We start from the raw sequence: 72,089 nt of genomic DNA on the forward strand, positions 1-72,089 counted from the left end.
AACATCCACAGGAAACATAAGGATCCTTCTGTGGTTGTAGACATTGACTAATGTGAACTAAACTAAGAGAGGTCTTACCTGTAAGCAGATTATGTAGGTCACAGATACTAGGAGAATTCCAGGCATGAAGGAACATCTCAGGCGAGTTACAAGAGTGCAGATGGATGAAATAGGGCCTCATCTTGCCTTTCCTTAGGGGAGCTCACAGTCAAATGGGCAAGATAAGGAGTCAGTAGAACACGGGGTCACTGGTGCTGGCTCTGAAGTCAGAATGCCCGGGTACCTCACCAAGGTACGGGCGAATTTCTTAATTATTCAGATCAGCTTCCTCAATGGTAAAATGGGGGATAATATTATCATTATGCTGTGAGATAAAGAATATAAAATGTTTATTACTTAAAATAATTCTTACCTATCTCCTTTATTACACAGATTTCATTTTTTTTTAAAGATTTATTTATTTATTCATGAGAGACACAGACTGAAAGAGAGAGAGAGAGAGAGAGAGAGGCAGAGACATGGGCAGAGGGAGTAGCAGGCTCCTCACAGGGAGCCTGATGCAGGGCTCCATCCTGGATCCCAGGATCATGACCTGAGTTGAAGGTAGGTGGCCAATCACTGAGCTACCTTTTTTTTTTTTTTTTTTTCCAGATTTCATTTTTCACGAAGAAAGGCAGTTCACCTTCCCTGCTATTAACTTTAACCTTCATCTACTGATGCCTAGTACTTGTGCTCCTTATAGCCCTCTGCAGAGGTCTTCTAAGCAGTCAGGTGGGAGACAGGAGCCAGAGATGCAGGAGAGAGTTAGCATATCCCAAGGGCTGGGCCTTAGCTTTGTCAAGGAGAGTGGGGCAGGAGTTAATATTTACTATCTTAAGCTGTACCAAGCTGTGCTAGGTAGGGATTTTACATACATTTTCTCAATCTCTTAGTGATTTTTATCTTTACCACTTTAATTTTACCTAGATCACTAAGGCTTAGACTAAGTCATATTCTCAGTAGCAGAATAGGGTTACAAAATTTAAGCCTTTTCCTCAGACTATAGTGAACCTGGATTTCTAGTAGTATTGCCTCATTCATTTGTTATTTTTTAAAGAATACTTATGAAGGCCTGTGGTAGAAGTTACTGGTTGCCCTTCAATATCTGCTTTCCTCTTATTTTTCCTTGATCATTGAATTCCTAATTTTCAGAAGAGCACATGACTTCCAAGAGTAAATACCTCTCTTGCAGCCAAGAGTGGCCATGTGTCTAAGTTCTGGCCAGTGGTATGGAAAAGGGAGTTCTTAAAAGCCAGAGGGTACCATTATTCCTACTTTGCCCCTTCCTGCTGTCTGGATTGAAGATGAAATAGTGGGAGCATGAGCATCCATCTTGAGTCACCAGGGAAGCCACGTGCAGAAGATGATGGAGCAGCAAGTAGAAGGTGCCTGGGTCTGACACTGGAGTGATGATTCCAACCCTGCATGGCTCATATTCAGTCTTCTTTTATTTGAGAGAGAAATATTATTCTCTCATGTTTAAGGCACTCTTATGCTGGGCTTTATCTTACATGCAATCAAACCTCATACAGTTTGTTAACAGGAAGCCCCAAGGTTCATAAATGTTCTTGCTAAATAAAGCCACTTAGCTAATATTCCCTTTCTTAAGATTCATATTAACTGTCAGAATGTTTCCTTATTTAGTTATTTGAAAGATCTCAACAACTGTTTTGGACATTGACACCATTGACAAAATTAACATCTTCATCATCATTAATTGCAGCACTTAACACTTGTCATAATAAACATTCATATATATTTTCACTATGGAAAGTGAAACTTTTTTAAAGAAATGACTATTGAGATTAAAAAAAAATAAATACAACCGAGATAACTGGAGTTTATTCACACTAAGAAATTAATGAAAGAGACGTAAAAAAGGCGTAATTTATCAATCTTGGTGAAAACTATTTGAAGGCACGTCGACAGAAATGAGGAGGTCTAGGGACGCCTGGGTGGCTCAGTGGTTGAGTGTCTGCCTTCAGTTCAGCTCGTGATCCCTGGGTCCTGGGATCGAGTCCCACCTGGGGCTCCCCATTGGGAGCCAGCTTCTCCCTCTGCCTGTGTCTCTGCCTCTCTGTGTCTCTCATGAATGAATGAATAAATAAATCATCTTAAAAAAGAAAGAAGTGAGGAGGTCTGCAATCTAGAAAAGAACTTAAGATGGCCCATGTCTGAGCTCACAAGAAAGAAGTGTGTCATTGAGGCACAGTCTTTGTTTTGTTTTTGTGGAACAACGCAACCCTCATATTTGGGTAAAACGGCCATCAAGACCATTCCACTAACTCCTTTCACTTTGCTTCTGTACTCACTAGGAAACTATTATGTGACTTGAGAGGGAGACAGAGAAGGGAGGATTCACCCAAGGGCCTAGGAGGTTTTACTAGAGCATCTGGCTGCCCAGTTCTCTCTCAATCTGGCAAAGTTCATTACAAAGAATACAGCTGCTTTTGTTAAGAACACCCATAAATCAATATCTGCTTTAAAATTATCTATTATTAATTTTAAAACACAAAATAAAAGACACAAAATAATTATGAAAATTCAGTTATCTAACACAAAACCAAGACTCATTCCATTATACATAAAGACACACTTAATGATTTGACTACCGTAATGTTAAAATACAAAGATACCATATAACTTTACAGTTGGAAAGATGAGCTAATAATGTGCCCTTGTAAGAGAGGACCCGGGATGTTTCTTTCATGAACCATTATCTGGATTAGTGATTCCCAGCCTCAAAGGCACAGCTGTATCTTTGTGTTTTAAAGATCCTGATGCCTGGGCTGCACTAGGCGGGATCTTTGGGGACAAACCTAGAAATCGGTATTTTAAAAAAAGATTTATTTACTTATTTTGAAGAGAGAGAGAGAGAAAGCACACAGACAGAGGGGCAGAGGGACAGGGAGAGAGATTCCCAAACAGACTCCCCGCTGAGCATGAAGCCTGACTGGGCCCCCATCCCAGGACCCCAAGGTCAAGACCTGATCTGAAATCAAGAGCAGGAAGCTAAACCAACTCAGCTGCCCAGGTGCCCCTATTTTTTTTTTTTTTTAAAGATTTTATTTATTTATTCATGAGAGACACACACAGAGAGAGAGAGAGAGAGAGAGAGAGAGAGAGGCAGAGACACAGGCAGAGGGAGAAGCAGGCTCCATGCAGGGAGCCCCACGTGGGACTCAATCCCAAGACTCCAGGATCAGGCCCTGGGCCGAAGGCAGGCGCCAAACCGCTGAACCACCCAGGGATCCCTCCTTTTTTTTTTTTTTTTTTTTTAATTTTTATTTATTTATGATAGTCACACAGAGAGAGAGAGAGAGAGGCAGAGACACAGGCGGAGGGAGAAGCAGGCTCCATGCACCGGGAGCCTGATGTGGGATTCGATCCCGGGTCTCCAGGATCGCGCCCTGGGCCGAAGGCAGGCGCCAAACCGCTGAACCACCCAGGGATCCCTCCTATTTTTGTTTTAATGCTCCGTAGATGATTCCAAAGTTCAGCCAAGGCTGAGACCCACTGAACTGGATTCGGGGGCTAATGTTTGACATCAGCTTCCACCCGACAGGTTTGTCTGCTTCTGTTTGTTTTCGTGAACTGCTGACATTATTTTAGTTTTACAGTCTTAGAGTTGTCATGAAAATGAAGGAAAACTCACAGGGTTCGCAGAAGCAAGAGGTGCTAAAAGCTTCACATTCTTCCTTCTTTGTAAGCCAGGGCGTATCTGAAAGACAGACCTTAATGCTGACACACGTCCTGGAAAGACTCAGAGGTAGATACTCGGCAAAGGAGAGGTTACTCGCCAAGGGGAAAAGAGTCAGACTCGAGAACTGGTTTGCCAAAATACCAGTACTTAAAGGGGGAGAAAAAACAAAATAAAACAAACAAACAAAAACCCCAACAACCCCACAAGACCCTGCACAGTTGGGTCCCCCCGGGGTGGCTCAGCGGTTGAGCCTCTGCCTTCAGCCCAGGGCGTGACCCTGGAGACCCGGGATCGAGTCCCGCGTCGGGCTCCCTGCAGGGAGCCTGCTTCTTCCTCTGCCTGTGTCTCTGCCTCTCTCTCTCTCTGTGTCTCTCATGAATAAATAAATAGAATCTTAAAAAAACAAAAAAACAAAAACACAACAACACCTGCCGGGGCTCCTAACTCTACCCCCGAGGCGAGGCGCACCATGCCTGACCTTCTGCGCATGCTCCGCCCGGACGCCGGGGGGCGGGGCGGGACGCAGGGGGCGGGGCGACGGCCCGCGGGGGCTTGTGGGAAAGCCGGGAAGGCGGGGCCGGCGAGCGTGGCTGAGGGCCGGGGGCACCGGCCCTGCGGGCGCTAACGGCCGAGTCAGGTGAGCCGGCGTTGCCGTTATCGCCGGCTGCGGTAGGCGGCGAGGCTTGGGGGCGGCCTGGCGCGGCCGTGGGCCCCCGGGGGAGGCGGGGGGCGAGGGCGCGTCCCGGAAGGGGCTCGGCCGGCGCGCCCGGGGTGGGCGCTCTGGTCTACCTGCCGCCCCTCCCCTCGGGCCGGCGCGCGGCGCTGCGGTCGCGGGGGGCGGGGCCGCTCCGCTCGGCGTGGGTGTGCTCTGCGCTCCGGGTACCCGGCCTGGAGGCTTGTGGCTCCCTGCGCCCCGCTCCAGCTCCGCGCGGGTACCGGGTACCGCGGGGGCAGCGGAGGTGCGGAGCGAGGCGGGAAAGGGTCCGGCGTCTGCAGCCGCTCAGCGACGCGCGGCGCCTTGATTCCGAGTTTTGAGCCCCCGGCAAAGCGCGTACTGGCTTTGTTGTTGTTGTTGTTTATTTATTTATTTTTGAAGATTTTATTTATTTATTCATGAGACACACGCAAACACACAGAGGCAGAGACACAGGCGGAGGGAGAAGCAGGCTCCATGCCGGGAGCCCGACGCGGGACTCGATCCAGGGTCTCCAGGGTCACGCCCTGGGCCGAAGGCGGCGCCAAACCGCCCTGTTTTGTTTTAGTGACGGACCTAGGTCCTCAGACTTGGGCGCTGCTTGAAACGAGGCCCAGATTTCGTGTAGGTTCTAAGGCCAGACAAGGGGTCGGAAGACCTGTCTGCGTTTACAGCCATTACAAAAGTGATTTTTCTTTCTTTATATAAATATATATATATTTTATATATAAATATATAAATTTATGTATATAAGATATATACATCTTAAGATAAATATATAAGATATATTTATGTAAGATGTAAACATAAATATTTATGTAAGATAAATATATAAATATATAAGTTTATATATTTAATTTATTTATATATATTTATAATTATATGTTATATTTACATTTATATATAATTATATTTATATATAATGTATATATTATATTTATGTTTATGTTTATATTTATATTTATATATATTTATAGCTATATATAAAAATATATAAATAAAAAGATTTTATTTATTCATGAGAGACAGAGAGAGAGGCAGAGACGCAGGCAGAGGGAGAAGCAGGCTCCACGCGGGGAGGCCAACGTGGGACTCGATCCAGGGTCTCCAGGGTCATGCCCTGGTCCGAAGGCGGTGCGGAACAGCTGAGCCCCCCAGGCTGCCCCAAAAGTGATTTTTCTAATCTCGGCTCCCGCATTCCCCTTAAGCGTTGACTCCCCGCTCCCACCTTTTTGGAGACTTTGCCCCATCCTTCATCCTTTTTCCTCTATCTCCTTCACCTTGATTCTCTTGGCCCTCCCTCCTCCACCGGACTACAGTCAGGAGCGATCTCAGATTGTTAAAGACAGAATTACGCTAATCCCCATATAATCTCATTCACTCAGCAGCTCATTTTATATTTCCATTTTTTCTTTACATCTCATTAAAATTCTCAATAAATCTTTATATGACTAAATACAATGCACTTTCTTTCCCCTTATGCCACCTTCGTGTCCATAGGCACTGCTAACCTCGCTCGCCTCGAAGTCTTTCTTGAAAGTTCTCTCCCAGGACTATACTCTCTCAAGTTTTCCTCACAGCTCTCTAGATGTTGCTGCCCAGTTTTTCCTGTATTGGCATCTTCTCCCCCGCTGGTTCCTTAAATGGTAGTGTTTTGCAGGCTCCTCTCCCCCACCGCCCACCCCAACCCAACCCAACCCAGGAGTCACAGTTATTAAGCAGGTCCAAATCCATGATTGTAACTTCCACCTTTATGCTACTGACACCTAAATTTATCTCTCTACCTTGTGTAACTATCTACCGGATAGGTCATCCTGATGTCCCATAAGGACTCAATTCAGCAGATCTCAAACCGAAATATTGTCTGTCTTCGTGTTCTCCAACCCTGAAACCTCTTTTCCTTTCATTTTTTTTTTTATTTTAAAGATTTTTAAAATCTTTTTTTGGTAAACTACACCCAGCGTGGGGCTCAAACTCTATAACCCCAAGATCAAGAGTGTTGTGTTCCACCAACTGAGCCAGCCAGGCACCCCTCCTCTTTTCCTTTTTTAAGATTTTACTTATTTATTCATGAGGGATACACACACACACACAGAGAGAGAGAGAGAGAGAGAGAGAGGCAGAGACACAGGCAGAGGGAGAAGCAGGCTCCATGCAGGGAACCTGACGTGGGACTCCGTCCCAGGTCTCCAGGATCAGGCCCTGGGCTGAAGGCGGTGCTAAACTGCTGGGCCATTGGGGCTACCCCCCTCTTTTCCTTTTAAAATTGTGATTCTGACTCAGATGACACTGCTAATTTCAGCAGGCCCTCAACCTGAAGTCTAGGACACTGGTTAAATCTAAATCTTCCGCTCTCTAGCTGCTCAGTTGAATCAGTAATCAGGTACCTTTTATTTTACCTCTGTGATACTTTTTCATAGCTTTCAGACCCTGGGTCAAACCTGATGGCTTGGCATTTTGAGATCTGTCCCATAGCCACCTCAGCCTTCTCTTCCATCCTCTTTCTTAGTCCTTCAGTCTGCCTGCCCACCTCTCCGTAGTTAATCACTTGGCTGGCTTTTTTGAAACTTAGCTGGTTATAGCACCTCTGGGGACTCTTTTCTTGAACCCACCACCCTATCCACCATCTGCTTTATTCCTGTCCTCTGTGTTCAGTCCCACAGCATGTGTATGTGTCTCCAGCACAGTTGTTTTTAACCAGGAGTTATTATGCTTCCCAGGTGACATTTGACAATGTCTGGAGACATTTTTGATTGTCACAGTCTTGGGGGGAGAAGGAATATTGCTACCTAGTTGGAAGAGGTCAGGGATGTTGCCAACCATCTTACAATGCATAAGACACATCCTCTACCACGAGGAATTATCTGGCCCCAAATGTCAATAGCCCCAAGGTTGAGAAACCCTGCCTACCATGATATTTTGTGACTCAGTACTTCATTATTTTGTTTCCTTCTCCACTAGACTTGGGACCTTGTCTTACTTGTTTTTACAGGGCCTGCCGCTCACCAGAAGTGCAATAAATTTTGAAAAGGAATAGAGGAGATAATTAGGATTAATTTATAAACTAGAGATGAGCAGAGAGTCTGCTACCATGGGCTACTTGCTAATTTTAGTGATTTCTCTCTCATTGCCTTCCATTCATATTGCATTGCAGTGATGCCCAGACAGGTCTGTTTTTCATTTGTTCATTAAGCAAACATTGATTCATTTAAAAAATAATATATTGATGTTTTCTTTCTTCAGCATCACTTTAGGCTCTCCTCTATGCATGTATTGTTGCCATTTATGAAGTGGTAAAAAAAAACCATTAGTTAAGCTTCAAAAACAAAACATAATTCTGTTTAATTCTTCTTAGAGATTGGTCAGAACTCTGCAGGCCATAATGACTTCGACAAATAAAGCAATTGAATTACAACTACAAGTGAAACAAAATGCAGAAGAATTACAGGACTTTATGAGGGATTTAGAAAACTGGGAAAAAGATATTAAACAGAAGGATATGGAACTAAGAAGACAGAATGGTGTTCCTGAAGAGGTAAATTTCTTAATTAAATCCTACTGTAGCGTCCTGCAAAACTATTAAAAATAAAGAACAGCCTTTTAAAATGTTTTGTGAAAAAACGGAAATTGAAGTGATTGGCTGCCTGTCAACATTTGGAAAAATTCTGCTTTTTAAAATCTTTATAAGAACTCTGTTAACTCTATTAAGACATTTTAAGGCGTAGCCAGTACTTATTGGAAAGGAAGACCATGTGATAATTATTAAGGTAAATAAACAGCATCATACAATGTTTAGGGGCGTATATATGTTATACAGATCGTGTATAATTATATATTTAATGATACATTAACATCTAGTATTGGCATAAAATGTAGATTACTTATGTAGGTTCAACCAGATATTGCCCTAAGACTTCATTTAAATACGGATAACTTTTTCCTATTGGTGATATGGAGGCAGTTCAATTTGCTATGATACTACTGCTTATTGACTGTAGTAATTTTGAAGAGCAGGCAGTTTTGGAAGTTTGAATTTAGGACTGCAAATTAAATGTATAATTAAAATATCTAGCTAATACTTTCCTTGTGACTACATCATATTCAACATTTGTCAAAGAATGAATTAAACTTTTCAAGCATGAATTGTTGTAAGTGAAGATGGCAAATTGGTATTTTTAAGCACTTAAAAAATAAAAAGAACTTTCTTGAAAATGTAATTTAGTGAGAATCTTAAATATTGCCAGTTATACAAAAAAGTGGTAACAGAGCACAAACATTGTTTATTTTTTCCCATCCCTAGAATTTACCTCCTATCCGAAATGGGAATTTTAGGAAAAAGAAAAAAGGTAAACCTAAAGAGTCTTCTAAAAAAACCAAAGATGAAAACACAAAAAACAGGATAAAATCTTATGATTATGAGGCATGGGCAAAACTTGATGTGGTAAGTTAATCTACTTATGTGTTAGTATTTGAATAAAATTGTCTTGGAGTTAGCTAAGAGTCATGGGTAAAATGAAAAATAATGTAAAGTTCTTACCCTTGTATCTTTCTCTTCTAGATTATTTTACATAAATCTAAATTTAATTATAATGCTTTTCAGTTAATTAGATTATTTTTTCTCCTGTAGCCGTTTTTCAGTGAGTAGTAGCTAAAACAGCGAGGATTCTTTTCTTTTTTTCTGTTTTTTCTTTTTTCTTTTTTTCTCCTTTTTGCAAAAATAGTACATAGAGGTCCAGCGTACTCTTCAGTCATTTTACCCCTGTGGTTCTGTCTTCCTTAATTATAGTACAGTATCAAAACCAGGACATTGATATGGCACAATTTATGTATAGTTCTCTGCCGTTTTATCACATGTAGATTTGAGTAACCACCATTGCATTTAGAATTCAAAAATACTGCATCACCACAAAGCCCTCATGTGCTACCCATTTATACTTGCACCTACATCTCTCCTCCTCACCGTCTCTAACCCCTAAGTAGCCAGAATTCGAAGATTGTAAGAACTCCCAGAAAGGAATGACAATATCTTTTTTATAGGCTGAAGAACTTGTTGGATACTGGCTGAAAGGGAATGCCTTTGTGTCTAGTCTTGGGCTGTGGCTGTGGGACAATAAAAGTGGGCCCATCTTGATCCTAAGAAGGTGGCCCTCACCCTTCTAAACCAGGGATAGCCAACATGTAGAGTGTGCTTCCTATATCCCACACATACACACGGTGTAACTGAAGAATTACCACCAGTACTCTGCCTCATAACCCTCTACATAGTGCTTCCAGCGGCCGTTGTAGCCAGCCTGCAAAAGGGGGTCTGTTGGCCAGCTTCAGTCTAGACTCTGACCCACCTTAAGGGTTGATTTGGACTATATATTCCTGTTTAGTCTTTCTAAAAGTGTTTATTGTGCATCGATTCATACAAAAAAGTAAGTGAAGATACATGTTCTAAAGCATAACAAGAAAATGAGTATGTGAGCCCACCATCTAACTTAAAGAAAAATTTTCAATTCTGTTGAAGCTACCAGTGTGCTCCTTCCCCATCCCATCTTCTTTCCTTCCCTGTGCCCCCAGATATAACCACTCTTCCGATTTTTATGTTTATTATTTTATTTGCACTTTTATGTCTGACATTTTTATTATTTATTTTTTAAGATTTTATTTATTCAGGAGAGATAGGCAGAGACATAGAGGGAGAAATCAGACTTCCTGCAAAGAGCCCCATGCGAGGCTTGATTGTGGACCTTGGGATCACGCCCTGATCTGAAGGCAGACACTCAACTGCTGAGCCACCCAGGCATCCCTATGTTTAACATTTTTGTTTGAGGTTGTAATGTATATACAGTACAGTGCGAGAATCTTAAGTGTACAGTTTCCTAAATTTTTGCTCTTGTATATACCTGAGAAACCACCAACCACATCAAGATGTAAGACATTTCTAGCATCCCAGAAGCCTTGCTTCTCAGTTGGTTATCTCCCAAAGGTAGCCACTATGGTGATCTCTAATATTATAGATAAGTTTTGCCAGTTTGGGAGTTTTATTTAAATGTATCATACAGTATGCACTCTTTTGTGTTTGGCTTTATTGGGTAATTTTGTCTGAGGTTGATCCATATTATCAGTAGCGGTAATTTGTTCTTTTTCATTGCTGATCAGAATTCCATTGTGTGAGTATATCACAATTTGTGTATCCATTTTCCTATTGACATACATTTTGGTTGTTTCCCGTTTGGGGCTATTATGAATAAACCTGCTATGTACATTCTTGTATGTGTCTTTTAACGCATAGAAGTACCTGGGAGGGAATTTGCCAGGTCACTTTATATATACATTTAGTTTTAGAAGATACTGCTCAATAGTTTTCCAGATTAGTTGCATTTTTCTTAATGAAACCGAGGCTAACTGACTCAAGATAGAGGTGGCACTACTAATTAAATAGTTTGCCATCTGCTTCAGTATTGTCCTAATGTAAGAGAGATGATTTTAGGTCTTGGATTTATTGCTGTGGGAAATACTTTCTGAACATAATTTTTTTCTCTGCTGAGTATTATATAGTCTACTTTCACTTTTTTGTGACTTATCCCTCATATAGCTTTTCCTTTTCATAAGGTGGTATCTTCTTATAATGCTTTTTCCTGAAAGGCATCATCCTCAGATCATTTTTTAGAGAGGTGCTTCCTACACAGTCATTTATTCATTCAACAGATACTAATTGAACTCCTGCTTTTGTAGCAAATGCCATCATGACCTATTACATTACTTGACGTCATTTTAGTGTATCTGTACGAGATGTAGGTGTTTACTTACCATTCCACTCTAGTTCAGATCTGAGCAGCTGCTTTAGTGTTCTGCCCCTGGCAGTGGTCTACACATGCAAGCATAGCAGTATTGGATAATTTTGGCTAGTGGTATTTGAAGAATCTTCATGCCAAAACACATAGCTGAGTTTCACTCTATCTTTTAATGTTCATTCAGTGAAACTGAGCATAGGTTTTATTTTTTAAGTTGTCAATAATTAGTGACAACTAATTGACAAAATAGTATGGTATTAAATGCAAAAAAGATCTTGTTTATATAATTAAAATTTTTGTTTTTAATGAGCTTTAAGGAACTCTTCAATACTTATTGGTTTAAAGTCTTTTACTAAAAACCATTATTTTATCCTATATGAAGAATATGATTAAAAAAATCCTGATGACGTTTATGAGACGATTTACCATGAAAGGAGTATGTGATCCAAAGGAGATTGAAAATTGTTGGGCTAGCGTATTATGTATTTTCTTTGGTAGAGTTGGCTGTATTTTGGGAATTCACTGAGAGACAGTATAACATAGTCATTGAGCTCTTCAGAGGAGGCAGATTTGCCTCAGTTCAAATCCGTGACCTTGAGTCAACAAACCTCTGTGTCTTGGTTACTTCCAGTAAAAAAACATGGGGAATTACACTTACCTCATAGGTTTTTGTGAGGATTAGGAGTTACTGTGCTTTATAAGCAGTTTTTGATGTTTTAAGAATAAGGAAGAAAAAGGTTTTTAATAAAAACCCTTTCTTGTCTATTGGTTATTTATTACATTAGTTTGGGGTTATTTCCAAACTTTGCTTATGTTCAGCCATAAATACCTTGTTACTAATAGTTTGTGATTTAGGGGTGATTTGTTGACTCTATTGACTTAGCTTACTTCATGAGTCCACAGCTAGATTCTTTAAGTGGTTTGGATCTTGGTTTTCTAAACAAGGGTACATTTTTCTTTGGATATAATCCTAACAATGAGAGGTTATTTGGATTGAAAGCAACCTTAGGCCTTTATGTCCTTAGATCATAACAACCTAAGTTCTATTGAATGTACTTTTTAAAAAATGTCTTCTTTTTAATTTAATGGTCATGTAATTATGAGCACTGTTCTCCTACTTAAATTTCAGGACAGTATCCTTGATGAGCTTGATAAAGAAGAGAGTACCCATGATTCTGTGTCTCAAGAATCAGAGTCAGAAGAAGATGGGATTCATGTAGATTCACAAAAGGCTTTTGCTCTTAAAGAAAAGGTATTCTTTAGGTTAGCATTAGTTTCCTTCATGTAAGCAGGATATGTAGAAAATCATGTGGATCCAATATTTCTTCAGTGTAGTTTGAGAGGTGTTCATACTTTGAGTTATTAGCTGTGTATCTGTATCTAGAAGCAGTATAGCTTGTTGATTAGGAATATTTGCTCTGAAACCAGGTTGTAGGGGTTCAGATCCTGTGACAAGTTTCCTGACAATTCTTTAATTACTTGTTTTTCAGTTTTCTTAACTGTAAAAATAAGATTAGTATTATTACTAAACCTCAATGATGTAAAATGTGTGGACTGTACAGAGTCCTTTTAGGATTTTTTGTAGTCGACTAACTTAAAATCAGCTTGAACCTTGACATGAATATTAAATTCCACTCCTCCATATCACTGGCCATATTTGATTACTTTTTGGAATGTTACTAAACATCCCTCTTCAGAAAGCCTCATTATAAAACTAAATATATTACTTTACAAAAAGGTGGAACTCTTTTCAGATTAAGCTTCATCTTGATGCCTCTCTTTTGTTACCTTTCTGTGGGTTATTGTCAGTCAGAAGTACATAATGCTAGGTATGTTACTCATTTTCCTACCAGGGCTTTTGGATTGTGCTCATACAATGACTACTGAATTTCAGCATTTGTTGAAAGACCATTTTGCTTAATTCTCTCCTTTCCTGTTAACCTTGAACACTGAGCTAACGAGTTAGAAAGAGATGCATAATATTGAAAGAAAATGGCTCTGCAGTTCTCTTTCAGTATATATCTGACTCATATGTTTTTTCAGGGCAATAAATACTTCAAACAAGGAAAATACGATGAAGCAATCGAATGCTACACCAAAGGCATGGATGCTGATCCCTATAATCCTGTGTTGCCAACAAACAGAGCATCAGCATACTTTAGACTGAAAAAGTAAGGGATTCCTATAACGTATGTGACTATTTTATATGTATACGGAGACTGATTTAAAAAAAAAAAAATCTCATATGTCCACACAATGACAGAATATTCAGTGATCAAAAGGCATGAGTTATTAAGCCATGAAAAGTCATGGAGGAACCTTCAGGTGCATATTTGTTTTTTCTCTCTTTGCCTTTTCTTTCTTTCTTTTTTTTTAGTGTTATTTTTTATTTTTGTAACTAAGCATAGTAAAACATAGAGCCATTGGCTGTCATTAATTTCTTGAACAAAAGGCTATTTGGAAGTATTTTTTTTTTAAAGATTTTATTTATTCATTCATGAGAGACAGAGAGAGGCAGAGACACAGGCAGAGGGAGAAGCAGGCTCCATGCAGGGAGCCCGATGTGGGACTTGATCCTGGAACTCAGGCAGGTGCTCAACCGCGGAGCCACCCAGGCATCCCCTATTTGGAAGTATTAAGGACATAATCTTAGAACAGTCTTTTAAGTGAAATCAGTTTGGCTTTATAAGAATTTACTACATGGCCTGTCTTTTCCCAGTTTTTATCAGAAAGCGGTAAAAACTTGTCCCAGATTCCGGCACTTGCATACAGACTAGCATTTGGGAGTCATACATCATAAAAAGATAACTTTCTTCTTTCCTTGAAAATGGGGACGGGATCTTCATATTTTTCCCTCCAAATTTTAATTTAAATTTCAGTTAACATACAGTGTAATATTAGTTTCAGGTGTCGAATTTAGTGATTCATTGCTTACATACAACATTCACTGTTCATTACAAGTGTCCTTAATACCCAACATACTTAACCCATCCCCCCACCTACTTCCCCTACAGTACCTTCAGTTTGTGTCTATATTTAAGGTTCTGCTTCTTGGTTTGTCCGCCACCCCCCACCCCAGCGCCATGTTCATTTGTTTTGTTTCTTAAATTCTACACGTGAGTGAGATCATACAGTATTTGTCCTTCTCTTTCTGATTTCATTTAGCATAGTATACTCTAGCTCCACTCATATCGATGCAAATGGCAAGATTTCATTCTTTTTGGTGGCTGAGTAATACTCCATTGCATATATACCACATTGTCTTTATCCATTTCTCAGTGGATGGGCATTTGGGCTCTTTCAATAATTTGGCTGTTGTGATAATGCTGCTGTACACATCGGGGTGCTTATACTCCTTCAAATCAATATTTTTGTTTCTTTTAGGTAAATACCTAGTAGTGCAGTTGCTGGAATGTAGGGTAGTTCTATTTTTCACTTTCTGAGGAACCTCCATATTGTTTTCCAAGGGGGCTATACCAATTTGCATTCCCACAAACAGTGCAAGAGGGTTCTCTTTGCTGCACATTTTCAGCAACACCTGTTATTTCCTGTGTTGCTAATTTTAGCCATTCTGACTGGTGTGAGGTGGTGTCTCATTGCAGTTTTGATTTGTATTTCCCTGACGATGTGTGATGCTGAGCATTTTTTCATGTGTCTGTTGGCCATTTGTATGTTTTCTTTGGAGAAATGTCTTCTCATGTCTTCTGCCCATTTCTTAACTGGATTATTTGGTTTTGGGTGTGGAGTTTGAGAAATTCTTTTTTTTTTTTTTTTAAAGGTTTTCTTTATTTATTCACACATAGAGAGGCAGAGACATAGGCAGAGGGAGCAGCAGGCTCCATGCAGGGAGCCCCATGTGGGACTCGATCCCAGAACTCCAGGATCACGCCCTGAGCCAAAGGCAGATGCTCAACCGCTGAGCCACCCCGGTGCCCCGGAGGTTCTTAATATATTTTGCATACTAACCCTTAATCAGATATGTCATTTGCAAATATCTTCTTCCATTCTGTGGGTTGCCTTTTAGTTCTGTTGATTGTTTCCTTCGCTGTGCAGAAGCTTTTTTATTTAGGTCTTTCATCCATTTTGATTTTATTTTTGTGTATGGTGTAAGAAAGTGATCCAATTTCATTTTTTTGCATGTTACTGCCCAGTCTTCCAACACCATTTGTTGAAGAGAGTCTCTTTTTTTACATTGGATATTCTTTCTTTCCTGCTGTATCAGTTTAATTGACCGTATAGTTGTGGGTTCATTTCTGGGTTTTCTATTCTGTTCCATTGATTTATGTGTCTGTTTTTGTGCCAGTACTATACTGTCTTGATGACTACAACTTTGTAATATAGCTTGAAGTCTGGAATTGTGATGCTTCAGCTTTGCTTTTCTTTTTTCAAGATAGCTTTGGTTATTCTGGGTCTTTTGTGGTTCCATATAGATTTTAGGATTGTTTTAGCTCTGAAAAATCTGATGGTATTTTGATAGGGATGCATTAAATGTGTGGATTGCTTTGGGTAGTAGAGACATTTTAGCAATAGTTGTTTTTTCAATCTACGAGCAGGAATGTTTTTCCATTTCTTTGTGTCCTCTTCAGTTTCTTTCATGAGTGTTCTCTAGTTATCAGAGTACAGATCTTTCATTTCTTGTTTAGGTGTATTGCTGATATCTTATGGGTTTTGGTGTAATTGTAAATGTGGTTAATTCCTTGATTTCTCCTTCTGCTGCTTCATTATTGGTGTATAGAAATGCAGCAAGTTTCTGTACAGTGATTTTGTATCCTGCGGCTTTACTGAATTTGTGTGTCAATTCTAGCAACTTTTTGGTGGAGGCTTTTAGGTGTTCTGTGGAGAGTATCATGTCATCTGCAGGAGTGGTTGATTTGAATGCCTTTTATTTCTTTTTGTTGTCGATTATTGAGGCTAGGACTTCTAGTACTATGTTAAATGGTGAGAGTGGACATCCCTCACTTGTTGACTGTAGGGGAAAATCTGTTTTTCCCCCTTGAGGATGATGTCAGCTGTGGGTTTTCATGTATGTCCTTCGTGATTTTGAGGTATTTTCCCTCTATTCCTATTTTATTGAGGATTTTTTTTTTATTGAGGATTTTTATCATGAATTGATTTTGTACTTTGTCAGATGTTTTTTTCTGCACCTATTGAGAGGATCTTACCCCCTTTTTTTTTTTTTATTACCGTGATATATCACATTGATTGATTTGCATATATTGAATCACCCTTGCAGCCCAGGAATAATTCCCACGTTTTCATGGTGAATGATTCTTTTAATGTACTGTTGGATTCAATTTGTTAGTATTTTGTTGAGAATTTTTGCATCCATGTTCTTTTCTTTTTTTTTTTTAATTTTTTAAATTTATTTATGATAGTCACACAGAGAGAGAGAGAGAGGCAGAGACATAGGCAGAGGGAGAAGCAGGCTCCATGCACCGGGAACCCGACATAGGGTTCGATCCCGGGTCTCCAGGATCGCGCCCTGGGCCAAAGGCAGGAGCCAAACCGCTGCACCACCCAGGGATCCCTTGCATCCATGTTCTTCGGGGTTATTGACTTGTAGTGCTTTTTTTTTTTTTTTTTTTTTTTTTTAAGATTTTATTCATTCATTCATGAGAGACACAGAGAGAGAGAGAGGCACAGACGCAGGCAGAGGGAGAAGCAGGCTTCATGCAGGGAGCCCAATGTGGGACTCGCTCCTGGGACTCCAGGATCACACCCTGGGCAGAAGGCTGGCGCTAAACTGCTGAGCCACCCAGGGATGTCTGTAGTGCTCTTTTCTAGTGGACTCTTTGGTTTTGGAATCAGGGTAATGCTGGCCTCAGAATAAGTTTGAAAGTTTTCCTTCCATTTCTGTTCTTTTGGAATAGTTTGAGAAGAACAGGTATTAACTTTTCTTTAAATGTTTGGTAGAATTCACCTGTGAAATGACCTGGCCCTTGATTTTTGTTTGTTGGGAGATTTTTGATTACTAGTTCAGTTTCTTTGTTGGCTATCAGTCTATTCAAGTTTTTTTTTTTTTGTTTCTTCCTGTTTCAGTTTTATATATTATCCATTCTTCCAGGTTGTCCAATTTGTTGGCGTGTAATTTTTCATAACATTCTGTTATAATTGTTTGTATTTCTGTGGTCTTGGTTGTTATGTCTACTGTTTTATTTATTCGGGTCCTTTCAAAACTTTTTGATAAGTCTGGCTAGGAGTTTATCAATTTTATTAATTCTTTCAAAGAACTAGCTCCTGGTTTCATTGATCTACTGGTTTTTTTGTTTGTTTGTTTGTTTGTTTCTATATCATTTATTCCTGCTCTGATCTTTATTATTTCCCTTCTTCTGCTGGCTTTAGGCTTCGTTTTTTGTTCTTTTTTTTTTCTTTTTCTAGCACCTTTCTAGGTGTAAAGTAAGGTTGTGTATTTGAGATTTTTCTTGCTTTTTAAGGTAGGCCTATATTGCAGGACTGGTTTTTCTGTATCCCAAAGCTTTTGGGCTGTTATGTTCTCATTTTCATTTGTTTCCATGTATTCTTTTATTTCTTCTGTGATTTCCTGGTTGATCCATTCATACTTTAGTAGCATGGTGTCTAACCTCCATATATTTGTGTTCTTTCCAAATGTTTTCTTGTGGTTGACTTCAGGTTTCATAGTGTTGTGGTTGGAAAATATGTGTGGTATGACCTCAGTCTTTTTTTACTTGTTGAGGCCTGATTTGTGACCTAGTATGTGATCTGTTCCCTTGAAAAGAATGTGTATTCTGCTGCCTTAGCATGGAATGTTTTACATATCTGTTAAGTCCACCTGGTCCACTGTGTCATTTAAAGCCTTTGTTTCCTTATTGATTATCTGCTTTACCATGGCTGTAAGTGGGGTGTTAAAGTCCCTTACCATTATTGTATTATTATCGAGTTTCTTTATATTATTAATTATCTTATATGTTTGGGCACTCCCATGTTGAGAGCATAAATATATTTTTAGTTGTTAGATCTTCTTGTTGAATAGTCTACTTTATTGTGACATAGTGCCCTTCTTCATCTCTTGTTACAGTCTTTGATTTAAAATCTAGTTTGTAAAAAAAAAAATAAATAAAATAAAATCTAGTTTGTCTGGTATAGGTATGGCTACTCCAGCTTTCTTTTGATTTCCATTTGCATGGTAAATGTTTCTCCATCTCCTCAACTTTCAATCTGCAGGTGTCTTTAAGTCTAAAATGAGTCTCTTGTAAGCAGCACATAGATGGGTATTGTTTTTTTTTTATCCATCCTGACACCCTTTGTCTTTTGATGGAGTATTTAGTTCATTTTACTTTCAGAGTTATTATTGATAGATAGGAGTTTAGTGTCATTTTCTGTTGTGTTTCTGGAGATTTTCTCTGTTCCTTTCTAGTCTTTGTCAATTTTGGTCTTTCCCACTCAGAGAGTCCCCTTTAATATTTTTTGCAGGGCTAGTTTAGTGGTCATGAACTCCTTCAGTTTTCATTTGTCTGAAAAATACTATTTCTCCTATTCTGAATGATAGCCTTGCTGAATAGAGTATTTTTGACCACATATTCTTCCCATTCAGTACATTGAATGTATCATGCCACTCCCTTCTGTCTTGCCAGGTTTTTGTGGAGACATCTGCAGCTAGCCTTATGGGTCTTCCTTTGGAGATTAGGGACCTTTATTTGTCTTGCTGCTTTTAGGTTTTTTCTTTCTCACTATGTTTTGCAAATTTAACTACAGTATGTCTTGGCGTTGGCCTGCTTCTGTTGATTTTGCTGGGAGTCCTCTGTGCCTCCTGGATTCAGATGTGTGTTCCTTTCTCAGATTAGGGAAGTTTTCAGTGATTATTTACTAAAATATTCTCCCTTTTCTCTCTTTTCTTCATCTGACACTCTTGTGATATGAATGTTATTATATTTGGAGGAGTCAGTGAGTTCCCTAAGCCTTTTCTTGTGATCCATAACTCTTCTTTCTCGCTTTTTTTCAGCTTCATTATTTTCCTTTCTGTCTTCTGTATCACTTATTTGTTCCTCTGCTTCTTCCATCTTTGGGGTCATTATATCCAGTCTTTTTTGAATCTCAGTTATTGCATTTTTCATTCTGATTGTTTTTTAACTCTTTTATCTCTGTGGTAGGGGTCTCCCTTATTTCTTCTATGCTTTTCTCAAGCCCGGCAAATATCCTTGATTGTTGCTTTATATGCTTCGTCAGGCATATTACTAATGTCTGTTTCAATTAGATCTCTAGCCATAACCTTTTCTCATTCTCTTTTGGGATGAATTCCTCTGTGTTGGAATTTTGTCTAAGACTCTGTCTTCTGTGTGTTAGAAAAGCCTGTTAATGTTTTTTTGTTCCTGAGAGTAATGGCTTTATGGAGAAGAGGTCATATAGTGTCCAGGGTGTGGTGCTCAGGGAGTATCTCTGGTGTGTGATACGTGCACTCTGCTGCTGTGTTTGGGCTGCTCTATCCCTCAGGTTAGTCTCCTGCAGAGGTTCTCCTTGGTTGCTGTGGGCAGTGTTTGAACCTTGGCCAGAGTGGCAAGTTTTAACTCATTGTGCTCTGGTCTGCTTGTTAAATGAGACCTGATGCTACTTCCACTAGAACTGAAGCCTATAATTGGTAGATGTGGTATGTATGGGGGTTTCTGCTGGTGTTCTGGGAAGGGGCCTGCTGTGCTGGGACTTAGGCACACTTGCCTGAGAAAAGCAGTACCAGTGGAATGCAGGGGGGTGGGACTGGTTTAAGCAGGTTAGGCAGACAATATTGGTGCTGTGCTGTTTACTGAAGTTGATTTATGCTAAAGATAGGGAGGGAGATTGCACCTTTGTCCCCGAGTGGGGTCTCTGTCCTTGCAACCCTCAGGGAATACTCCTAGAAGTGCAAACAGTTTCCCCTTGGATGTCCCAAGTGTTTTTTGGGTCGCTGTTTTCATGCTGTCTTGTCTCCCGGTTGCTTGACTGCCTGGAACAGGGCAGTACACTTTATATTCTGTCCCAGCCGAGCCTGGTGATTTTTATAACTCCAAGCTTTAGGGACTGCAGTGGCAAGGACCTGCGCTCATCTCCTGGGGATGGTCTTGCTGTGCTGGGACAAATGCAGATTTGACCAAGAAAGGTAGTCGTGCCAGAGTGCAGGGACATGCGATTTGGAGCAAAGCAGGCTAAACAGTCAATGTCCAGGTTAGCAGCCCTCAGCTGGTATCTCTGCAACTATGCTGAGGGGCGGGGGGAGGGAAATGGTGCCTGCTGGTTCTTTTGTCCCTCGACAGGCATCTCTGCGAATGCCATCTTTCAAATGTGCTCCAGGAAGAGTGAATAGTCTCTCCCTATGTGCCTTAAGGAAACCACAGATGATGCTTTTTGTGGGGGGATTGGGGAGTGGTTGGTTTTCCTGCCTTCTCTCCAGGAGTAGGGCAGCACCCGCAGGGCTGTATCCCAGCCAAGCCTGACCTCTGAAACTCCAGTCTTTGAGCCCTTCTCGTTGTGAAAACTCATAAAAATCGGCTCCTCTCATTTTTAAAACCAATGGCTTTGGGGACCTGTTCTCTCTGTGCATATTCCTGAACACTCTCCTCTTTCTCTCTTTCTCTCCTCGCCACCCCAACCAGGGCTGTCTCCCCTCCACAGCACCCGAGATCATCCGTTTCTCTCCCAAACCACATCTCTGGACTTCTTACCTTCCTTGATGTAGCCTCTTCTCTCTCTCTAGTTGTCAGTCCTCAGGTTGATTTCGTGGGTATTCAGAATGATTTGATATTTATCTAGCTGAGTTGGAAGGATGAGGCAAGCCTAGGATCCTCCTACGCTGCCATCTTAGCTCCCCACTTAGATGCATATTTCTTTGTGAAAAAAGCTAATCTGAAATGTCTGTATACTGTATGATTTCATGATTTCAACTGTATGACATTCTGGAAGGGGCAAAGTGATGACAGTAAAAAGATGAGTGGTTGTCAAGGGTTAGGGGTGGTAGAGGAATGACTAGACAGCACAGAAGATTTTTAGGGCAATGAAAATACCCTGTGGTAATATAATGATAGATACATGCCCTTTTATACTCTTTCAAACCCATAGAATGTACAATATGAAGAATAAATTGTAATGTAAACTGTGGACTTGGGATGATAATGATATGCCAGCATGGGCTCATCACTTTTCCAAATGTACCACTCTGATGTGGGATATTGGTAACTATCATATGTGGAGGCAGAGAGTACAGATGAGAAATACCTGTACCTTACCCTCAGTACTGCTGTGACCCTAAAACTACTCTAGATAATTTGTCTTAATAAAAAAATTTTGAATAAAAAATCTTTCATGATAACGCATCTGTAAAAGATTTAAACATATATTTCTTTTCAACTGTAAATTCTCACAGCTCACTTCTTTTTATTGAGTTATTTTATTCAAACCATTTTAATGGTTCAAATGGTTTCAGAGGCTCAGACCATGCTTCTGTAGTTCATGTTACCAAGATGTTCCTCCAATAAAAATTTGAGTTATGATATTCTTACCTAATTCACAAAAGAAAGGAAAGTTAGCTGGGTAAAAACTTTTAGATATTAATTTCGTTATTTTGAAAAATCATTTATCCATTCTTTAACCTAGAGACTTTTCATTATAGTGAACTTAAAATATGTTTTAATCTTTATCCTTACGTCATACTGACCCTTTAAATACTTTCTTTTTTTTTTTTTTTTTTAAATACTTTCTTAATGTTGAAGAACATGACTGTGTTATGGTCTTATGATAAGCAGAGAACTGACTTATGAGAATTTAAAAAAAAAAGAATTAAAAAAAAAGACAAATACCATCAAGATGTTTCTTGAATGTTAAAATTTTTAACTGTTGTTATTTCAAAATACAAATTATATTGGTATCTGAGTTTTTACTGTTTAAATTTTTTTTTTAAACTTTTTTTAAACTTTTTAAATTTATTTATGATAGTCACAGAGAGAGAGAGAGAGAGGCAGAGACACAGGCAGAGGAAGAAGCAGGCTCCATGCACCGGGAGCCCGATGTGGGATTCGATCCCGGGTCTCCAGGATCGCGCCCTGGGCCAAAGGCAGGCGCCAAACCGCTGCGCCACCCAGGGATCCCAGTTTTTACTGTTTAAATGACATTTTTAAGTCTTTGAGTATCCTGACAAATTATAATATTTACATTTTGTAATATATCTACAATTTAGTACATGTAAGTTATGGAAAATAATTTTAAATAAACCCACATGCCCCTACCACCCAACTTAGGAACTAGAACATTACTGTTACTATTTCTGAAGCTACCTTAGGTTCCTTTCCATATCCGGACCCTTGCTTCTCTCTAGTTAATAACTGAGATGTTTTAAATTGCCTATTTATCATTCTTTTGGTTTAAAAAAATTCATTGTATATGTATATATTCCTAAATAATATATTGTGTAACTGTTTATTTTTGAGCTTTGATATATGTAACGTTGTCTTCTGTGACTTGCATATTTATTTGAATATTATAATCCTAAGATTTGTTCATCTTTTGCATATAACTATAGATCTTTCATTTCTACTGTTACATATAATTCCTTTTTAGGAAGGTACTATTCTGTATCCATTCTCCTGTTGCTGGGTTTTTGGTTGCCTCTCCTTTCCTATCTGTGCCCCCGCCACCATTCACACCCTTCTTTTCTTCTTGATTTAAAATAGAGATACTGTCAATATTTTTGTATGTTTCTTGGGGTTAGGTCACAGGATGTATGTACGTTTGACTTCACGTGGTGATGGCCAGTTGTACAAATAGTACAAAGGTGGTTGTATAAGTTTTTATTCCCATTAGGACTGTATAAGAATGCTTGCTCCCTATCTTTCCCAACACTGGTAGAATCGGGCTTCGTAACTGTTTTCAATCTACTGGATATAAAATGGTAATTCATTGTGGTCTTCATTTGCATACCCACAATTGCTAATAAAGCTGAACATCTTATCTATTCACCACTTGTATTTTTTTCTTTTTTTCCTGTGAAATGTCTGTTTTGTCTTTGGCCATTTTTCTTTTAGGCCGTTTTTCTCTTGATTTTTAATTCTTTATTCTGGATACTGATTATTTTCTCTCAATTTGTGTCTGCTTTTTTTCTCTCTGTGAAGTCTCAATGAACAGAAATTCTTAATTTTAAATATATTTCAATTTATTGATTTTTTTTTAAAGGATAGCACTTCTAAAAATATGATTTGTTAAAAAAACGTTTCCTTCTCTGAGCTAATAGTCTTCTGTATTTTCTTCTAAGTTTTTATGTTTTACTTTTCATGGTTATATCTATATATATGGTCAAGGTAGAATTCCAGTTTCATATCTTTTCATATGAATATTTTAATCATTTCAGTCTTTATTGAATATCTATGCTTTTCCCATGGATCTGCAATGGATCCATTGCAGATAATGCCTGCATATTCCTATTATCCTATTAGGAATAGGAATATTCCTATGTAGGAATATGCCTACATATTCCTATTATCTGGTGGCAGATAATAATGGATCTGCCACCATTACTCTTTTTTTTTTTTTTTTTTTGCCACCATTATTCTATGTCAACTTTGCACTGATCTCTTTTTTAATCTCTGTTTTCCAATTGATCTGTTGCTTATCCCTATGCCTTTTCCATACTATCTTTAATTGCTGTAGCATTAAAAGTCTTGATATTTGGCATTGGGCTTGTTTTCTTACCATATTTTTCAGGAGTGTCTTGGGTATTCTTAGACTTTTGCTTATCAGTATAAATTTTGGAATCATCTTGTCAAATTCTTTGAAAAATTATGTAGGAATTTGATTGTAATTGCTTTGGATTTATAGCTCAGTTTGGAGAGAATTATATTGCTATGTCTCTTTGACTTATTATAGATCATGAATGTGCTATATATCTCCACTTAAGTCTTCTTTAATGTTTGTGAGGACAGGCTTCAAATTTTCTGTGTATGAGTCTTACATATCTTTTGTTAGATTTATTTCTGTTTTTTATTGCTTATCTCAAGTAAAGCAGCCAGCTTGCAAACTTTCATTATTTCTAAGTGTCTCTAGATTGTTTTGAGTTATTTTAGGTAGATGATTATATCATCCGAGAATGTCAGTTTTATTCCTTCCTTTCCAGTCTTTTTGGCTATATTTCTGTCTTTGAAACTACATTAGTCAGGACCTCTAGCACAATACTGACAAAAAAAGCAGTAATAGTGGACATTCTTGTTCCTTGCTTTAAAGGGAACATTACTTAACATCTCACCATCACTAATTAATGCCTTTTGTAGCTGTAAGTAAATAAAAAAGATGGGAAACACACCTTTAATTGGGAACTTAATCCCCTTCTGGGATTTTCAGAAACAAATTATGAAGTTTTAGTTTAACAAATGAATTTTATTAACTTTAATATATTTTTAAAATTTTTAATTAATTTATTTTTTAACTTTAATATTTTTAAATTGCAGATTTGCTGTTGCTGAGTCAGATTGTAATTTAGCAATTGCCTTGAATAGAAGTTATACAAAGGCTTACACAAGACGAGGTGCTGCTCGATTTGCATTGCAAAAATTAGAGGATGCCAAAAAAGGTATTAATATTTTCCAAGTCCTTATTATCTAAAAAATTCTTTAACAGTTTAACAGATGTTATAGAAAGAATCATAGATACTAGACAGTCACCGTTACTACCTTAAGAGCTTTGTGTATTTGAATAAGGCTCATTTTTGCTATTTAAAAATATCTTGATACTTTGTGACAGAATGCGTTATTTGCCACCAGTCAGACTTCCGGTTCAAATTCTCATTCCACCATGTATTTAGCTGTGTGACCAAAGGGAAGGTTATGGTTCTCCTATGATTTTCAGTTTCTTACCTGTAAAATAAGGATTAAAACATCTTGTTGGATATTTTGAGGCAGAGGCACTGCCTCAAACTGTTAATAAAGTTTTTAACACATTTTTCTTTGTAAATTCTAAGCCTTTTATTATTCCATAAAATAGATTTATATACTATAAATTATAAAATCTGAATAAAAGTTGATAACCTGATAGGATTCTGCTACTTCTTGGGTTTATGACATGCAACTTAACGATAGCAAGTATCCTTCCTGGGGCTGGTGGGTGAAGGTGATTGGTCATGGATTCTGTAGGGTTTTGCTTGTCCTGGGGGAGAACAGAGATACTGTTGATTAGCAGTTCTTACTCTGAATTTTTCTGTAAGACACTTGCCTCTTTGTCACATGTAGCAAATGATTATTGTTTTATAGAATTTTTTTAATACCCTATCTTTCAAATATTTATCTTCTAAATTTACTTAGATTATGAAAAAGTATTAGAACTGGAACCAAATAACTTTGAAGCAACGAATGAACTCAGGAAAATTAATCAGGTAAATCACAGTTATTTAAATAAAGTGCATTACTTACCTTTATTTGACGAAGTAGAGGTTTTTGTGTAGTCTTTGTACTATAGATGACTTAAGACTTTCTCTAATTTTAATTCTTTGTACCGTATAGTTTTACTAAACAGATTTGCAAGCTAGAGGAAGTAGAATGGTATTTAAAGATCCTTAGGAGTCCTCTTAAAAAGTCTTCTGAGGGGCACCTGGCTGGCTCATTCAGTAGCACATGCAGCTCTTGATCCTGGGGTTGTAAGTTTGAGCCCCACGTTGAGGTAGAGATTACTTAAAATAATATCTTAAAAAAAAGTCATGGTTGAGGTCTGTGAACTGGTGCTGCTTTATTTTTTCCCAGATGATAGAATTATTTCTCTTTGTCCCACTAAGTTTTCTTTTTTGGCTAGTGCTTTGATTTCTGTACTAAACTTTGATATATTTCTTTGATTTTGTAATTTTTAAGTTGCTCCATCCTTATAGTTTGTTTTAGAAAAAACTGCTAATTTTTTAACAGTGAGAAAATAGTTATAATTTTGCTATAAAATTTGCTGTCAAATGATACTGTACAGTTACATATTCCTTTCATTTTGCTGTTGAGTCAGTTACAATCATTTGCCATCCATTGAAACTGAGAAAAAAATGACAATGACTAGGAAAAGTGTGCTTTTGAATATTGCCATGATTTATTGCAATAAAATCGACAAATCAGCTTGCTTATAATTAGGAATTGTTTTGTATTTTTGTATTTGGTTAAATAATGACTATGCATATTAAATTTGAGAAGTTTAGATGTGGTCTTAATTATCTGTTTATTTTTTTTTTTAATTTTTTTTTTTTTATTATTTATTTACGAGAGTCATACAGAGAGAGAGAGAGAGAGAGGCAGAGACATAGGTAGAGGGAGAAGCAGGCTCCATGCACCGGGAGCCTGATGTGGGATTCGATCCCGGGTCTCCAGGATCGTGCCCTGGGCTAAAGGCAAGCGCCAAACCGCTGCGCCACCCAGGGATCCCCTATCTGTTTATTTTTGAAAATAGTTACCTGAATAGTGCCTGGCCTGTGTAGAAATTCAATAAATATTTCTTGAATAAATAAATGAACAACTACCATTAGTGGATATGATTTATTTTATTTGGAATAAGATGTATATTAGATTCACTATTTTGTTTTTTTAACTTGAATTAGACTTTGGATTAGAGTAAAAACTATTATTTCAATATTAATTTGAACTGTGACAAATTCTAATACACCTGAGTAATTTAGTTTTTTTAAAGTTAAATATATATGCATCTTGTGTTACTTGTTTTATTTTAGCTAACTACTGTGTCTCCTAGGCTTTAACATCCAAAGAAAATTTATATCCAAAGGAAGCTGATACAATGATTAAATCAACTGAAAGAGAGGAAAAGCAAATTGAAGAGCAACAGAATAAGCAGCAAGCCATTTCAGAGAAAGATCTGGTAATTCAGAGGGATTTCAAGCTATATATGTTTTGTTGAGTTTACTCTCCATTTCTTGTATCCTGTTTCTATCTTCTGTAATATTAAAATTCTTCAGTAGGAACTGAAAGTTATACTAAAAACCTCCGGAGCTTACTAATTCAAAATTTGAGGAATTGGTGACTTAACACATAATTTAAAAAAATAACATAGTTTAGGGAGCAAATTACTTTTGAGTATTTTAACATATTTACATGTAGGTGGTTATACATTTAACACAGAGACAAGTTACAGTTCATTCTGTTAGAGAATTTTTTTCCGTTAATTCACACTGGACTATTTCTGATCAAAATTCCTTTAGAAATCCCAAGTCAAGATTCAGTTTAACATATTTTTAGCTTTTCTTGGACCCACAGAAGATTTTTAATGAATACTTATGGAATGACATTAATTGTGATAAACCTGACTGATTATAAATGTTAGAGTGAAATCTGGTATACACATTCTGGTATGGTTTAATTTATCCTATTTTAGTCCTGTTGATGTTAACCAAAGAATGAGCTGTACAATTCTGGTACTCTGTTCTTTCACAAAAATTATTTGAGCTACGGAATTCTATTGTACAGCTTCCATTATAACTAAAGAGTATAATATTTGGGTATGTATTTATTGTGTTTTTAAATTTAGGGCTTTGTATAATAATTAGAATAATGGTTAATAGTGCAAAGTAGTATAGAGGTATACTTTTTTTTTTTTTTTTTTTTTAGTACTGAAAAGAGAATAATGCCATTATAAAAAACAACCTAAACAGATTCTAGAACATGTATCATGGACTAGATTATTAACATTAAAATATATTTTAATTACTGATATGATATTGATGGGTATTCTTGTAGTGTTTACTTAAGGTTTGAATTCAGCTAATTTTTTGCATATTTTTTCATTCTTTTTTACACTTCTCTCCAAAATGGTAGGGGAATGGTTTTTTCAAAGAGGGAAAATATGAAAGAGCAATTGAATGCTATACTCGAGGGATAGCAGCAGATGGCACTAATGCCCTTCTTCCAGCTAACAGAGCAATGGCCTATCTAAAGATTCAGAAGTAAGTCTCCGTTATAGTTAATGTCTTTTAGGATGAAAATGAAATTTACCATAAGTTGGCATATAAGTTAAAATATAATTTATTTACTCTTGAGCATTAAATTTAAATGAAGAACTGAGTATCATCAGCATATATTTAGTAAATGCTTGTTCTTGTTATTATTTTTCCACTTGTAATAGTATGGCATTACACAATTTAACATTTCTTTAATAGTTTTATGAGTGATTTAAAAATTATTAAAAAAAAATTATTTTCAAGTTCTTATCTGGCAGTATTTTATATATGCATATCCATACATACATAACAAAAGAGAATTATTGCCATTGAGATCAGCTGATTGATTATATATACAGCTAAAACTTGGTCCTGTGATACTAATCAGCTGTTTCTGGCTGCACTCTTAGGGGTTCTAAGTTGGACAATCAGCAGGGTAATATCTGATGGCAGAAACTGTCTCACGGTTCTTTATATCTGTTGTAATAATATTTTATATACTAGTGACAGGATTTAAGAAAAAAAAACCCTGTAATTATTTAAAATAGGGGTTCTGAACTTTTTTTGGTGCCATTGACCCATTTGGCTGATGGGGAACCTTTCTCAATAATATATTTGAATGCATAATTATACATTTGAAATTACAAATTTACAGTTTGCACACTATATCTAGTGGTATATATACTTCATTGACACAACAAAATGAGAAACTACATTTAAAATAGAGGCTGATTTAAAGCTAAATTTGTTTTGAAGACATAATATGAAAATTTATTTTTTTCTTTTTTTTTTTCATAATATGAAAATTTAAATTTGGGCTGATCCATGACATCTTCCACCTGGTGATGAACCAATAAGTGTGGATAGGAAATAAAAAGGTAACACAGATGATTGTGTTACCAATGTGATAGCATATGACTTTACTTTTTGGTATCTGAATGACTAGGAGGGGTAGAGTTAGTTGTTTATGGTTGGACAGTTAGGTCCTAGGAGCATTTATAGACAGGGATACTGTGATCATATACAAATAACAGGCTTAATTACTACTGTAATAAATATTTTGAGATGTCTATAATAGTTGTAATGTGATATGAAAATATCTATAATATTTATTGGGGCAAAGTCATAGCTACTACTTTTGCTACTGTGGTTTGTTGTCTACAGTTATAATTGAAATAAGAGCTAAATCCTATTTAAAAGTTAGTGAAAATAAGGATGTAATATTTTTCCCATCTAACTTTTCAGATCTCTCAAAGGACTTCAGGTTAGGAATTCCTATCATAGAAGTAAATTTTGTTTGTATATTTATTCTCATTTAAACTAACAGACACAATTAGTGATATATTATGTTGGTTAGAGTAAGTGAGATGAAAGGTTGAATGTTCCAGTACAGATTTAAAGGCACAATAGTAGAAAAGTTAATGTAACTTCTGGAAAAGGCAAGTGATAATTATGGCTATTACCCCGGGTACAGTGCTGGAGAGTCAGTAAAGTATTTTACCCTGAAAACTGGGGGGGCCATGCACATGTCTTGAATGAGAGAATGATATAATCAGCAAAGTAGAAAGTATATTGGTGGAACATATGCACACACATTTGCACAGATACAGACATATCCTTTTTTTTTGTTGAAAAGTGAATTAAAGAATTAAGAGAATTAAGACATGCTTAAGTTCACTAGAAATTTTTACTTCATTCTTATGAGGTCTTGTTTTGAGGATAGGATGGCATTCATCTAGGCTTTGGGGAGAATGTAATCATAGGCGATTCTCTTTTTTTTTGGATTTTTTTATTATGAAAGTTTTGTAGATTTCATAAATGTAATAAGCCCCCTGAACCAAATCATCTAATTTTAACAAGCCATACTTTTGTCATTATAGTTAGTTAGCATTTATCCCCCTGTCTGAATCATTACAAAGCATATCAGAGACATTATGACATCTTATCCCTAAAGGATAACCACAATACCATTATCATGCCAAATAAATTCACAGTAATTCATTAATGTCATCTTGACATATAGGAGGGTCAAAGACAGATTTGGGAGTTTTTAATTAAAACACTGTGACTGCTTTTTACATTAGAGATTCAGTTTATGTGAAGTTTCTCTATAAACTGCGTTTTCTAGTTGTTAATTTTGTCATGTTGGATAGATATGAAGAAGCTGAAAAGGACTGCACACAAGCTATATTATTAGATGGCTCATACTCTAAAGCTTTTGCCAGAAGAGGAACGGCAAGAACATTTTTGGGAAAGTTAAATGAGGCCAAACAAGGTATGACTATTTTTATAACTGCTATCACTCACTTGTCCTCATGAGACTCCCAAGTTACAGAAGCAGGGACTTGGGTAGCTTTTCCATAGTTCAAGGATATAGAACTCGCAGAAGTAAATTTTCTTTCACGGTTCAGATGGAGGGTAGTTTGCAGATTTGAAGGAATGTAGCTTTCGTGGTGGACCAGATTATCTTTTACTTGAATGGTGTGTGGTCTCATCTGGCTAGCTGTCAATCAGAGTTAATGAGTAATTTGAATTAGAGGTGAGAAGGAAAAGGCAAAAAGAAAGAGAGAATCAGCCATTAAGGATTAGAGGATAATGTGAGATCTACAAGGGTGCTCCTTTTTAGTCTCAGTTATTTTATTTTTCCAGGACCTGTCTTTTAAGTATTCATTCTATTAGTCTTTTTGAAGAACCAGCTTGATTTTATTGTGTGTATTTTCTATTTCATTTATTTCTGCTGTTTATTTCTTTCCTTCAATTGTGTTTAGGTTTATGTTATTTTATTTTACTTTTTTTTAAACAATTTTATTTATTTGAGAGAGAGCGTGTGCATGTATGCATGAGCAGGGGAAGGGGCAGAGGGAGCAGGAGAAGCAAGCTTCGCACTGAGAAGGGAGCCCAACTCTGGGGCTCCATCCCAGGACCCTGGGATCATGACCTAAATGGAAGGCAGATGCTTAGCCAACTAAGCCACCCAGGCGCCCCTATTTTATTAGGTTTAATTTGCTGTTTTTCTAATATCTTGCATTCAGTACTTAGATAATTGATATTCAGCCTTCCTTCTTAATGATATGTGCATTTAAATCTGAGAATTTCTCTGTAAGCCTGGCTTCAGCTGTAGTGTGTGCATTTAAAAAATGGTAGCAAAATAAACATACTATAAAATTTACCATCTTAATCATTTTTAAGTATACAATTCAGTGGCATTAAGTACATTCACACTGTTTGCAACCATAACCACCAAACATCTTCAGAACTTTGTCATCATCCAATCGTGAAAATCTACTGATTAAGAAGTCCCCATTCCCCTCTCCTCTAGCCCCTGGTAGCCACTATTCTACTTTCTGTTTTTATAAATTTGACTATTCTAGATTCTCCATATAAATAGAATCATGCAGTATTTGTCCTTTTGTGTCTGGTGTCTTTCACTTAGCATATTGTCTAAGGTTTAAGGCCAGATGATACTCCATTACATGGAATTCTCTTAGATGCTGACTTACATTTGGTGAGTAACCCTGTCATTTTTTTAATAGTGTGAACTTTGGTAAGTTAGAGGACCTCTAGGCTTCAGTTGTATCATTTGGAAAGTGGGGTTGTGATGAGGGTGACATGAAAAGTTGCATAAAGTAACTAGAAGAGCACTCAATGTTTAGCTCTTATTATTGCTCACCTGTTTTCTAGTGTCCTGAGTTAAAACTTCTAGAGATGAACTGGGTTATTAACTAAACGTATCATGTCTTGAACTCTGTATTTTCACTAATTCATTCTACTTCTTAAAAATTCACTTTAGATTTTGAGACTGTTTTACTTTTGGAACCTGGGAATAAGCAAGCAGTAACTGAACTTTCCAAAATTAAAAAGGTAATGTATTCTTTTCACCAAAATATGGCCTTATTTTTTGAAACAGAAACACGTTATCTGTTCTATAATTAACTTGTGAATATTTGGTAGTCATGCTTACAAATTTATTTTCAAGGACTTAATTGAGAAAGGACACTGGGATGATGTTTTTCTTGATTCTACACAAAGGCAAAATGTGATAAAACCTATTGATAATCCATCTCATCTTGGGTCAACTGTAAGTAAAGCACTTTTCTTTCATTTTTTTTTTCCTTTTAATATCAGTTTTTTTTTTAAAGATTTTTATTTATTCATGAGAAATAGAGGCAGAGACATAGGTAGAGTGAGAAGCAGGCTCCCTGTGGGGAGCCTGATCGATCCCAGGACCCCAGAATCATGACCTGAGCCAAAGGTAGACACTCAATCACTGAGCCACCCAGTGGCACTGATACAGGCGCCCCTATATCAGTATTAATAAGAGTTGGAAGCAAACTGTTGAATTAATAAACTCATTTTAGAATCTTTAAAAAATACTCTTAGGATTATTGACATAATAAAATTGGGGGAAATTCAGCTCTTTAGAATTCTGGGATGACTTTTTCAGTGACTTAATTTAGCACTATGAATTTAAAATTTTTTTTTTAAAGATTTTATTTATTTATTCATGAGAGACACACAGAGAGGCAGAGACACAGGCAGAGGGAGAAGCAGGCTCCATGTAGGGAGCCTGACATGGGACTCAATCCTGGGTCTCCAGGATTAGGCCCTGGGCTGAAGGCAGCGCTAAACCGCTGAGCCACCCGGGCTGCCCGAATTTAAACATTCCTATATATTTTCTGATATTAAAGGAATTTGAGGTAGCTTTACATTTTATAATAATTATGTTTAATTTCTAGTACCATTTTCATATGGGATTATGATTCTATTACAATAGCCTTGTATCCTATGTGGGGTTAGATCTAAAATCAGTACCTAAGGTCAACAACAACAGAAATAAGGATGAATGCGATCCACTGCTCAGATCATTTATTGGGTGGAGGTGGTAGGTGTCGTCCCCAGCGCCACCAAGGTGCAGGAGGCAGAGGTGGTTCATAGCCCTGGGTGGTGATGAAGGGGGGGGGGGGGGCATGCAGTAGGACGTGCAGGATGGCCCTGGTAAAGGAGGAGGTCCTCTTGTAACCATATTGACTTGCAGAGCAGAAGTGAAAGCTGTGTTGATATGAGAGACAAAAGAGCCAATAATACCAACATCAGCTGAAACCCAAAAGAGCAGGTGTCAGCACCTGCCACCTTTCCTACCCCACCAGATTCCAAGAGAGCAGGATCACGCCAGAAAACACTCCGTCCCACTGGGTGCCACATACAGCTTGAGGGAGTAGACACCAAGAAGTTAAATTACTGTCACTACAAGTCACTGCCCATGTGTGCGAATGTAGAATGGCAAGGGTTCCATCCTAGAGGATTAACAGAAGTTATAAACTAATAAGGTAGCATATTCCAGACAGGCAGGCATCTGTGTTTAGGATAACCCTACGTCCCTCCTCCTCCGTGGCTGCAGGAGATGGTTATTTGTATGTTGAGAACAAAAAGAATGAGAATAAAAAGCCCATTCTCCACACCTGGTATCATAATCACTGCTATGGAAAAGTTCTACCTGCTAGCCCATGACCACCTTCTTTTGCTTCCCTCCTTGACAAAGGGGACTCTCTCTGGGAGTTCTGTGGCCTCAGAGACCTCTGGGAGATGGAGATTCCTGGAGTTTTGGAGGGAAACTGAGTGTTTTCTGAGAGGAATATGTTACTTATAAATGTCAGCTAAGCTCAGCTATGTTTATCTTATTAAATTCATAGGTAGGTAGGTCTTATTTTAAATACACCATGAGACACATAGTAATTATGTTTTATGGAAAAAGGCAAAAATTCTAAATAACAGAACAACAGAATAAATAACACAAACGTGTTTTGATTTCTAGTATTAAACTCTAATGATGTATTATGAGAGGCAGTATCAGTTCTAACAGTGACTCAGGGCACAGCAGCAGAAACTGCTCATATGAACACAGCCGAAGGACTTTGTGCGCATCTGGCCCTGAGGTTAAGTTTTTCTCTCTTCATGACTTCATTTCTAGTGTATGTTTTCTACAAATATGTCAACTCTAACAATTCAGAATATTTTTACCTAGGGTACAACTGGTGGGATTCTGTATAGCACATTTACCAAAGAGATGGAGCAGTGATGAGTTAGGAAATTTCCCTTACCTGAGACCATTCAAAATTGCACAAAGCACACACTGTAAAAAGTTGGAGGGATGGCATCTCACCTTTTCCAGTGGTGAGGATTACCGCAGACATTCTAAACAGGTCGGCCACCTCACTGGAAACAGGAAAGGTGGAAACAACAACGATCCTGCATAGAGGAGTTCTGGAAGGAGTCAGCCAGGCCAAGAGGCTTCAGCATCCAGGGTGGTTTCGTCTTGTTTGTGTTATTCCTAGAAATATATAATCAACTCCCTAAGGTCCTCAGGCTTTTTAAGTACTTTTGGCTTCTGGAGGCATAACCAAGATGACAAGCTGAAAATCGAGAAGCCTGTAGGGTTAAGAGTTTGCACTTTAAAAATAAATAACATAGCAGACATCTCACACAACCCACAAAACAGAGGTAAGACCAGGAGAGAGTGCTGTATGAAAAAGATGATTTCCCAGAAGAAGTACAACTAAAAATGGCCACAGCATTTACCTTGTCCTTCTCTGTGTCCTTGGTAGAGACAGAGCTGCTGTTCCCAGGGGAGAGGCACCAGCTTTTGGATTTCATAAAGGCCCTGGAAGAGATGGAGGTTTATTTTGATTTGCATAGACTATGCAGAAGTAAAACAGACCCTCCTTTCATTTCTCCACTGCCTTAAACTCTCTCCTACTCTCAGGTCCCTGACTGGCAGCAGAGCATTTCCCACATGCTGAGGTGATCCCCAAGGATAAGGGGGACACCTGTCCTATACTTGATGAAGACACCACAGGACCCTGGCTCAGGTGTTTCCTAACTCATCAAACAACTGCGGGCTGCTTGGGGCTCAGTCAGCTGGGGAGAAAGTCAGAGGTGTGCCTCTTGGCTCAGAGAACCCAGCATATGGTCTTTGTACAATGCACATCTGCAGGAGTGGTGTACATATGCCTTTCTGTAAACCACCTCATTCTTTCTCTGCAAGAAACCTCTGCTTTCCAGCTCAGTATGGGGAAATGACACAGCCCATCATATGTGTGTCCTGAGAAACTTGAGGATGGTTACAGTATCCTCAGCCAGGTTTATCCTTACATTATAAAATACCCAAAACCATATCTACATCTTTAAAAAAAAATTAGCACCTAAGGCAAAACTCTAGTATAAGCAAATTGTCTTTAAAAATATACATTGTACTTTGTTTTTGTACACTGTATTATTTTTCATTAAGTCCAACAAAGCCAGGTTTTTTTCCCTGCAAAAATGTTAGAACGGAAAGTAGCTGGCATGAATTTAGCAATTTGTATTCTGCTGAATCTTTAAAGTTATTACCTAACTTTATACATATACTTATATATATGATATCAATGGTAGTTTCTAACATTTATATAATGTATACAAAAGAGTAAGTGAGACAAATTAAGATTTAAAAATTAAGTGAACACCCATGAAATCACCAATTAGGTCAAAAATTGAAAAGTGTCAGCTCCAAAATCTCCCTGTGTGCCCCTCACTGGTCATGATCCTCTCTCAGTCTTCTGGAAGTAACTTATGCATGGTGGATGCTTTGAGAGCCTTAACAATTTTATAAGGAAGTCAGAGTAGATATTTTATCTTCCTTTTGCAAAGGAAGAAAGGCAAAGTCTTTTGTCAAGTTCATATTTCAGGTTAGTAACAGAATTTCTTAATTTAATGCTTTTCCTTTTTTTTTTAAATTTTTAAAGTTTTTATTTATTCAGAGGTGGAGAGAGAGGCAGGCAGAGAGGCAGAGACATAGGCAGAGGGAAAAGCAGGCTCCATGTAGGGAGCCCGATGCGGGACTTGATCCCAGGTCTCCAGGATCACACGCCCCAGGCTGCAGGTGGCGCTAAACCGCTGCGCCACCAGGGCTGCCCAATTTAATGCTTTTCTAGTGTTTTTTTTTTTTTTTTTTTTTTAATAGGCTCCAGTACCCAACGTAGGGACTCCCAACTCATGACCCTGAGATCTAGAGTTGTGTGCTCTACCGACTGAGCCAGCCAGATGCCCCCCAGTGTTCTTGTTGTGACTTTATTGGATTTTCTGAGACAATGTTTATTTCAGGAGCAGGCATAAATTTAGTTGTTTTTATATATTGTATTTGTTTTCACAGATTATGTTAATGTGCTGCTATTCTTTTCAATAAAGTTTATGTGTTTAATTAAAAATGGTTTTAAAATGGCTTAAGCTTTTACATCTTTGTAAGAGGTTTTCATAAAAGAATAATTCACAAGGTTTAGAAAAGCCTTTAACAAAGGCTTTGTCAGACCTTGTTGTTCGTAATTATAAAAACACAGCCATGTTGTAAATCAAATATCTGTATATGTGATGTCCTGTGGCCAGAATTAGGAGCTTTTATTCATTTGTTGGCTTTTCTTCTCCCTCACTTTAAAAATCAATTAATGTTAGTAATTTGAAAATGCAACATGTATTTAAGTCTTCGTGACAAGATCTCAAATAGAACACCTCTCTGCAATGAAGGATCTGGGACACAAACCATTCTGTAAATGATCCCAAACAAAATCAGTATCTTACTAGGAAAGAGGGAAAATTGCTGTTTATTTTTATAATAAAAATGTGGGCATTATTTAAAAAATAAAAGATGCAATTGAACATAATGTTCTTAAGAGTTGATTTGAGCCCCACTTTATAAACTTTGAAATTTTGGGCAAGTTATCTAATCCCTGTGTGATCCTTACTATTTCTCCTTGAGGATAACTCACAGGTTAGTTTCGATCAAAGGAAATAATATCCATTAATTCTAAGGAAGTTTTAGGTGAAATGAATATGAATTTCTGTCTCAGTCACACATTTGTGAGACAACCTGACCACTGGGGAAAGTGGTTAGGAAAGGGAGGAAGGCCCAGGAAGTGGAGAGTGCCCTAGGAGCACTTGAGTCCATTGAGAGCCTAGGCCAGGGAAGTCTATGTTTCAAGACCAGGATGCTGACATCCTGGGAGTACTTTTGGTGAATCTTCTCTGGAGAGAGTGTAGGAGAACACTGATGTAGATCACACGAGACCCGGGGTTCCCGGGTAGGTGGTAGTAAATGAAGGGTCTCCTGATCTCTGCTGAGTCTCTGCTGAAATGCTTTATTTTGTTTTACTTTCATTTTTCTGTTTTCCTATAGCAAAACTTCACCTTCCTCCTCAGTCCTTTCCTTTCTCTTTCTCCCTGTTTATTTTTCTCTTCCTTTTCTTGAAATAGTCATAATGTAGAGCTAAATAAAATGTTATGCATCTAAATTTTAATTTTGAAAAAGGATTAATCATCATATTTTCTTAAATCTTTCTGTAGTGATACATTTTGTGTTTTATTCCTGCTAACCAGCATACTGTCATCCCCTCATCCCTCCCATCCCTCGGTAGCCCTCAGTAGCTCCCAGTACCCAGTGGTCTACATTTAATAGAGGCCACTGATTAGGAAATTTTTAGATTAAGATCATGTTTATATATCTTGTCAGTAAAAGGATTTGGTTTTACATAGGACTGTATTGATTTAATCCAGTGATTATTGCCTGTCGGAAATTATAGTCTGTTGTGCAGCACTAACACATGCCCATTCTTGGTTAATATCTTCAGAGGAAACTTGCTGTTGAGAGTTCTCAGCAAGGCAAAGGCTTCCGCTTAACATGATTGTGCTTTAACTAGAACTGCTAGTAGGATTCGTTAACAATTTTGCTAATAGCTTTTAAAATTTATGTTCATTCATCCAGTAACGCTCGATTGTTACTGTTAGGTCTTCTCTTAGCTTTGTTAATACAATATCTGGATTTAACACTGATTTTGATATATGTGTCAAAAGTTTTTATATTTACAACTTCTTAATTTAAAATTCAACCATACAGTTGGAATGAGCACTTAGAGTATATTGAAGAAAAGTTTATTAAAAATAATAGTATTATATGTAAACTTCAGAAGAAATTAAACATGTTTGACATTTATAATGATTGAAATAAACAGTGAACCCTAATTGTTTTATTAAATTAGAAACCATTATGGTCAAGTCTTACCAACTTTGTGAATGTATTTGGCAAATCTTTAATCTTAGGCTGGTTTTATCCAGCAGCTACATATTTAGAAAATCTACTTAAGTGTTTTTTGTTTTAAATCCATTTAGGTTTTAACGTTAGTCTGTTTCCTACAGAATACTGGTTATTGCCAGACCTTGTTCTGTTTCCCTTGAGTTAGCCCACTGTAGGTTTGGCCATAATTTTTCTTGGCCTTGTTGCCTCTAGGATAAAGCCCAAACTCCTTGACGTGGTGCACAGCTCTTTTATAAGGTGACTTTAAGCAGCCTTTCGTTTCAGGCTTTATCCCCACCATTCCTCCCCTTGCACTAGCCCCATTGGACTTCTCATCTTTCTACTGACCATGCTGTGCCCTTCCACATTACCATTCATCTGTACTTTATCTGTGAAGACTCTCCTGATGCCAGTGTTTGTCTTCCTTCCTCTGTGTTCTCTTAGTATGTTGTGCTTTCACCTTTTATAGTATGCATCCCATTGCCTTGTAATTATATATACATACATTTCTTTTTTCTTGCATTCAGACTTAACATATGGTGGTAGGTGCTAGGCATCTTTTTTATTATTACTATTAAAGATTTTATTTATTCATGAGAGACAGAGACAGAGAGAGACAGAGAGAGAGAGAGAGAGAGAAGAAGAGACACAGGCAGAGGGAGAAGCAGGCTCCATGCAGGGAGCCCGACGTGGAACTCGATCCTGGGTCTCCAGGATCATGCCCTGGGCTGAAGGCGGTGCTAAACCGCTGAGCCACCCGGGCTGCCCTTTTTTTATTCTTTGTATTCTCAGGGTGTGACTCCTGTCTGTCTAGCCATCAGATTGAATTTACTTAAAACTGTTAGTCTATGAAAATAAAATCTAAGTACATTCTTTAAATATGAAGCAGATGGTAATTGTGAGAACACTGCAACCTTTTAATTTGTGACCCTAAAATAGGAAACCTTTATATGTGGATTTAAAAAATTGATTTTAATTATTTTAGAAACCACTCAAGAAAGTTATTATTGAAGAAACTGGTAATTTGATACAGACTATTGATGTGCCAGAAAGCACTACTGCTGCTCCACAGAGTAATCCTAATCTGGCAAATGGAATAGCAAATGCAGGTGCTCCAAGTAAGAAGAATTCGAGCCAAGATGACCTTTTGCCCACAAGTGATATTCCCAAAGCAAAAGTATTGAAAGTAGAAGAAATCAGTGATACTTCAACCCAGCCGTGAGTAGAAGAAACACTCTTTTTAAGATTGATTTATTTTAAAGAGAGAGAGTGAGGGACAGGGGCAGCAGGAGACGGAGAAGGGGGTCTTATGCAGGTTTTGCACTAAGCATGAGCCTGATGTGGAGCTCAGTCTCACGACCCTTAGATCATGACCTGAGCCTAATCTAAGAGTTGGATGCTTAACTGACTGTGCCACCCAGGTGCCCCAGAAGAAAATTCTTGATACTCATCGAGAATGGTAATAGTTCACTAGAAAATTGATACTACTACCGAGACTTCTGGTTTGTACGTATTACCGTAATTCTTTGAACTGCTCAACTTCACATTCTAGATTTTCTTTTTTATTTGTACTTACCTGGAGGAGAGGTTTTGCTTAAGGTATGATCACTGTTCCTATACCAGAGTGGGGAATTTGGAGGTAAGAAGGTATCTTGAACAAATTGATTTTGTGCATTTTTACTCTGGAACTTCAATATATGCATCTCACTTTTTAATTCAGCAAAAATCTTTAAGGTTTTAAAAGGAAGCTTCATAAATGTAGAATTTATTCATTATTATTCTAGCCACTAATATTTCAGATTATTTGTGAGCTCTTTAAATTATGTGTAGAATTTTTAGAAATAGTCATGTTTTTGGTTAATGATGAGAATATAAAAGATCTAGATTAATTAGGTTTATTTGGGGATGTTGAAACTTAATTCATACATTCTTGTATTGCCACTCAGCAATCTTACTAAAGTTTTTTTTTCTAATGTTGAATTTTAGTGATTTTATTTAAAGTGATAGTGATATTTAGTGATTTGGGAAAACACTAAATGGGCAGACCTTTTAAAAAGAGGAAGCATCTCTTGGTATCTTGGAATATCTTTCTTCAAACTTTGATAATTCAGATTTCTGAAAGGCTGAGTTGTGAGTATCTGTGATATGATGTTGTAATGCAGGCTATAGAAATGGTATACTTCAAAAGGTGGCCAGGCTAAATTAGTCCCAACAGATGAGAATAGTCATTACATAGGCAGCATGTGAAAATTGGCAAAAGCATAATCTATTCTTGCCGAAAATATGTTATTACCGGCTGAAAGAATTTACTACATGTAGACTATAAACAGTTACAAAAATATATTAATAAAGTCAGAAATTGAAAACTCACTATTGATGTTTCCTTATGTAAGCTGTAACTATTTATGGTTCTTTTCTAAACTGTTTGATGCCTCTGAAATATTTTAGACCTCAAGTCAAGTTGAAACCGGGTGTATGTCAGTCTTTCCGTGAGAAGATTCCTGTAGACATAGACAGAACACCTGCTCAGTTTGTCACTGCTGCTCTTCCTCCAGTTCCTGCTAACTCCTTCCAGCTTGAATCTGATTTCAGACAACTGAAAAATTCTCCAGATATGCTGTATCAGTATTTGAAGGTAAGGAAGAGGAAGCTAGTAGTTCTAGTTTAAGTAAAAGATCAAAGAGCTTCTTTTGTTACTGTATGATAATAGTACTGTATTTGCTTTTTGAATAATATGATTGTAGAACCCTTGCCTGCTGCATGTATAACCTTGGCCAGACCATTTGAAATATTTGCAACCAGGAAACCTTTGGAAATAGGTTCTGTGTTAAAACTGTGGTAAAATAACTAAATGCTCATTTCAAAAATCCTAACTTAAACTTAATTCTTCATTCTTCAAGATGGGGAAAGAAATTAAAATACACTGAGTGCCTTCCATATGCCCCAAGCACTACTTGCAATATTTAGACCATCATTCTTTTGAAAATGAGCTCTTATTTGCTCCAAGAAAAAGAATCAGATCTTATGAAATTTACCAAATAATGGATCTTAGCATTATCTTTTTCAAGTGTGATTATAGTAATAATCCCTTATAATTTTATATTGCATAGAAAATACACAATTACTTCTAACTACATTATCCTATGTAATTCTGGTTTTTAAACTGTCTAGTTATTTTTATTGCTCCTTGAGAGCTCTCTGAAGTTTCCTGTCTCAGGAAACATGAGATTTTTCTCTGCCTGGAACAGAGTGATTATCTTAGAGTTCCTCTGACTTTCGTTCTTCTATCACAGTTACATTGCAGTGTGACCTCATTATTATTCAATAAGGACTAGTGCATAATAGTTACTCTTCCCTATATTCCCCTAAGCAATTGTTGCATACATAATATGTGATATGTGAATGTTGCCATGATGTAATTTTCTCTTTATGTCTTTTCCAAGCAAATTGAGCCATCCATGTATCCTAAGTTGTTTCAGAAAAATCTAGATCCAGATGTATTCAACCAAATCATTAAAATTCTACATGACTTTTACATTGAGTAAGTGGAATTTTTTTTGTTATACCTGTGTGTTGTAATGTTATCCTATTTCTAGTGATCTGGCAAAGTCATTTTCCTTGATGTCCTGTTATTACCTTCTGTATAGCAAAATTAGCTTGCTAGTAAATTTCACCATTGCAGAAGTTGTGAAGAGGTGCCAAGTACAAGCAAAAAAAAGGGAAATGATTAGGTAGGAGGGAAAAGGACTTTCCAACTTTTTTTTTTTAAAGAAAGGGAGGTGAAGTGACAAATGTGATAGCAAATTAATAAACCTCATATTTAAGAATATTATAATTTCTTCAATTGACTTGATAAAGCTCTTCATTTGAGCCCTTAAAATATAGACAGTATCCAGGGAAAAAGGATAAATGAAGACTTATTTATGTATAATTAGAAATATTATGATAGAAAAACAGGATTGTGTGAGCTACTTTTAATTAACCATTTGTTTTATATTTGGATTATTTCAGGAAAGAAGAGCCATCACTCATCTTTGAAATCTTACAAAAACTTTCTGAACTAAAAAGGTTTGATATGGCAGTGATGTTTATGTCAGAACCTGAGAAAAAAAGTAAGTTCTGTGAAGAAAGCTTTTCCAGATCTCTTTATGACATGTTCCTTTATTTACTCGGCACATGATAGTGGACATTTACTGAATATTTACTGTGTATAAGATACAGTTAAATTTAAATTACAATTAAGTTAAATTGAATTAAAGTTACATAAAATCAAATCTTTGAATCTTGACAGCAGCATTATGAGGTAAAGGTGTGATTATCAATTCCCTTTTACAAAGGTGGAAACTGAGGCACAGAGAGGTAAGGATCCTGACCAAGGTCACTTAGGTAGGAAGCCAGACCCAGGATTTAAACTTATACAGTCTGGCTTTATAGTCTGGACTCTACTACTTGACAATACCTTAAAGTGTAATGGTTGAGAGCTTGCTGTCGTGGAACATGTGAAGGGTACCTCCCACAGAAACATGTCACTGGGCATGGGTGCAGGGAGGTCTACCCCATTCTTTGAGAGCCCATTTCCTTGTGTATATTTGATTGAAGCTGAATCCTCAAAGAAGTACAGGAGCCTGCTAAATGAAAGGAGTAGGGAAGAGTTTTAGACCCTGGGAATGATGTATGCAGAAGTTCAGAGGCAGGAAAGAGCAGATTGACTTCAGAAAATTAAAAGAAGGGCAGCCCGGGTGGCTCAGCGGTTTAGCACCACCTTCAGCCAAGGGCCTGATCCTAGAGACCCGGGATCAAGTCCCACATTGGGCTCCCTGCATGGAGCCTGCTTCTCCCTCTGCCTGTGTCTCTGCCTCTCTCTCTCTCTCTCTCTGTGTGTTTCTCATGAATAAATAAATAAAAATCTTAAAAAAAAAAAAAAGAAAAAAGAAAATTAAAAGAAGTACAGTGCAGCTGGATTGTAGAGTCGGGGGGAGAATTGGCAGTGATGAGCCTGCAGAATTATACTCCCTGTTTATTTCTGCAGCACGGTCTTTCCCGTGAAGTGTCAGTTTAGGGAAACCTTAGGTAAAATCAAACTGTGCAGGAACTTCAATTACTAAGAGTTTTGGGCTTTACGCTAGTTTTAGAAAAAAGAAAAATTATTAGAATGCAAGAGTACCAGGTTTTTATAAAAGTTTTAAAAATAGCAGAAACCATTTTCATTTGTCTCCTAGACTAAACATACTCTGGCTTCTTCTCTTGTTTCTTTATGTTTCTAGCAGCAATAGTGAATGAGTCTGAATTACTAAGAAAAATATATGCTACATTATACTTAAGAGAAGTGGACATGTCATTTTACATAAGTTTTTAAAATAGAGTTTAAACTAAAAGATGTTTCTGTTTTATCTTTACTCGGAAACAGTCCCTGAAGTTTTCTGAAAAATACTAGCTTCTCTTGTTACAATTTTAACAACTTCTACTACCTTTTTTCAATTACTCTGCTCTACCACACAGACTTTATATTTTTTGGTATACCAAGCTGGTAAACTTATTGGCCTTCAAGTGCTTTGCATTTGGCCGTTTCCTCAGCCTAGGATATCTTCCCCTTGCCTGCTTCTTCATTTCATTCAGTTTCCACCTAAGAGTTACCACCTTGGAGATACTTTTCCTCCACAGACCTACTCAGAATAACTGCCTGCCTCCCTTTATCACCCTCTGGCTTATTACCCTTCTTTATTTTTCTTCATAATATGTAACTAGCTGCAAATATTTCATATATTTGTTTATTGTTTCTCTTTCCCTTAATAGAATGAAAACTCCATGAGAGCAGGAACTTTGTGTACCTTGTTCTTAGTGCTTAGTGCATAGCAACCTGTCAGTGTGAATCACTGAATAAATGAATTTCTTGCTACTGTCATGTGCTAAGTACAGATGTACTAAAGAATGTGAATTGGTTCGTTAGACTGGCGTACAGCAGTACTGCCTTGGTGGGGTGACCATTATCAGTTGAGCTAAACAGGGGGAGCACCTGGAATGGTTCCTGGACTGTAACTAAGCATTCAGTCGCTGTTTGCTGTTGTTACTTTCCTTATCATTAACGACCAGTAGCCAGTGTTCATGTTGAATTATAGAGTTTCCTAAAGTGTTGAGTGTGGACCATTCAGTGGTAGGAAAGGTGTTTTATAAGCAAGTTTTGTTTTATTTTTAATAGTTATATATATTATTGGATATTATAAAAATGTATAGCTAACATGATTTTGTAAATGTTATTACTAAGTTTCCATTTACAGTAGTGGGTACAAAATTTTCTTCTAAGATAAAATGGTTTCAGTTTGAAAAACAGTTAATTAAAATATTAAGTAAATATAGCTGTTACAAAGGGCAAAAATGTTTAAGGTAGTATAGAATGAATTAAGTTTAATCTGCAAGATTAATGTTATTGAGAAAGTAGGGAAAATATTTTAACAAAATATTTTGGTAAGAAACATTAGATTCCTGTATAATTTTCTCAGATTAGCTATTTAAATATCTGAAGTAAATAAATAAATAAATATCTGAAGTAGAATTTATAAATAATCCTAATGGTTATTGCTTTAAAATATAAAAGTTTTTTTTTAAATATAGAAGGTTTTATTTGACAAGTCAGATTATTCTCTTTAAATTTCAATTCACTTAGTTTTTATAAAATGAAGATTAAAATGAAATTTTTTTCTTTTTTCAGTTGCACATGTTTTGTTCAATCACATAGACAAATCAGGATTGAAGGATAAGTCTATTGAAGAACTCAAGAAAAGATATGGTGGTTGATTTTCATTTTTACTGTGAAATTACTGTCTTTGACTTTCATGTAAATTTTTTAATTGAAAATAAAGTATTTTGCTTTTTAAGAAAATGAATCATACAGGAAAAGATTATCTTTAGGCACAGTTTAATTAACTGTACAGTGAGTCAAGTCATGAGAAATGTACTCAAGTGAACTATTTATAAGTCATTTTCCAAAAATAAAAATACAATGATGTATACTTGTAAAGTTCAGTATTTTATGTCATTTCAAATTTTGAATCTAGATGCATTCTTTAGTGTCTGTAATCTTAACATTATTTTTATATTTTCATAAGTTTTTGTAGCCACAAGACAAGGTTGCTTCATTAGCATATGAATAAAGTTATAGTTGTATAGCGATTGTTAAGTAGATAAACAGATTTTTAAAAAAATAATATCATTGGGCTAGTTTACTAACATAGAACTATTTAGTTGCAGGATGTGTATTTTTAGTATTTACATTGAATGGAGACCTAACTATACTCTTTAAATTGGCTTACTTCAAGAGTCATAGCATCCTTATATTTTCATCCTGCAGTTTTTTTCCCTCATGATATTCACATTATATGTCATCTAAAGGCATATAATAATCTAAAGCAAAGTGGAAAATTTTTAAATCTAGGACTGCCTAAAGTAGTAATTAGCATATAGCTTATGGATATATATTGTGTATGAGTGTGGTGTCTGTAAACTTTGGAAAGCAGAACTAAAATTCTTCTCATTCTTGTTTTGCATAGTACCTGGCACAGCCCTTTTTTGCACATAGTTAGGCGCTCAATTGATATTTATATAATTTAATTGAATTTAACTTAGGAATCAACTTCAGTAAATGTCTAAAATAGCACATTGCAAATTTTGGGGCTGCTGTAAATGTTGTTAAAACCAAGCTAATTTTAGAGGCTACCAGGTTGTTAAAATATTAGGTCACAATCCTCTAGCTGTTATCAGTATCAATAAGACTGTCAAATATAAGACTTTTATTTTATTCTCTTGGTTATTTTTGTTGCATCATATGTACGCTTAAAATTGCTTGAGTAATAATCTATTTACAAAGAAAATTTCCCTAATTCATGGTATAAATTATTGAAATGATCATAACTTGTATAGCTTCAGTATTTTACAATGCACTTAGCATAGAGTTTGTTAGTGTTATGCTTTGCTAAATGTATCATGGCATATGAAAAGGTAATAAAATTGAGCCTTTTATCTATAGCTTATACATGAGCTATAAGTATTGAATTTTGAATGACTTGAATTTTTCTCAAGTCATTAAATAAATTGATTTTATACAGAAAAACTTTCCAAAGGCAAGAAAGTTCTTTCATCTATTTTCTTATGTAATCCTTAGAAGAAACTTACAAAGTAGTCAGGGCAGGTAGTGTGATTGCCATTTTTTTTAAGTTTTTAGTTTTAATTCCAGTATAGTCATCATATAGTATTATATTAGTTTCAGGTGTATAATATAGTGGTTCAGCTTTTCTGTACATTACTCAGTGCTCATCATGATTAGTGTACTCTTGATTCCCTTCACCTGTCTCCCCCATCCTCATACCCACCTCCCCTTTGGTAAACAGTTTATTCTCCATAGTTAAGAGTCTGTTTCTTGGTTTGTCTCTCTCTCTCTCTCTTTTTTTTCTCTTGCTCATTTATTTCGTTTCTTAAATTCCACATATGAATCAGATCATATGTCATTTGTCATTTGTCTTTCTCTGACTCATTATTATTAGCACAATGCTGTCTCCATCTGTCACTTCAAATGGCAAGATTTTATTCTTTTTGATGGCTGAACAGTAGTATTCCAGTGTATACATATACCACCTCTCCTTTATCCATTCATCTATTGCTGACTGATTGCTATTTTTAACATAAGAGATTCAGAGGGTCATTACAGAGCTAGAAAACAGCAAGACAGGTTCAAAATGTGCTGTCTTCTACTTGTAGTCTGCAGCTCTTTGAACTCCTCCAAGCTGCAGTATTTATTATTTCTGTGAAGACTGGACAGAAGTATAGATCCCAAGATATACTTTAGACTTTGCATTAATTATTATTACTGTTTTTTCTTGTTAACCTATTTTTCTCCAGAGACAATTTCACATTAGTGGTTAAGACACAAAAGGATTTGGAATCAGACTTCTCATATTTGAATTCTGGCTTCAAATAGCTTTAGGGCCTCGGACCAATCACTTCTTTGTGCTTTGGTTTCCTAAGCTGGGAGTTGGCATACTGATCCTTTCTACCTCATCAGATGACTGGGAGGATTAAAGGAATGGACACCTTTGTGTTTGCAACAGCGCTCAGATACATAGTAAGCACTTACTAAGTTACTCTTGTTATATTACTACAGTTACCCTCCTGTCCTAAAAGTTGTTGAAATAAAGTATAGTCTTTAGGGAATATCATATTATAGCCTTACTGCAAAATAGCATTATGGTAAAGAGAATCATTTTGTCTACTCACATGACCTGAGTGTACATCCTATTTGCATGAACTAGCTTGTGACTTTGGACACATTGCTCAACCTCCTTAAGCCTCAGTTTCCTCTTACATAAAATTAGAAAAATAGTAAGTGCCTACTTCAAAGATTCTTGGAAAGATAAAAGTGCTAATACATATAAGCATTTATTACAGTGCCTGCTACATAGCGCTGAGTTATTTTGGTTGATAGTAATGTCATTAATTGACGTAAAGATACAAAAGCAGGACTTTCCCAAGTGATCTCTTTCTAAAAATGTAGTTCTTCACTGTAATACTTGATAGCATCATTTAAATCATTATTGCATGATTGACAGAAATACCATGCCTACCATTTATTGGCTTCCTCCCAGTCTTTTGTTTTATTTGCATTACTTTCGACAAATGGGTAAAGTATACCCAAGTCCTCACTATTTCAGTAATTCGTGCTGATGCATTTGAGAAGGATTTTACTCCCGACCTACAAATCTGTAATCTGTGTTAACAGAAGGCATTTCTGAACACCGTACCAAAGCTCAGATTACATTTTTACATTTTCTTAATGTTTGACCTTTGTCAGAGAATTCTGTTTAAAGTGACATTAAAAAAATTTGATGTTAATGAAACTTTTGTTTGATTCTTTCATTCATTTATTAATTTAACAAGTATTTATTGAGTGCACTTGTAATGCCAGGCACTAAAAATGGATTTTACCTTCACAAAGCTTAAAGTGGCATTGGAGGATACAAAGAAACAGTATGATAAATGCTATGACAGGTAGTGCCAGTGGGTCATGGGAAATAGCAGGAATGGCCAATGCCAAATACAAGACATGTTTGACAAGCTTTAATTTGGAGCATGGAGTGGGAGCTTAGATAGTAGTAAGAAATGCAGAGCCAAGATGATAGACATCTGGATTTATCATGAGGGAGCTGGCAAACTAGTGATGGTTGATACAGAGACTAAGCCTGGCACCCTGCAGGTGGCTCCAGCTGCTCAGAACGGCCTGACCCTCCCTTCCTCACACATTTGTGCACACCTGCATTTATTGTGCGCTCACTGAGTACCTGGCCCGGCCCCAGGCCCTGGCCAGACACCTCTTATGGTCTCTGAGGGCCAGCCCCACTTGGTGGAGTTCCAGGCCACGGGGCTGGTTACAAACACAGAGGGAGGAGGCCCCCCACCCTCTGGCAGGAAGGCCAGAGAGGCAATGCGTCAGCCAGCAGGCGGCAGACAGGCAGCAGAGGCCCCTCTTGGCGGGCAGAGGAGTGAGTCTCAAATATGATTTTTGTCAAGTTTACTTTGGCTGCTGTGGGAAGAACAGCTGCATGGGGACACTGGAATCGGGATCTTGTGGAAGCCTTTTTGGGTAATTAAGGCAAGAGATTATGATATTCTGAACTAGAGTATTCTGAACCTAGCCATAAGAGGGAGAGGGCTTACCTCCAGGGAGCACCTGTTCACACTGTCTAGTGAATGGCACACCTGGATACTGTGTGAATGCTTCCAGAGAATGCAACATCTTGACCTGGTGTGGACTGGGTATTTGGGTGATACATAAGTTGGGAAGCAGAAGAAAGCATTAAAGACCATGCCCAGAATTTTTTCCCAGGGGATGGTGGTTTCATTTACTGAGTAGAGACCACAGAGGGTGACAGGGGACTAAACACTAAGGAAAGCGAGATGGAGCTTCTACCCTCAGGTAACTCCCAGTGTAGTAGCTAGGGAGTCATGAACCAGCAGCTGTACAGTGTTCTGAGTGTCCTGGTAGAGGTTCAGAGAGGGCATAGAGGGGACAGCTCTGAATCAGGGTGGGACAGGGTAGGAGGAGGCACAGAGGGTGATAGGAGACTTGATGTACGAGAATGATGGTCCAGGTGCACGGCTGGGAGGGCAAGTGTCTAGGCAGAGGGATTGGCATAGCTGAAGGTCATGTGACGTGGTCAGGAGCACCTTGATTTGCCCTGGGGGTTTTAAGCAATTCCATACATTATGGGAGGTGACAAGTGGGAGAGAGAGTCTGAGTTGATTGACTACGTTTTCCTTTCATTTTTCACTCATTTTTCATGCAAGCACATCCTGACTCCGTACTAGATTTTAAGCTAAATGAAAGTCCTGATGTTGTCTTATATGTTGTTGGTGCTAGCATTGGCCTTGTTTAAGACAGAGGCTGAGTTCATGTTTTTGATGGATCTATGTTGTTATTGGTGCATTTCTTCTCACTGTGATTATTTATTTCCCTTAATCTGTCTTCATGGTCTTTTAATTGTCTCTTTTTTCCTCAGTTTCCCTCTTTGCCATCAACTTGTCTTCTATGTCACTCACTCGTTCTTCCACCTCGTTAACCCTTGTCATTAGGACTTCTAGTTTGGATTGCATCTCATTCAATTGAGTTTTAATTTCTGCCTGATTGGATCTAAATTCTGCAGTCATGAAGTCTCTTGAGTCCTTTATGCTTTTTTCTAGAGCCACCAGTAGCTGTATAATAGTGCTTCTGAATTGGCTTTCTGACATTGAATTGTAATCCAGATTTTGTAACTCTGTGGGAGAGAGGACTGTTTCTGATTCTTTCTTTTGAGGTGAGGTTTTCCTTCTAGTCATTTTGCTCAGTGCAGAGTGGCCAAAAACAAGTTGTATTGGGAAAAGGAGAAAAAGAGAGAGAAGGAAAGAAAAGAGAAAAGGAAAAAAGGAAGAAAAAAGGAAAAAAGAAAAAAAAAAGAACGAAAGGAAAGAAAAGGGGTGGGGGAAGCAAACAAATCAAAGAAAAAAAAACAAAAAGAAAAAAAAAAGAAAAAAAAAACACGGGGGAGTATCTTCTGATTCTGTATACTTTAAGTCCCTTGACTTCCCCTGCTTGTCCGTCCAGCGCCCTTAGGGAGCTCGGGGCACTCTCCTGGGCGCGCAGGTGCCTGTTAATGTCCCAGGGAGCCCGAGGGCATCCCCGCCCTCCTGGGTCCTGCTCTAACTCCCTGCAAGCCCCTTCCCGCCCGGGAAGGTTGGTGCAGCTCCTGCTTCTCCGGTCGGGGCTCTCCTGTCCTGGGGACATTCTCGCGGGGTCCCTCCCCCTTGGAGGCCTCAGCCCGGCTCCTCGCGGGGCCCCTCCCCCTTGGAGGCCTTTTGTTTCTTTATTCCCCCCCCCCCCCCTCGTCCTCCTACCTTGATAGAAGCGCGAACTCTTCTCACTGTAGCATTCCAGCTGGCCTCTCTTTAAATCTCAAGCCGAATTCATAGATTTTCAGGATGATTTGAAGGTTTTCTAGGTAATTTGGTGGGGACTGGTGACTTGGGGACCCTACTCTTCCACCATCTTGCCCCTCCTCCCCACTGTGATTATTTAATGTAGGACCCACAAATCACACAAATCCTGGGTCTAGGGAGTTACAGATGTATCAAAGCATTTGCTAAGCAGTGGGTTTCTCAGTAAGATTCAGTGATACTGAAACAACTCCATGAAGAAATTTTTGATTTGTTTCATTGTATGCCATCTCCTCCTTTCTCTTGGGGCTGCTGCTGCTATGGCTTGGGTGGCAAATGTTTCACAACAGCTAATCTTTCAGAGGAAAAGAAACCTTGTTTTCATACTTTTAAAAAGCTGAAATGGTGTGGAAAGTTGACTTTCAGGAGCTTTGCTTTTGAAAAAGATGTGAGAGATTCAGTTTTTCTAAAGTTACGAAGCAGGTGGCATTAAAAAAAATGAAGCAAAACTTCTGATTCACTAGATAATTACACTATTCACAACTTCTTAGAGAAATCAGTTGAAAAGGAGAAGGAAAATGAAGCTGTACATAGTATTCCAAAATCAGTTTGATTATATTTTGTCAAGTAATAATTTGGGGCAACCAAAGGACTTGATCAGTAATCCTTTTTAACATGATTGTTTGAGTTATATACGGGTTTAAAAATTCAATTATATTCCCCTGAAGCATGGGAATTGGAAAGCTTCACGTTAAATGAGCCCTAACAACAGCCTGTCTAGCCATAGACTTCTAACAAGATGGAGCACTTCTTTTAGGTTTATACAGCAGGCTGTGCGCATTCCTGTTTCAAACCTGCTAGCGAGGGGTCTGAATTCTACATCCCTGTCTTGGAAATGGCTGCTCCTAAAGTAGGAGCACCTCAGGTATCTGGAAACCTTCATTAGCTGATGCTCACTATGAATTTGAAATTAAGCAAAGAAGACCTTTGGGTAATTTTATTCAATAAGTGTTACTCATCTGTATTTATCTTAAAATATCCATATTTAATTACAGAGAGACAAAAAGACACACACGCACCCTGCCAACAACACAACTAAAGCTTGTATGTGTGAACAGCCCTGTCCTGGTGTCTCACTGGACGCAGCTGTGGAGGGCACTGCAGATCCGAGGTGCAGAGGGCTTGGTCTCTGTGTGTCTGGCTGCCGTGCCCGCCTCGCACCCCTCCCCCCAGGCACACATCCAAGGGGAGCATATCTAAGAAGACACTCCTTTAGTTGTTGTTCACCTCTGATTGCAGCCAGTTAGGCGAACCTGGGAGGTCGAACACAGTTCCCTGTCGCTCATGGATTCAGGACTGTGATTTTGCAGTGACCGGTACTGTGTTGGCCGCAAAGCCAGTGAGGCTGTGTGTGATGAGAGACCCAGCGGAGGGACCTGATGATTCCGGAGCTGGAGGTACAGGGCAAAGCAGGGAAGACTGGGTGGAGGAGGTGGGCTCTGAGCAGCCTGGAAGGGCACAGAGGATCTAGTCGGGTGGAAGAGGGGTGACAGCGTCCTGGGTGACAGCGTCCTTGCTGCCAGGGGTTGCAGATGGACGATAAAGTGGTGGAATGGAAACTGCTGTGACAGTTCCCGGAAAGCACAGCAAGGTCCAGTCCTGTTCCCTCTGGAGATACCTTGGGTGAACAGTAAGTAGTAGAGTTGTCAGCCAGTGGTTGTCCTGGAAGCTCTTGTATTTCCTGTGAGGACACTGTAGCATTTGAACTTCACGTTTTTGAGATACCAGCCTGAGGAGTCCGAGAAGAAAAATCAAAGGAAGCAGACAGTCATGCCAACGACATGGATAAAACTATAAACCTACCTCATTAGAACCCTTCCTTTGATTTATTATCTCTTCAGGGAGGAAGATATGTCTGAGTTCTGTTTTAATCTACTCCTTGCTGCTCACCTTACCGACTGACCTTTAAAATCACCAAAGCTGACGAACACACGGACGATGACCCTGAGGCTCATGGTGGGGGGAAAAGTCGTTTCATAAAACTAGGGTATCCTTTGGGTGGTTTGGGGCCGGTGAACAGGATAAAATGAGAAGATTAATAAAGGTGAGGTAGAGACTGTAAGAAATAGTGAAAAATATGTAAAAATGTCATCAATAATAAAAGATTCTCAGCTGCTAATAGGTCTCTGAAATGTATCAAATGCTTCTCTGACCCGATCGGGCTCTTTTCGTAATGAGTCTCTGGCTACCCAGGCTTGCTTCCTCCCTCGGGATGGAGACTGCCCTGCATGGAGCAGAGCTCAGAGAGGGCACTCAATTAGCATTGATCAAATGAAAGGTGAGGAAAGCTCCAGATAGTTGTTGCTCTGACTTGTCCACCAACACCAGGGAGAAGCCAACCTGTTCATTTGGTCTTACAAAAGGAGAATTGTAAAAATAGCCATTCTGGAGCCAGAGCGGTGGAAACACACCAGGATGGATGACTCAGACTCATCCTACCCATAAGGAACCGGGATGGAATTGGCAATACCATTTAGAACACATCTGGAACTCTGTCCTGAAGAATCAGGCCATAGTAGAGGATAGAGGTTTTATCACATTGTGCTCTGGTGTGGCATAGTTTTCCTGACAATCCGTTGATCCTCTGTGACCCTTGCAACTATATGTAGGGCAGCTCTTAGGTCAGATTACTTGCCCAAAGTCATGTAAATAGCAATGTAACTGCTGGGGTGGTTCTAGAAATTTCTATCAGGTGCCCTCTCATGGAATCCAGTAACGATGTTATGACTCAACTTTTAGTGCTACAAACCATGGCGTGTGGACTCGCTGGGAACTAGAGTTAGTCTGCATATCAGAGGGATTATAGACACGCAGTGTGTTTTCAAAGGGCTGGCTTCCAAAGCACATTACTTGGCACGTAATATGAAGTTAGTAAATATTTGCTGAATAAATGAATGAATTCAAGGACTATGGAATGAGATGAAGTGCCCAGGTGAATAGCCTTTTAACTGGCTCAAAGCACTTGCCTCAGCATTAAAGACCTTTTCATCATCATCAATGGGGATTATTTTAATTCTGTTTCATAGGATTATGTTCGGAGAACTCCACAACCCCCCTCCAGTGTTCTTTGAATTCTAAATGAGTGTGGAAAGGGAATAGGAATTTTGTTTCTCATGTGGAACTCTGTGTTATTGGTCTTCACAGTTCCAGCAGGCTTTGTGATAAGATTAGCTGCCATTTATATGCACTCGTGTGTGCTAGGCACTGTACTGGGGGCTTTGCACATATTATCTCAGTCAGAAACAGGCTCAGAAAGAGGTTGTCCTGTGAAGCTGGGAGTCACATGGAGGTTAGTCTGACCTAGACACTTGGACACTTCCTTCTTCACTTTATAGTCAAGGCCAAACAATCTTCACGATGACACAAAAAGCAGGGTGGCTGGAGAAGTAGGCTGGCAGCTGGCATTTCTTTGGTATCACTGCCACCCACTGTATCTTCAGAAAATAGCACAAACATGACAGACAGCTTCTGACAGGAATCCAAATGAATGAATTTTAATTTCTCAGCAAGATGTTGACTCTTCAGTGTCTGTAGAAGTCTCCTCCTAGCACTTCTAGCGAAAGTAAGGGTCTGACCTTTGATGGTGTTGTGCAGTATTGGAACCTGGGAGGAGGATATGGTGAAGGAATGGAGTATGGCCAACAATTTGTTAAGTCTGGTCCTGCATGCATTCTCCAGTTCATTCTATTGTCTAACACACAGGTCCTGCAGACCGCCTCTGTGCTGGGCACCATGGTGGTTGGCTTGGGTAGTTGGCACACAGGAAAGAATGTTAGTGTTTATTTGGTTCTCTTATGAGCCATTGGTTTCACTCTGTCCTGGCCATAGTTGTCTGGTATCCCTGGGTCTGGTCATGCAGAGCCTGTGAGGCCCCTGGACAAATAAATGTCCAGCCAGGGAGCACACGTCAGAGTCAGTGTCCAACTGTGGCCACATCAGAACTTCCATCTTTCCTATCCCAAGTAGAGTCCCTTTTTCTAGAGTGTCACGAAGTCTTTCTAGAGACTAGGAGGATGTGGGGTGTGTGTAGGGGAGCATTCTCCCCTTCAATACTTTAGCACGCAGGACCTGGATCTAAAATAAATAACAGCCTAGACTTGAAGGGAAGAGATGTCACAAAACGCAATCAGAAAGGAGTGTGTAGAAATGTCTGTCCTTAGGACAGAAAAGGGAGAGGTACATGTGCGTGCATGCATGTGTGTGTGTGTACATGTGGTGGGAAATGGCTAAAGAGCTGTATATGATACTCAGGTCCATTTCTCTTCTACTTTCCTTGCCTCGCATTTTCCATCATCAATGAATTGTTTTGATTTTTGCTTTAAGGAGTCCATTTAAGTAAGTAAATATATGATGATTTGTGTATTTATTTCGCACTGGGATATGCCATGTTCTAGAACATCAGAGCAAAAACTATAATAACTATGAAGTCAGGGCAGATCTTAGTTTGTGGTAAAGTGGTGCATTTGCCACAGGAGAAGGCCAAGTTGAGAAGAGCTTGTCATAGTTTGTGGTCATTGGTTCAATACCCTGAAGATTATACCATGTTCAATCCTCTTTTCTACTCTTTGTGTCAAGCCTTTTGTGAGTGCTAAACATCCTTGAGTTCTTTGTGATTAGTCACTGTCCACTGGGCAGGAATTAGCTTATTAGGATGGCAAGAGGACCAAAGGGAAGGAAGGACTCATCTATTTATTGCCTAGCCATTAAGTGATGTGCCAGTCTATTCCTCCAGCTGAAGTTGCTACTGACCTGATTTTTGCCCTAAGAGCCTATCATCTAAGACCCGGGGCAGTATCAACCCTAGAGTCTAAAAGTGGTACAAACTCTGCTTGGTTATAGGCTTGGTCATGTCCTCAGCCCGGGGCCTGGATTAGACAGTCACCAACAAGCACCAGAGGGGCCCTTTTGCCAAATACATCTCCCCACTGTCTTCCTGCAGTGCTTGAACAACCTATCCTGGACCTCTTGGCCCAGGCATTATAATATGAAAGAGCTAATTGATCCCTTGGCAGAGATGATTTTAACTGATAAAATCCATACTACCCTCAGGCCTCGGAGAGAGGATGCTGAAGGAATCCAAAGACAGGCTTGGGAGGCTAAAGCCCAGGTGGAGTTCCAAGTAGCGAAGTGAAGTTCCAGAAGTGAAGAGAGTGATCTAACTAGGGAAATGGAGGAGGAGAAGAGGAAGGCAAATGAATCCTGTCCACCTCCCTCAGGCTCAGAGTTTTGCCTGGGGCCTGGAGATACTGAGGTCGCGGATTCACAACCTTGATGTGCGTATAATGGATCTCCAGGGTAAGCATTCTCCTGAGTCCGTTCCATATTAGGTACTCTGTTGCCCCAGTAATAGCTAGATTGAGGTTAGTGGAAGGTGAAGTTCAGTAGGATGCCGTAAGTGGCCCCATCTGCCTTCAGCCCTATTGCAAACCAAAGCGCAAGGCCATCTGAAGCCCACAAGTTGCAGAATCCAGCTTCAGATAGACTTCTGTAACGGTCACAAGACCTCCAAGGGCTCCAGTTCTAATAGGTCATCCATTTCTTTGATTCCCCCCCAAACAATAGCCTGAGCCTCCTACTTGTGTCCCTGGAAGGCATCCTCTTCCACTGGTTCCCATCACAGCCCACCCCAGGGAGTGTGCACACACGTGCAAATCCATCCTCTTTGTGGGCAGCTGCTGCAGGCTTTCCGGCCATGGCTTCCTAGTAGCTTTTTCTGGCTTTTGCTCCTCCCGAAGCCTGCTCAAGCCCAAGTGTAGGCACAGACCTCTCTGTTAACCTCCCAAGTGGAGGTGGTACTAGAAGGCAAAAGTTCAACAAGACCCCGTGGGAACACTTGAGGATGGCATCAGAGCATTAGAGGACAGAGAGCGAACTTTCAACCAGGCATCCCAGCTCTCGGAGTCCACTGCTTCCTTACATGGCAGCCCTTCCTCAATCCAGAATTCTCCTCTCCCAGATGAAGCCAGATGAAGCAAAAACCAGGTATCCTCCTGTAATAGCCTCTGCACAGGTTCACTCTATGAAGGTGGCTTTTACATTTGAAGGTTCAGCCTCAGAGTCTGCAGCCTCTGCTCCTGTGCTTGGGTCACACCTGCTTTCAGGACTTCCCAGGAACAATGCATAGGTGCTTAACCTTAGATTTGCTTGACCAAAACATGAATTGTCTTTCTCAGAGCAATAGAAGAACCTTCCTATAGGAATTAAAAAACCCAGTATACATGGGATGCAGAGAATGCTTGTGATTCCCCAAATGTTGCTATTGACTATAGTTAGTTTTGTGTCTTAAGTGGGACCCTGGAAAACCTGGGATTTTCCTTAGCCCTTTTCACTCACCGTTCCTTATCTTATTTTGCATCTGAGAAAACCTGGTTTGGGTAACCAGAGTAAGTCAGAATGTTCAAATTGAGTGTATAGTCTGTCAGGTAAACTGGGGACTTGGGCAGTCTGAAATGCTTCAAAGTCAGTGCCTGTTTGCCATACTTTTCTTCATCACACTTGATTTGTCATTGCTGTTGACAGCAAAGCAGAACAAAGCTGTCATTAACTGAACACATGGTGAATTTTGAGGCTAGACCTGGTGGAAATTCAGGAAAAGAATAAATCATACGAAGGAATAAGGCTCTTTAGATGAACTTGGATGATAATATTAACAGGTCAACTTAACTAGATGTAAATGATCTGAATTCAGGGACTAAGATTTTTGTTACTATAGTGACCAATATTGATCTTAATGACATTGCCCATAATGTTTGTTAGAAGGAAAGCAGAGCCTCATTTTCATGTATAATTACTTCTGTAGATCTGCTGCTCAGCTGGAGCTGGATTATTGTCATTTTTTAAAGAGCTGCATTATTAACTTTGATCCAGGAGATGGCAGTGTGCTTTTTGTTTTGGGGGACTTGGATTTGAACTCTTCGACCTCCTTCTCCCTTAAGCTGGTGTGTATAATAGGGTGGTGCGTTGTGAAATCCATGATGTAATGTATTCATTGATTCACTACATTAAAACAATAGTAAAACACTGAATCTGAGTCATAGTAATAGGGTCATATTTTAAATTCATAAAATTAATCTTTTTTTAATCAGGCAAATAATGAACACTTAATCTCTGAGCAGGATTTTCAGTATAGAAATATAAAAAGCCATCATCGCTGTAAGAAGCTTAAAACCTAGATGTGGACTCAACAAGGCTAATAACTGAAGCAGATGACAGGTTTGTATTAAATGGATTAGGAGTTAAGAGGAAGGAGAGGTTGCTGTTGCCTGATATCAGCAAGAAGACTTCTTAGAGGTAATTAAGAGGATGGGTGGGGACTTCCGGATGAAGATGATGGCTTAAGCACATTCTTTTTTCCTCCCCTCTCTCCTAAGATCTTACTAAAATACTAGTAAAGGATTACAAATGAGTAAACCATAAACAGCAAAAAGAAAGGCAGCAGGGCATTAGGAAATGAGATATCAACAAATTTCGGAAAGCTGAAGGTGAAAGGAGTTATAGAAAGAATTTGTGTGAAGGGGCATGAAGAAGGTGTTATGGCTGAATTGCGTTCTCCCAAAATTCATATGTAGAAGTCCTAACCCCCTTCATGTTCTGTCTTTAGAGATAGGGTCTTTAAAAAGATAGTTAAGTTAAAATACAGTCATTAGGGTGGACCCGAATCCAATATGATTGTTGTCTTTATGAAAAAAAAAAAAAAGATTAGGACACACAGAGGGAAGCTGATATGAAGGCTCCATGTAGGGAGCCTGATGTGGGACTTGATCCCAGGACCGTAGGATCACAACCTGAGCTGAAGGCTCAACCACTGAGCCACCCTGCCCTGTAAATAGTCTTTATCAAGCTGAGGGAAGTCCCCTCTATCCCCTATTTCTATTTTTGTAAATTTTTAACTTTTTAAAAGATTTGTTTATTTTAGAGAAGGAGGGCACAAGAGGCAGAGAGAAAGGGAGAGAGCATCTCAAGCAGACTCCATGCTGAAGGTGGAGCCCAGTGGGGGGCAGGTGGGGCTCAATCTCATGACCTTGAGATCATACCTGAGTTGAAATCAAGAGTTGAGGCTTAACAGACTGCACAAGCCAGTAGTTTTTTTAAAGTCAAGAATGGGTGTTAAATTTTTTGAAATGTTTTTTCTGTACTAATTGATAAGACCAGGTAAATTTTTTTATTAGCCTTTTTATACAGTGGATTACATTGATTGTTTTTCACATATTGAACTAGGTTTACATTCCTCGATTAAAGCCCATTCATGGTATAGAATTCTTTGATATCATGCTGAATTCCATTTACTAATATTTTGTTAAGAATTGTTTATATTCAGGAGAGGTATTTGGTCTGTCTTTGTACTGTCTTTGGTTTTGGAACCAAGGTAATATTAATTTCATAAAACAATGGGATATAATCTCTCTTCTTATATTTTTTTGGAAGGGATTATGTAGAATTGGTACTGATTCTTCCTCAAACATTAGATCAGATTCTCCAGTAAAAATCTGGGTCTGCCTATCTATTTCTTGAGAGTTTTTAGATAACAAATTAAATTTCCTTTGAACTATAGAGCTATTCAAATTATCATTTCATATTGAATGATAATGGTGGTTTGTATTTGTATCCATTTCTTATAAGTAGTCAAATGTGTATGTGTAGAGTTGTTTGTAGTACTCTTTTATTATCCTTGAAATAATTTCAATTATTTTAAATTTCTTGAGATTTGTTTTATGAATACAGTATATGATCTGTGAGCATTTGAAAAAGCTATAGATTCTGCTGAAAATTAAAATGATTTGTATTTTATACATGCCCAAGTTGTTGGTTGATGGTGTTGAATTCTTCTATATCTTGTAATTTTTTGTCTAGTTATTTAGTCAATTGTTGAGAGAGGAGTGTTGAAGTCTCCAACTATAATTGCAGATTTGTCTATTATTTCAATTCTATCAGTTATTGCTTCACATACTTTGCAGCTGTGCTATTTGATACATACACATTTAGGATTGCTGTGTCTTGGGGATCCCTGGGTGGCTCAGCAGTTTGGCGCCTGCCTTTGGCCCAGGGCGTGATCCTGGAGTCCTGGGATCAAGTCCCACACTGGGCTCCCTGCATGGAACCTGCTTCTCCCTCTGCCTGTGTCTCTCCCTCTCTCCCTCTCTCTCCCTCTCTATGTCTATCATGAATAAATAAATAAAATATTAAAAAAAAAGAATTGCTGTGTCTTCTTAGTAGATTGGTCCTTTTGTCATTATGTAATCTCACTCCTTGTTTCTAGTGATTTTCTTTATTTTGAAGTCACTTTGTTTAATATAAGCAGGACTTGTGTGTTACTGGAACATATTTTAAAATTCCATTTTGATTTATCTCTATATTTTGTTTAAATGTATGTTTTAAAATAGCACTTTTATTGCTTGCCTTAGGTATTGCATTATATATATGTAACTAATTGCAGTCTACTTATATTGTCATGTTACCAGTTTGAGTGAAGTGTGGAAATATTCCCTCCTTTTATCCTCCCCTATTTGTAACAATCTTATATGTCTTCTCTATGTATATTTAGAACCATATCAGACAATGTTATAGTTTCTGCTTCAATCTTCAAACATAATTTAGAAAGCCTATTACAGGTGATAATGGTATGTAGGAAAAAATGTAAGAAAATAATGAAGGAAAGCCTATTGTTTTCTATTTAGAGAACTTTCTTTAACCATTCTTTTTGGACAGGTCTCCTGGTAAGACCTCAGTTTTCCTTCATGTGAGAGTTTTTTGATCTCCACATCATTCCTGGAAGATATTTTCACTGGAATCCAGTGAGTCTATTGGATTAGGATTCTTAGTTGATAGTTTTTCTGTTCAGAACTGAAAAGTACTGTGCCTCTTCTTTCTGGTCTCCATGGTTTATGATATGAAATCTACTGTCACTGTAATTTTCCTACAGGTAAGTTGTCATTATTCTCTGGCTGCTTTCAAGGTTTCCAATCTATTAATTCATTTATTCTGTAATTTCTAGTGTTCTATCTTTCAGTTCATGGTTTCTCCCCTGTGCTTCATCTTGCTTTTGAGCTCATCTGCTGAGATTTTTATCCCGGTTATTATATTTTTCAGTTCTCAGATTCCCACCTGGTTCTTTACATCTTCTGATTGTCACTTTCTTTTTTGCCTTAAGTATGTTTATAATTCCTTGTTGAAGCATTTAATTGTGGCTGCTTAAAAATCCTTGTCATATCATTCCAACATCTTTGTCATTTTGGTGTTGGCATTTATTGTCCTTTTCTTTTCAGTTTGAGCACTTCCTATTTCTTTGTGTACCAAGTTACTTTTTAAATGTTAATTTAATTTTAATTTTTTTTTTTAAGTATTCATCAGTGGCTATGCCTTTATTAGAAACTCCCAGAATGCTCTCCATACCCATGTAGGAGAAGACAGCTGTAGGTATCTTAGAACTGCCCAGCCTTGGTCCCCAAAGAGCTATTTACAGTGTACCCAGTTACCCATCCATTTCCTAATACAGTTGACTCTTGAACAATGCAGGATTTAGGGACTTCGGCCCCCTGGACAGTCAAAAAAAAGTTTGACTCCCCTCAAAACTTAATAGCCTACTGTTGACCAGAAACTTTACCTAGAATATAAACAGTCCACACGTTTTGTACGTTACAAATGATGTACTGTATTACAATAACGTGAGCTAGAGAAAATGTTAAGATAAGGAAAAATATTTACAGTACTGTATCAAAAAAATCTACTGTATTGAAAACTGCATGTAAGTGGACCCTCGAAGTTTAAACCTGTGTTGTTCTAGAGTCACCTGTACTCCCAAGTACAAACAAGGATGCATGGAACGCACTGGTTTTATGGATTATCCCTGGTCAGGATCCTCCTTTACTTTCCCTTCTCAAAGTTTAGTATCAAAATTCACAATTTTGTACCTTATGCTTTTCAAGGTACTGCTGCTGAGCCAAAATCTGATGAAAATAAAGCACCAAATTTCAGTTTTATATAACCATGTCCCCAAACTACAGCCTTTTCTTTCATCTGCAGTTGAGGGTATGCCCATCAGAGTCACTGCCTGAACCAAGATTCTGTGGTGATGGCTAGTGCTCCCACCAGGCTCACGCTTGGGATCAATGCGGTAGAAAAGCACCCTGTGTAGTTGAGAATATCCTATCACCACATGTGGTCCAACTCTTGTCTCTCCAAATACATGGTGAAGAAAAGTCAAAATATGGTAGTGAAAGCTAATTATCAACAAAAAGTGGTAATCGCCCCATTATTACACTCATTAATTCACTGTAATAACTAATTTTTCCACTTGAATCTAAGGTTAAAAGTCCATCTTCTCTAATGTACTGCACGTTTTTCCTGTAGCTATTCAATTGCATTACTTGTTTTTACATTATTTTAGACGGTTTCAGAGTTTTTATGGGGAAAATAATTTTCGCAAACTAAACATGAACCACGTAGAGAAACTAGCCACAAGGACAGAAATGTTTTAGAACTTTGACAACTATTAGCCTGTTAGACAAGATATTTCTTTGACTAAATTTCATAAATCTGAATTCAGAGCATTTTCAAGATTTTTTTTAAAGATTTATTTATTTATTATCATAGACAGAGAGAGAGAGAGAGAGGGGCAGAGACACAGGAGGAGGGAGAAGCAGGCTCCATGCCGGGAGCCCGACGCAGGACTCGATCCCGGGACTCCAGGATCGTGCCCTGGGCCAAAGGCAGGCGCTAAACCGCTGAGCCACCCAGGGATCCCCACATTTTCAAGATCTTGTTCACTTTAGGATTCTATGATTAGTCACAACTGTAGTAAGGAACATCTGCTGAATGATTATGTTCTTAGTGTTCTTTATATATTTTCTCATTTGCAACACAATAATCCTCTCAGTTGGATATTTTCACTCCATACTTAAAGATATGGAAATGGGCTGTAATTACTTTGGACCAGGATTTGGATCTAGTATCTGTGCTCACGCCACCACACCACTGTGCCACTGCTCCCCCATCCCATCCCACTCTAGACCTACTCAAGGTATATCATGAGATAAGGAGCTTGTAACAGGATGTAAATTAACATATTGCTTCTTTCACAGAGAAACTCTTATTACCAAAACAGTATCAGCTTGAGTTAACAATGTGTGTATGGCACAGTTGATTTACATCTTGGGAACATGTTTATGATATAATCACATGGAAAACATGTGCAATTTTTACATGATATAGCCCCAATTATAAAAAAAGTATATACATATAGAAAAAACATTTCCTGGATTGGCAGCTGGCCTATTCTAGAGCATCCTCTAAAAGCAGAATTGTCAGGCAAGCAGAGCTCACCGGAGATGGTCTGCTGTACCATTGAGAGTACAACGTAGAACATCACCTTGGAGCGAGGGTTGTGCTGAATGCTGTTCATAGCTGCAGTGGACCCTCCAAGCCTATCTTCAGATGCAGCAATGACCACAGGAATCTCCTCTTCTCTGCCATCTACAGCTTGTCGGGGAACATTTGGGACAATAGGCTGAAACCCCACAATTCCTGAATCTGAAACCTTATTCCTTAGCAAACTGCTCAGGCCCAGGAAGTTATGGTGAAAAACCAGTCAGAAGAGAGCAACAGCCAGGACCAGGATGATGATGTTTACTTTACAGAATGACACCTTTTTCTTCTGTCTTGTATAAATACTAGTTTTTAACCCTGCAGCTGGAGGAAGAGGACCCAAGTTATTTTTAATTGAAACGTGGGGATATTCATATTATGTATGAAAGGCTGGGTCTTATTTGGATCATATTTTTAAAACTGATTTAATCTGGCACTTCTCTGACAGAGATGTGGGTGGGGGGCACCACCACCCTATTACTGTCAGGTGGAGATAGAATTCTGGGTTTCCCACTCAGCCTCTGTTGACACCTGGGTGAGGGTGGGGATTCCTTATTACTGATGGGTGGAGATGGGAGTGTCATTTCCTCACATGGTCTCCTTTGATACTGTGATAGGGACAGTCTCTCTCTCTCTTTTTATTTTATTTTATTTTATTTTATTTTTAATTTTTATTTATTTATGATAGTCACAGAGAGAGAGAGAGAGAGGCAGAGACACAGGCAGAGGGAGAAGCAGGCTCCATGCACCGGAAGCCCGACGTGGGATTCGATTCCGGGTCTCCAGGATCGCGCCCTGGGCCAAAGGCAGGCGCCAAACCGCTGCGCCACCCAGGGATCCCTCTCTCTCTCTTTTTAAAGATTTATTCACTTATTTTAGAGAATGAGAAAGCATGTGCAGGGAGGAGGGGCAGAGGAAAAGGGCTAGAGATCTCAAGATTCCCCATTGAGCATGGAGCCTGACATGGGGCTCCACTCCAAAACCCTGAGACCATGACCTGAACTGAAATCAAGAGTGCGAAGCTCAACCAACTGAGCTACCCAAGTGCCCTGGGGCAGTCTCCTTATTGCTGAGTGGAGGTCAAAGTCCTGATTCTCCATTAGGTCTCCTTTGACACCATCCCATCTGGGAAGGAGAGTGGGCACCTCATTATTGCTGGGTGGAGGTAGAAGTCCAGTTGCCCTGTGGTGTTCACTGATACCACAAAGGGTTGGGATGCTTGTTACTGGCCAGTGGGGATAAAACTCCTGACTCCCTACTTGTCCTTTTGTCAAACCAGCCCCCTTTTGTTTGGAGCTCCTCATTAGAGCCTCATGAGGGTGGGAGTCTAGGCTCCCTACTTGACTTTTGCTGGTATGAATGAGAGTGAAGTCACAGACTTTTCTATGGTGTTTGTCTGGAGCAGGATAGTTATTACCTAAAAGTTTCTGCCTTGTTTGGCTGCTCCTTTCTTGGTTCTTGGCAAACTTTTGGGGGCCTTATTTTGGTCAGGGCCCATTGGTGTTTCTGGGTTGCTGGTCTTTTCAGCAACATGTTTGAGTATACGATGCAAAAAGAAAGCCCAGGGTATTTACCACTGTGTTCTTTGGGCCCCAGTCTCCCTAGTTGATCTGAGGTTGCCTCATTATCTCTACATTTCAATCTTCTTATATTTGATTCATGAGTAATATCCAGGGATTTTTGTTTGTATTTAGCAGGAGAACGAGGGAAAAGTTCACCTATTACTAATCGTTTTAAAATATTTTGTGTACTCTCAAACTTAATCTCTCCCAGAAGCATCTCAAGTCAACACCACTATATCATGCTTGGTTCCTCACTTTTCCTCATTTTCTATCAGTGAGTCCCCTTGGCTCTGTCTCTGAAATATATTCAGATCCTCTCCTCTCCGTCTTCACTTTCATCAGCCAAGGTCAAGTCAGGATCTCCTTCTCAGACTACTACATGTAAGAGTAACAGGTCTCACTGCTTCTGTTTTTGCCCCTACAATCCATTTCTACACAATTATTATAGTAAACTTTAAAAAACAAATCACTTCATGTCACTACCCGATTAAGAACCTCTAAATGTTGTTTTAAATTTCATTTTGAATTAAAATGTGAATTCTGTATCCTAGTCTGTTGAGTGTCCAAATGATCTACCCTTGCTTACCTCTCTAACTGCATCCCTTCTATCCCTCCATTAAGTCAAAATGATCCCATCATACCTCATTTTTCCTCCTCAGTATTTCTATCTTGTACCTGCCTCCTGAGGTACCTTTGCACTTGCTGTTGCACAGCCCAGAGTTCTCTTCTCCTAGATCTTCACAGGGTTCCTTTGCTCATGTGGATTCCAGCTAAAACCTCACTTTCTCTGAGAAGCTTTCCCTTCCACCTCTCTTACCTAAGTAGCTTTCTGTATCAACACCTTGTTTAATTTTCTTCAAAACATTTATTCCTCCTACTATTTTCTTGTATATTTGTTTACTAGTCATTAGTTGTTTTCTCCCTATGAGATATAAACTCCATGAGATCAGGGTTATTTGCCTGTCTTGTTTACTGAAATGCACTGGAGACACAGTGTCTAAATAACTTTTACCGATTGGATGAATTTAATCAACTCCTAGCGAACTAATTACGTATAGCGGTCCAGGTTGGGCATAAGATAATTGTTCACATCTGACATACAGAATCTGAACAGTGACCTTGTGTTATAGTTATCTTGGTCACCTTTTATAAAGGAGGAAACTGAGGCCTGGGGCGATCCCGTACTTTCCCCAAACTTAATGGATTCAATTCTATCATCATTTACTGAGGGCCCACTATATGCCAGGCACAGTAAATGATCCCAGGAACACAAACATGAGTAAAGCAGGGCTCATGCCCTCTGAGTTCTCACAGTCTGGTATGGGGGACAGAGCACAAACCACTCACTGTACTACAACGTGATGTGTGAATAAACTGCGGCAAAGCCTTATTCTCAAGGTAGGAACAAAACACTAAGAGATAAAGAATTGTGTGACTAATTTTGCTGGATGGTTGGATGAAGATTTTGAAAAGCTTTACAGAGAATATGGCATTTGAGCTAGTCCTTCAAAGATGAATAGGATTTTGCCAGCTGCAGAAGGGGCGATAAGAGCTTTCCAGACAGAAAGAGGGAGAGATGTGAAAGCAGAGAGGCTAGTTCGCTGTTTGAGAGCAGGCTGAGCTTTCACAACATTTATTCAAGTCAGCAGTAAAGTGAATCTGGTCGTTCTTTTCTGAGTTAATGAATTTTTGATCTATCTCGAAGAGTCAATAAAAGTTTGCTTTGTCTAAGATTTCACTTCCAAAGTCGTATGTGCTTTCTTTCCTCGTCAGCCTCTTCTATTTGAATGAAGGTGCTGCCCCTTGAACTGTGGCTGCACCATGTGGAAGTGGGCACCAGATCATGGTAAAATCCCAAATGGGTGGGAAATATCAGTGAGGGTGACAGACCATGAGAGACTCCTAACTCTGGGAAACGAACACGGGATGGTGGAAGGGGAGGTGGGCGGTGGATGGGGTGACTGGGTGACGGGCACTTGATGGGAGGAGCACTGGGTGTTATGCTGTATGTCGGCAAATTGAATTCCAATTAAAAAAAAAAAGATCGGGGATCCCTGGGTGGCGCAGCGGTTTGGCGCCTGCCTTTGGCCCGGGGCGCGATCCTGGAGACCCGGGATCGAATCCCACGTCGGGCTCCCGGTGCATGGAGCCTGCTTCTCCCTCTGCCTGTGTCTCTGCTTCTCTCTCTCTCACTGTGTGCCTATCATAAATAAATAAAATTTAAAAAAAAAAAAATAAATAAAAAAAAAAAGATCATGGTAAACTCACAAATATCCTGGTTTGCTTTTTCTGTAGGCTTGTTGTGGTGTGATGTATCATAGGGAAGGCGTGACTGTGGCCTGCGTGACCGTGTAGCCTGCAATTCCTGAGCTAGGAATTCTGGGCTGTGGCTTCAATCTTGCCAGTTGGGAAGAGGGGCCTGGGTGGCTCAGTCGAGTGTCTGCCTTCAGCTCGGATTATGATCCTGGGGTCCTGAGATTGAGCCCTGGATCGGGGTCCCTGCTCAGTGAGGACTCTTCTTCTCCCTCTCCCTCTGCCTCTCCTCCCTGCTTGTGCTCTCTCTCTCTCTCTCTCTCTCTCTCTCTCTCTCAAATAAATGACTAAAATCTTTAAAAAATATATTACTGGGAAGAGAAACATATACAATTGTTATTGAATATTAACATCTTCGTGAGAACAAATTGTGAGCATCTTCCTTCTGTTCTGGCCAGTGTCCTTAGGGAACCAAGGGCATGGGCACTTGGTTGTAGCGGAAGGGCAAGAGGGAGAAGGATGAGTGCCAAATTATGCCAAAGATATACAGAGCTGGGTGTTCTGGTGCTTTTGGAATTTTAATTTTCTCAACACTGTTCTTTTAATTTTACAGATTGGATCACTGAGGCACATAGACGTTGAATAGCTGGACTAAGATCACACTGCTGACTGTGGTAAAACAAATTCAAAACTAGATCTGCTTCCAAAGCTGCGCTGCCTCTCTGCACCCGCCTTTTGTAGTGTACAGCATATGGTCACATGGGGGTAGCGGTGATGGCGTGCGTGGTAGGAAAAAAAATGGCAAGGAAGTAGAGCATGGAGGCCAGAATTCACTCAGGTCACAGTCACACTTTGGGCTGACCCTGAGGATGGTGCTGTCCCTCTAGTCCAAGAGTTGTCTCTGACCTTATTTATGTGCTGTCTATCTAGAGCAGTGGAAGGAGTAGAAGCATTATCTGGACAGGCTGATAAGATTCTTGGCAAAATAAAATGTACCTGATAACCCTTTAAGGTGGCCTGTGGGCTTGCTTCCTCCAGTGAATCTGTGGCTTGGAGATAATCAGAAAACCTTTTTCATCAGATGTCGTGTCACCGATGAGAAAAGCAGTATGAGGGAAGGCAACACGTGAGTCCGGCAAGCGGGGTTAGGTACAGGCTGGCTTAAACCCGTGGTCTCGCATCCTTTGTGAGGCTGGTGTGATTCTCTGCCAAGTTCCCTTCTGCTCATCCCTTGACTCTTCGGGATCTGTCACCCGGAAATGAGGACCACAGTCCACAGGAAACTGGCCTCCTCCTGTGTGTTACACACACGTGTCCTCCAGGGATTAAAGGAGATTTTACGTGCAGCCAAACAAAGAAGCTATTGTGTAGTTTATGAGGAGGGGCAGCGCGCACACACACACACACACACACACACACACACACGTATGCACCCCCCCCCCCCCCAGCAGCATGCCCATCTCCTACTGCTTGTATTGCATGCAGGCCAGTGGGCTCTGGTGTGCCCTCTGCAGCGCCCCTAGGGAGTCCAGCCGCCCAGCCAGGCGCTCCCAGAGTGCCACAGGCTGGGAGGTAGGACTCTGCGTCGCGGGTCACTGTCAGGTACAGTCCACTCCAGGATAGGCCATTGTGTAACTTCTTCCTTTGAACTGGAAGCTGGGTGATGTTCGCCCTTTCCCTCCTCCAAGCGACAAGCATTTTGTTCAGTGACCATGACACGTACCTTGAACACATCCGGGCCGTAGATTCAGTGGTCAAGGAGATGGTGTTGGCTCCTTCTGACACTGAACATAAATTCTCACGCTCAGCATCAGAATCTCCATATTCATTTCACACCAGCCACGTGAGCCTCGGTTCTGTTTCTCAAACATGCCTTGGGCCCTGGCCTGGGACTCTCTTCCCTCCTCACCTTGCAGGCCACGGCTCAGGGGTTACCTCCTAAGAGAGGGCTTCCCTAATCGCTCAGACTGAAGTGAACAAACTCCCTCCCTGCCACCCCCAGGCTCTAGTCATTCTCTAGCCAGTATATCCACTTCTTTGGTTACAGTCTCAGTATTTATCACCACCCGATTGACCCTTATTATTTATCAGTTATTTGTTTCTTCTCTATTTTCTAACCTCTAGAATGTTAACTTCTTGCAGACAGGGGCCTTGCCTGTTTACTGTACTCTTAGCCCTTAGAATATCTTAGACTCGTCTGGAGTAGTTGTTCAATAAATATTAGTGAATGAACGAGTGGCATGTTTCTGCATTTGTGCTTGTAGGCTAGAGAAGCGGTATCGCATCAGAATGTAGACTTGAGAGTCAGAAAAGCTAGCAGTTTGAATCCCAGCTGTGGGGTTGATGACCCAAGGTCTCCGAAGTTCAGATTCTTCGTCTGTGAAGAGGAGATAATAATAGCTTGTACTTCAGAGTTGATGTGAGGATTAAATAAAAATAACTCATCTAAAGTGCTTGGCATTGGGTTTGCGACTTAGTGGCAACAAGGGCTGTGCTTTATTATTACTGGGAGTGACTCTAATGGGAATGCAATAAAATGTTAGGGATGAGGGGGAGGGGGAGGGCAGGCAGCCTCAATGACAGCTCAGGTGAGACCTATTTCAGAAGGTTTCATTAACGAACCATGTCCAGGCGATTATGCCCATGATCCAAATCAACAGAGCAAGTGGAAGGAGAGGCATTAGTGAGGGTCCTCATTGGCATCATGGTACCAGAAGGACGTTACCCAAGTCCTCCGTGCACCCAGGAGCTCTTGTCTAACTTCCCTGCAGCCCAAGAATCAGGTTCCTCCTTATAGGGGAGGCGACAGCCCTCTAGCAGCAATCACACTGGTTAACGATGCCAGTGAGTGACTTTAATAATGTGATGTGGTTGAGATCACTTTCACTCACTTAGAGCCTGGGTCATGTATTGGAAGAAACATGCTGGCCCTTTATCTACTGTCAGTTCAGATTTCATGCTTCCTTCTGCATGTGCTATCTAAATTAAATCTCCAGTCCACTAGGGAGCCCTCTGGCTTTTTAGCTCCTATTTTTGGAATAGTAGTTAAGACTTGGATCTCCAGAAAAGGAGGCTCCAGGGCTCCTGCTGTGGCCTGGGCTCCCCCAGGCTCTGTGGGTCTGACGGTTAGTGTTTCTCTTTTTCCTGCCACTGGGATATTGTTCAGCCAGTGACACCAGTGATAATGTTGAAGCTAAGCCCTCGTCCACCAGCAATTCCAGGACCTCCCTCCGCGGGCTGTGAAGCCAGAGTTCCAAGGACAGCGTTGAAGTTCTGCCTTTCATGCTTGTCTGGCTCTTTTTTTGCAGGAGTAGATAGACTCTCAACAAAGACTGACATGTAATAAGTAGCAGCTAGAGGTTTACAGGGGGAAGAAATGAGTGTGGGAGCTCAGATTTACATACAGGATTGAGAATATTGCTGAGGGCCAGCTGTTAACAGGGCTGGGACCTGTTGCTATTTTCCGTGACACCTGTGGGTAGAGCTGGGAGTGGGGAGGATGCTCCTGTGGGCCAGGTATGTGGGGGTCTCTCTTACAGGGCTGAAGGGACTTGCCAGACGGGGACATGTGGTGGGACCACGGGGATGTGACTTGGTTTTTCCTTGGAGCACTCATCCTAGGATGGCCACTGCCACCCCTGGGCCTGGCTCCCAGGGTGGAGGGATGAAGCTTGAAAACTTGAACCCATGAACAGATTCAAACCTCTTTCTTTGGTTCCCCTCAGAAGAGCTTGGACAAATTAGCATTTTCAAGAGGACTTTGCCAAATTCTAAGAGCAAATATCGAATATAAATGAAGCAGATATTAGAGGTATAAAGAGTTCAGCTCACACAGTCCAGGTCTCATGACACCTGGGTAGCCTGCAGCATTCTGCTGGGCCCTCCCAAGTCCCTTAGTCCCAGCTCTGAGACTGCCTCCATGTGGAGGGCACCTTCTTTCTTCCCCAAGGCCTCATTCTGGTTTCCCAGACGTCAGCACCAGGTTTCCTTGACACTTTCAGTTCTTCAAGGACAAGGCCAAGGAAAAATGCAAGTGCTGCCTTTCTTGTAGGGACCTTTCCCCTGAGTTTTAGATTCTGGTCTAAATATGGGTGTTCCTCCAGCCACCTGAGAAGATGATGCATTTCAGGGGAGACCTTTTCTCTGCTTAGAAAAAGCAGTTTGTTCTTAACATGTCCAGGGGGGAAATGATCAATGCAAGCATTTGTTCAAGAACTACCCAAGTACAGCTTCGTGGAGGAAGTCTCTGGTCAATGGTGCTTGACTGGGGGCAAATCTGAAGAGTGAAGGCCTGGAAGACACAGTTGGGCAAACTGTCCCTCTTCCTCAATGCCTTCCTCAGAGTGTGTCTGTTCTGGTGTCATTCATCACATCCACCCATTTAGTGCATTTCTGGATTGTCACTAATTATGCCTAGGAGTTTCCACAGGCTTCTCAGCAGGTGGGTTGTCCACATTGCATGGAGTATTGCCTTTCACTAGGCAGGAAGAACCTTGTCTGGGGGTGCGGTGGGGGTGGTGGAAGGTATTTCCTCAGCTGTGAGATGAAGGGTGTGCTGGATGAGTGGGATGGTCTGTTGTACCTCAGTGAGCCTTTCTTTTCTAGTCTTTTCTACCAAACCTTACTTTCTCACTTTTTCTTGATCCAGGATTGGTGAGACATTCACTTTTATGGCATAACCAGTGTTACCACTATGAGGTAGTATAATTCCAAAGCAAAGCAACTTGCATGTGTTTAACAACTGTGTGTGCCAGCGTGTGTGATTCCCGCCCCCCATGTTTTGAAATAGCAAAGTGTTCTCAGAAGCTTTAAAGGGACACCGAGTGATGCGGTTGGAGGGAGAGTTGGTGGATGTGGACTGCAACTGGTTGGTCCAGGCTGGCGTAGCTGTGGGTGGTGGGATATGCACCCCAGAGTTATGTTTGACAAGTTTGGGGAGGCAGCAGGGGGGCAGGGTGGTGCTGCAGGAGGGTAAGGTGGTAGTGGGATCGCGAGGGGCCGTGTCGAGTTGTGGAAGCTAGAGCTGAAAACAAAAGGGGGCAGGTTGTGAACATGCTCAAGCACCACACCCAGGAGCCTGGACTGTGATCTGGAGACAAAGGGGAACCTTTAGAGGGATCTGAGCTCTGAAGCAATCTGATGGCTCTGCCTTTAGGAAATTGGTCTGGCTGCAATGTGTAAGACGATTGTATTAATTTTAATTATGGAGCT

General features: G+C 39.3%; 1 protein-coding gene across 2 annotated transcripts; it reads left to right on the forward strand.

Annotated features, from left to right (window-relative positions):
- The first annotated feature begins 4,278 nt into the window (after positions 1 to 4,278).
- On the forward strand, positions 4,279 to 48,074 carry RPAP3 (RNA polymerase II associated protein 3). Of its 2 annotated transcripts, none has more exons than XM_026000176.2 (17): positions 4,279 to 4,379; positions 7,792 to 7,971; positions 8,737 to 8,877; positions 12,345 to 12,467; positions 13,259 to 13,386; positions 24,634 to 24,755; positions 25,483 to 25,553; positions 26,894 to 27,019; positions 27,973 to 28,100; positions 30,248 to 30,369; positions 31,885 to 31,955; positions 32,071 to 32,172; positions 39,176 to 39,408; positions 40,639 to 40,825; positions 41,634 to 41,731; positions 42,202 to 42,302; positions 44,897 to 48,074. In XM_026000176.2, exons 2-17 carry the CDS (start codon positions 7,819 to 7,821, stop codon positions 44,980 to 44,982), a joined length of 1,992 nt encoding a protein of 663 aa, XP_025855961.2. In that variant the 5' UTR covers positions 4,279 to 4,379; positions 7,792 to 7,818; the 3' UTR covers positions 44,983 to 48,074. The 2 variants fall into 2 exon arrangements, with proteins under 2 accessions (XP_025855961.2, XP_025855962.1); XM_026000177.2 differs by having other exon boundaries at positions 4,287 to 4,379; positions 12,345 to 12,478.
- Positions 48,075 to 72,089: the final 24,015 nt, after the last annotated feature.

The sequence above is a fragment of the Vulpes vulpes genome, chromosome 8, assembly GCF_048418805.1.
Source record: "Vulpes vulpes isolate BD-2025 chromosome 8, VulVul3, whole genome shotgun sequence".
Classification (NCBI taxonomy): domain Eukaryota; kingdom Metazoa; phylum Chordata; class Mammalia; order Carnivora; family Canidae; genus Vulpes; species Vulpes vulpes.

Bases quoted from the DNA above. Each gene is read 5' to 3' on its own strand.
- RPAP3 (XM_026000176.2), top strand. From the start codon at position 7,819: ATGACTTCGACAAATAAAGCAATTGAATTACAACTACAAGTGAAACAA. The intron at 31,956-32,070 runs GTAATGTATTCT...TTTATTTTCAAG, and splicing joins AACTTTCCAAAATTAAAAAG to GACTTAATTGAGAAAGGACA. The intron at 41,732-42,201 runs GTAAGTGGAATT...GGATTATTTCAG, and splicing joins CTACATGACTTTTACATTGA to GAAAGAAGAGCCATCACTCA.